Source organism: Marmota marmota, unplaced genomic scaffold, assembly GCF_001458135.2.
Source record: "Marmota marmota marmota unplaced genomic scaffold, marMar, whole genome shotgun sequence".
NCBI lineage: Eukaryota > Metazoa > Chordata > Mammalia > Rodentia > Sciuridae > Marmota > Marmota marmota.
This window is the reverse complement of record NW_026000020.1, coordinates 9202272-9272966: the sequence shown is the minus strand read 5'-3', so window position 1 is coordinate 9272966 and position 70695 is coordinate 9202272. Positions and strand designations below refer to the sequence as shown.

At 48.1% G+C, this 70695-nt stretch overlaps 3 protein-coding genes across 3 annotated transcripts in view; 1 reads left to right on the top strand and 2 right to left on the bottom strand.

The window, feature by feature from the left end:
- LOC107154038 (interleukin-36 beta-like) overlaps positions 1 to 3889 on the top strand; it is a 5247-nt gene extending 1358 nt beyond the window's left edge. The window contains exons 3-5 of the mRNA XM_015499641.2: positions 358 to 465; positions 2227 to 2366; positions 3269 to 3889. Coding sequence (XP_015355127.2) covers positions 358 to 465; positions 2227 to 2366; positions 3269 to 3478 — 458 coding nt within the window. The 3' untranslated portion in view covers positions 3479 to 3889. The remainder of the gene's footprint in view (positions 1 to 357; positions 466 to 2226; positions 2367 to 3268) is intronic.
- A 12533-nt stretch (positions 3890 to 16422) lies between these two features.
- LOC107154037 (interleukin-36 alpha-like) lies at positions 16423 to 18304 on the bottom strand. The gene is made up of 4 exons (XM_015499640.1): positions 18295 to 18304; positions 18093 to 18206; positions 17529 to 17668; positions 16423 to 16635 (listed from the first exon to the last, which is right to left on the bottom strand). The coding sequence occupies exons 1-4, from the start codon at positions 18302 to 18304 to the stop codon at positions 16423 to 16425; spliced, it is 477 nt and encodes a 158-aa protein (XP_015355126.1).
- Positions 18305 to 27467: 9163 nt separating this feature from the next.
- LOC107154036 (interleukin-36 gamma-like) lies at positions 27468 to 33349 on the bottom strand. The gene is made up of 5 exons (XM_015499639.2): positions 32844 to 33349; positions 32266 to 32322; positions 31734 to 31841; positions 30670 to 30809; positions 27468 to 28533 (listed from the first exon to the last, which is right to left on the bottom strand). The coding sequence occupies exons 2-5, from the start codon at positions 32297 to 32299 to the stop codon at positions 28324 to 28326; spliced, it is 492 nt and encodes a 163-aa protein (XP_015355125.1). The 5' UTR covers positions 32300 to 32322; positions 32844 to 33349; the 3' UTR covers positions 27468 to 28323.
- Between the last annotated feature and the right edge of the window lie 37346 nt (positions 33350 to 70695).

The window sequence follows — 70695 nt, the reverse complement described above, 5'->3', positions numbered from 1 at the left end:
AATTGCTTGTTTATTTTAACTAAGAGGGTAAAAGGGGAAAGAAACCAATGTAATGATGACCAATTAAGTAGTTTTTGTTTCTATAACTACCCAGAGACTTTACCCATCAGGAAAAAATAACCCCAGGAAAAAAAGGGGAAGCAAATCTTTAAAATCTCTTGGCCCCGTGAATGTGCTGAGATCCTTTCTGATGCTTTGATCCACAAACTGGTCCCACCTCATTTCCCTTTTCTTTCTCCCTCTTCTCAGAACAGTCAGCCTGTCTCGAGAACCCAGAAGCCAGTATTATCAGGGTGCAGTTGGGGTCCAACGTTAGCAATAACAGTGCCTGTGTTCTGTGATTCTGTCTTCCGGCAGTTCAGGATAGGCCCATATTCTACACCATTCGTGACTCCCAACAGATGGTGTGGGTCCTGAGTGGAGATGTTTTAATAGCAGCTCCTTCAAGCAACAATGTGCAGCCTGGTAAGTGATATCAGAAAATCCACAGTTGCTCTGGCCGGGGCCAGGAGCACGAGTTCCATGAAGTGGGCTCTGGTCCTCACCAACTTCTGGGCATCAGCCCAACGTCCAGAGGAAGGGCAGGAAAGAGCAAGATGGTCACCTTCCGTAAAAGGAAACCCATACCTAGAAGCAGGGGTGTAGGGATTGGCAGATTTCTTACCTGAAGAATCCACCTTCAGGTTACTGGGGGACTGTCCTTTCAGGTATGGCTGACCTTGGAGTTTCTCTCCTCTAAATTCCAGCCATCACTCCCTCTGTCAAACTTCCCCATCTTTCCATTACACACTTCTCTAACTTGGCATCATCTCTTCTAATAATGGGGGCATGTTCCCTCCTTCCACCCAAAGCCAGCCCCTCTTGGCTTCTTTCCCTTTCTGCAGGACTTCTGCGTTGGATGGAGTCCCTCTCTCAGGGGGTACCCCACCTGTGTCCCCTGTGTCATCTCTACTGCTGCTGACAGACACACTCCAGTCTTAACACCTGCTCTTGATCCTTGCTGTCTCTTCCTGTTGCTGTCCCGTTGCCCTGTGCCCTTCAGAGGCTGATTTCCCTGGAGAGTTGCCCACACAGCTTGCCTGCACCTCACTTCCTTTTCACATTTGCAGCAAAACAATCTGACTTCTACACTGCTCTCTTCTCCCCCCTAAGGTCCCTCTTTCCAAGTGCATCTTCAAATGTCAAATCCCAAGGGCACCCTTCTCAGCTGTCCTGCTGTAGAGCAGTGCCGGTTACTCTCCACCCTCCACCTTCTTCTTCCGCAAGAACGCTCCTGGTACTGAGGTCCACTGGCTCCTCTTCTGAGTTCATCTTTATGACTCAACTTTCTCCCAGAAACCTCCAAATCATGGGGTTCTTCAGGGCCCCATTGGCAACCCTGCAGGCCCTGTGAAGGGGTGGGGAGCAGGTCCTGTGGTTGGGTGCACGGCTTCTCCTCTCATCACCTGACATTTGTGCTCCTGGCACACATCTCTCTGAACCATCTTCTCTGGCATCTCTAACTTCACATGCCCTGGGGTGGAACTGCAGAGACCTGTCTTCTCAAAACGGATGATGGCCCCCACTAGGGGCACTGCCCCCTGCTCTACTGGCTTGGGCCAGGAACACAGGAGGCATCTGGATGCCTGACCCCGCCTCACACCTCCTCCATCCACCAGCGAGACCACTGAGTCTGTATTTCTAAGTCAGTATCATCTCCAGCTGGGACTGGCACCCCGCCCCCGCCCTCCTTCCCACTTCATTCATGGAACCTCCAATCCATTCTCCGCAGAGCCTCAGGAGGGACCTTCTTATGTGTAGAACTGAGCAGAAAGGACTTTCCTTTCCCTGTGAGCCCTTCTTCCAAGCCCCGATTTCTCTCTCTTCGCTTAGTGGCCTTCCCTGAACTTTAAGGAGCATTCTTAGAAATCCCACACAACATCTCCACTTCTGGCTCATGGTTCACAACCTAAGTGTGTGGCCACATTTATCTGCCAGAGGGGTAGGAAATCTTATTTTTTATTTGGGGAAGCTCTGTGCCCTGGTGAACAATTAGGGTTCTCATATTCAGGAATAAAAAGGAAATGAGTTTCAGAAAGGCGACAAAGGGACCTGCCATGGCTAATGGGAGGAGCCATCTGGGGAAGTCCCTGACAGTCCCCCGTTAGCCTCCTGAGTGTGAGGCCAGAGGCCCAGACTCCCCTCTGTTCGAGGCCTGACCCTTCTCCATTCTTCCTGTGTTTCCAGTCACTGTCACCTTGATAGCCTGCAGGGACACAGAATTACACGATGAAGAGAAAGGCAACCTGGTTTTCCTGGGAATCAAGGGCAAAGACCTCAGCTTCTGCTGTGCGGAAGTTGAGGGTCAGCCCACGCTGCAGCTGAAGGTGAGTCGTGCAGTCAATGAGGGAAGCATAGCAAGTGGGCTTTTATCTTAACGGGTGACAGTGAAATAATATTCCTGCAATCCTGGGTTGTCCCACGCAAGGAAGGAAATCTGACCTGGCTGGTCCCCACGTCCGTCAGTGGTGCCATTGGAGGGGGGGTACCACACTCGGGTCCATGCACAGCATGGCTCCTCGGAAAGCCAGAGGATGCACACAGGGATGTTCCTGAAAAGACAGGGGACGTGGCTTCTCTATTCTCTGTCCTGATTTGCTAGCCCCTAGGAGCCCCCAAGGGAATGGGAGGCTCCCACTTCAACAGACTATCACATTGACAAGTGGAGGGAGAGGGTTCATCTGGATTTCTGACAGTGTTTGTTTATATCCATGTACCCAAAGGAAGATCAGTAGGTACAAAGCCTCTGCTCATGATGGGAAGTGTAATGTCTGAATCGACGGGGAGGTTGGGACTCCAAAGAGTGCCCGGGTCTGCAGATGAAGGCACCCCGGGAGCTTCAGGGAAGGGAGCATGCCAATCCCTGTTACAGAGAAGACAGCACCTGTGTTGCAGAGCCAGGCTCCTGGAACCTGCTAGGTCCATGCCCTGACAGCCTGGTCCTACCCGACACCCCAGTGCTGGGAACTGACCCTGGGGGAGCTCTATCACTGAGCCACATCCCCAGGCCTTTTTAAAATTTTTTATTTTGAGACAGGGCCTCACTAAGTTGCTGAGGCTGGGCTCAAACCTGCATTCCTCCTTCCTCGGCCTCCCAAGTTACTAGGATGATAGGCCACCATGCCCTGTATCCCTAGCCTCCGACCCTCCCTCCTGTGCACAGAGGGCTGAGTTAGCTTAGCTCCCCACTGCAATCCTCCTCACTAATGAGCCTCTTTCTCACCCCCAGGAGGTCAGTATCATGGAACTGTACAGGGAGAACAAAGCTCGGACACCATTTCTCTTCTTCCACAGCCTGGAGGGCTCCACCTCTGCCTTTCAGTCGGCCTCCCACCCCGGCTGGTTCATAGCCACGTCCTCCACAGCCAAGCAGCCCGTGACGCTCACCCAGGAGAGGGGCCTCGCTAACACAAACTTTTATTTAGGTCGTGAGAATTAAATCCAGCCTGGTCGGAGGGTGACAGATTTCAGGATAGACTATCAAGCTGTCAGAGAATCCTTCTGCTTGAAAATACAGTGCCATCTGACCAGGTCACCATCCCCTACGAGGTCATCCGCAGTTCAGCCCATCCGTGGCCCACCTCATTCTGTCCCCCCTCAAACCTCTGCCCCTCTGGGCATCCACTTCTTCCCCATATCCCTCGCCTGAGCACTGTCCCCACAGGAAACCTCAGAATCGCTTTTTATTCTTTCTTGGTCTCGACCCACTGTCCACTCAGCTGCCACATCCAGCTAAGTCAACCCCACATGCTTCTCACGTGACACCCTCCACCCTCTTCCTTCTGCCAATCATGGCCCGTCAATAAATGCCATAAGTAAATCCCATCAATAAAAGAACGCCATGTATTGATTTGGGGCATGTTTATTTAATACATCATATAATATAAACATTCTGTTTATGCTATAAGTGTTGTCATAATATTAACATTACATCATATAAACATTTAATATAAACATACTATTCATATAACATGTTTACATTATAAACATTATGTTATAATATAAACATCATAATGTTTATAATCTCAAAAGATACATTGAAAAGATAAGATGAAAACATATCTTGATAAGCATGATGGATTCATAATCTAATTGGTTAATAATTCAATACACAGTGTATAGTTTGGCAATGATTAATTATTAACCATGATGAAATTAAATTAATCCACATTTCAGAGAATTATTCATATCAGTTACAATTTCTTCCAGGCAACTTCTCAGAGCTAACTGTACTGTCTTTTTTTTTTTTCTTTCTAAAGCAGTTAGAAATAGAAGAACATATTAATATTTCCTTATTATCTCCTGGAATTGCAGTGGTCTTTTTCAATTCACAGCTTCTCTTGAGGGATAGTTTCAAGCCCGTTGTTCATTTTGTGAGACTCGTGTAGGTACAGCCTGCACATTCTCTACCAGAGCACATTTAGGGTGCCGTGTTCTGGAACACGCAGCACACAGACATCCTTCAGCGTGACAAACCCTCCTCCCTCAGAAGGCCAGGCCCTCTCTGCCCAGGAAGCGCAGAGGTATCGGGTCTTGCGACGTATGCCCACTGCTGAGTTCAGTGTCCCAGCCAGGCAAGCTGGGTCCCCTACCCTGTCTTCCGGCATCACCTCCTGTTGCTTCCCTGCCAGGGGCTGTTCCAGAGACTTCTGAGCCCCCCTCTCGTCCTGTTAGCCTCCCTTTTGCTGTGAAAAGATTGGCTCTTCCAGCATTTCATGGCAGCCCCAGTGAGCAGCTCTCCCTGAGCCAGGGCTCCTGGGACACCCCGGGAGGACACTGGCAGGAATCTGCCTGGCGCTCACACAGGCATAAACCTAGAAGTGGGAGGGACCACAGGGACCTCTTGACCCATGGGGGTGGGAGCAGCTGCCCTCCCTCACCAGGACAGTTCTGAGTGGCATGGCAGGGCTGGACTCGAGACCCACCCCTGCAGAGGCTCCCCCCATTTCCTGCTCAACCCCCAGGCCCCTCTCTGGGCCCTGGACTCACCTTTGGTCACTCTGCGTACAAACCCTTGTCTCAGGCTCTGCTTTCTGGTGAGACCGATTCTATCAAAGCCAGACCTCTCTGCTCACCACCCGCATGTTGCACGCCTCACCTCTGTGCCCCTGTGTGTGCCTGGAACACATCTGCAGCCCATCTGCCACTGTGTACCCCACCTCCCCCAGCTTCTCAATAGCCCAAATCTGCTTGCAAGGCTTAGAGGCCTCTCACCTTCCCCACGTCACTTCCTTTTGTGTTAAATCACATTTTTGCCTTTTCATGGGACAATTTCTTTCGTTGGACTTTGTGCTATTCTTGCCTCGGAATAACAGTTTCTACTACTATTGAAATAAATGGATCCTCCTTGCATGCCGTGAGGTCTGTGATAGCATCTGCCCACTGATAGGGAAGCATGTCAGGCAGGATCCTGAATTGCAAAAGCAGAAGCAGCCATCGGCTTCGAGGAACATCTGAGGGACTGAGATTCCCTCAAAGAACATGCAGTGGGGAAGCACAGAGAGGTTCTTGGGGCTTGCCTCTTCTGTTCCTCCTCCTTTCCCCCACGCCAGTGAGACCCAGGGACTGTGAGGTGGCTGGGACATCCACTTGGGTGTGCTGCAGAAACGAAGCACAGCCCAGAGCGTCCCCCAAGGTTGCCAGCCAGTGTCCACAGCCTGCCTCTCAGAGGGCTCAGCACATGAGAGTGTGCACTTTTCCCCAGCCCCAGCCCACGCGTGCCGGGCACCACTGCATGGGCACACGGGAGAAGAAGCCCACGGGATTCACGGCTGCAACTTTTTTCTCTGACTCAGTCAGGTCTCAGCACAGGAGGACCCTAAAGATGGCTTGAAAGACTCCTGACAGTGAAGTTGGGCACATAGTAGGCACAACTGCAGAGCATGTGAGCCTGTAAATAGTGAAATCTATAGGAAGAATGGCGGGTGGTGTTGGAAAACAGTGTCACAGGGATGTGCTTGTAAATGTTTGCTTCCCAGCAACTCCAGGGGCCCTGGACATGGGCAAGAGACAGGCACCCACACTGCCCCATGGCCTCCAAGAGAGGGGCAAAGACACAGTGGTGGCAGGAGGGAGAAGAGGAAGAGGACGTGGAACCACAGAGGAGTCGGCATATCCCCTCCCTGGGTTAAGGTGTGTGATGCTCTTTGCTTGAACCTAAGCTAAGAATCAAAGGAGGAAGCCCAGGAAGAGGGATTTCTGTTCTGTCGGTATCAGAAAGCACTTCCCAAACATTGTGATTCCACAGCTTAAGAATTTGGGCATCCTGCAGAAATGCCTCCTTTGCAGGGAGCTAGGTGAATCCCTTGTCCATCCGCAGCATGAAGAGAATCATGCCAACATCAACACACAGGAGAAGCAAAGACAGACAGCCAGCGGAGTAGGAACACTCTAGAATCATATCTCCTGTTCAGTCTCTGAAGCATGGGCTCCTGTCTGTCTTTCCTCCAGTCTATGATTGGATACAGAGAGTCCGCCTGAATCTCCCCCAGTCAGCAACCTGGATGCAGGTCCGAGTCCACTTCAAGTGCTCCTACCGTCCTTCGTTTCTCCTGCTCTTTCCTTCCCTCAAATCCAGTTCCCTTTATTCTTTGGAAGAGAAACTTTTCAAGAATCTACAAACTTAAAATTGAAAATCTTTGCCTCCTACTTAGTCAAGAAGTTTGTTTTTATTTTGTCTGTGACCTAATGTGAACGGGGAACAAGAAAACACCTACACTGCCAATGAGAACGAAATACAAACATGCCAAAGACAGACGGACGGATGGACCGACCGGGTGCTGAGTCCCTTACAAGCAGAAGGTTCCTGATTATGACAATAACACTGAGCAGTCGGCCTAGGCCATATGGTTGGGTGTGACTCTTGAAATAAGTGGACATTAAAAAATGCATAAATTTACCCAAGCATCACACTATGGCCCATAAAGACGTTCAACTACTATCCATTAATAAAAAAATTATGGCAGCGGAAAGTTGGCGGACCCAGCATGGAAGCCCAGTCAGTTACTTCTTCCAAGGCAGGATCTCCCAGGCCGAGCAGAAAGGGGTGGCTCTGGTTAGGCCTCTTATCAGCAGCCACCAAGTGGCCACCCTGGGCACCCATTCTCTCACCCCTCTGCTGGTTATCTTGCCAGAGGAAGTCCAAGTCCAAGGACATGGCCAGGACCCCAGCCTTTGAGGCCCTCGGAGCCCCTGCTCACACTCCTGTCTTGACCTGCCATGTATTCCTCCCTCTTTAGGAAATGTTAATCATCAGCTGTCACTAATGAATTGGTGCATTTACTTTGTAAAAAAAAAATAATAATAGAAACTTAAAACATATCAGATAAATCCAAATTCCTTTCCTCCAATCCTGGTTCCCCTCTCCCCACCCTAATGGTAATCATTGTTATGTGCTGGGATCCCTCTGATCTATTTCTCCACACATGGAATGTGGAAATACACAGGGTGGTTCTGTTGGTGCCTCTGTGCATGTATGTGTGTGTGTGCTCGCTCGAGTACATCTCCCTGATTGGTGTAACACCACCCTGTTTTTCTCTGTGCAATTTTGGGTTCAGCACCACAGCTGCCTAGAGGGCTCTCTCAGGATAGACCTCCTGTTTCTGCAGCAGCTGCCAGTCATTCCTTCCTAGATAGTTAGTTTCCATTTTCTGGGAGTTTCCCTTATAAATAATGTGGCAACAGAGGTCCCAGCGCCTGCCTCCCACGCACACCCACGACTTTCCTTACAAGAGAGAGCAAGTTGCCTGACTGTGGAGCATGCACATTCTTTATTTTCAAGCCCTCCCTGTGTCCAGGACAACTCATTGTCGTTCCGACTTGCTCATCCCTGATTACTAATAAACCACCCACCCCTCAGCACACTGCCGTGGGACTCTGACTTCTGACTTCTCCACCCAAGCCTGTTCCCCGGAGCATCACAGTGACACCTCTGTAGCCTAATCCAGGACACAGTGTTTTAGGCCCAGCCTGCCCTGTCCTCAATCTCCACGCTCACCTGCCGGCCGTTCTGCAGCAAGCTGCTCCTGGGTTTTCCCCATCTCCCTGGATTTCCCTTCTGGCTCACATTTCCTGGTTCCTCCCCAGGTGACCTCTGAAGGCTGAAGTTACTCAGGACTCATCCTTGGGTCTTTCTACCATCTCCCTGGCTGACACTAGGGATGCTCATGAATTTAAATTCTAGCTGTAATCCAGCAAATCAATCTCTGGCCCAGAATTCTCTCTTCACCCCAGATTTGACTGAGGGGGCGACCAATCTGGACTGTCTCAGAACTTCCAGGATGAATGTGTCACACCTGGAACCCTTAATTCTGCCTCTACCACCCCAAGGCTTCTCCATCTCAGCTCCTAGAGACAGACATCCGGAGGTTACCTTCTGTTTCTCTGTACCCTGAAACCCCTCAGTCACTCCATCACACCGCCATAGCTGCCACCAAAGTGCACCTGGCCTGCAGATCTGCCTCTCGTCGCCTGTCAGCAGTGCCCACTGAATCGGTCCTCCACGTGGAGCAGGGGTCACTCCACAAGGGAAATCTCAACCCTGGCATCCCATGTGTGGCCATTTGCATTTGGAAAGCAAAGCAGATTCTTCACCACGGATCACAGCCTGGAGGACCTGGCCCCTGCACCAACCCTACTCCAGGTGACTTTCTCTCTGTGACCATCTCAGCTATGCCAGTCTTCCCTGGAGGTGCCAAGTTCTCAGGGCCCCAGGACTGTCACCTACACTGGTTCCATACACGGTCCTCGACTTTGATTGGTTTATTCCCATCTATGGCTGCCTCCTTCAGGTCACCCCCTGATATGTCCCCATAGTTTCAGGTGCTGTGGTCTGGAGGTGACGTGTAAGGAGGTGACTTGTGAGACAACAGAGTATGAGAATGAACTTCCTCTGTATTTCCTATCTCCTGCCTGCACAGTTCATTATCAGTGTACTCATTTCCCTTGGTCCTTCCCCACTTGACCCATTGCATTATTCCATTGTTATTTTCTCTCTTTTATTTTGGGGGCTGCTGGGGAAGGAACCTGGAACCTCCCTGGGGATGTGCCCTTGCTTGAAGCCCATAGGCCCTTTTTTCTTCTTGTCTCCAGCCAAGGGCTGAGCAGTTTTGCTCTACCATGCCCTTCCGCCATGACGTGCCACTTGGTCACAGGCCCAAAATCATTGGCCCCAACTGACCTTGGATGGAAACCTGCAAAATTGCGAGCCAAAACCACACTTTCCTCCTTATAAGTTGATTATCCTTCCCTTCCCTTCCCTCCTACACTAGCTCTGTTTTCCCAGGTGGGGTGGCCCTCTATTCCCATGTCCTCCCTGGTGGGGTGGCCCTCTATTCCCATGTCCTCCTGGGTGGGGTGGCCCTCCACGCCTGTGTCTTTCCAGATGGCCCTCCATGCTGTGGACAGTCCCCCTCTGGAAGTGTCAATGAACCTGACTTTGTTGGGTCACAGAGTAGCCCCTTGTGGTTTCAGTTTAATGGGGCTAAAGCAGCATGACGGTCAGGCATGACCCTTCACAGCTGGACCCCAATGGCAGACCCAAGTGTGCGTCATGACATCTTAAATCAATGGGCACACAGGCGGCTGCCCAGCGATGTGCCAGGTGCCCTCCACAGTGCTCCCCTGCCCCCAGGTTCAGCTGTTGGTCCAGCTTAACCCCAACAGTAGGCCTGTCTGGCATGGGGAGCGTCCATCCATACCAGTGGTGTTGGCAGTGAACCAAGGATCGGGGTCTGCCGTGTTGATCATTAGGTTTTGAGGGGTGGTGTGACAGGTAGTGTCCCTCTTCCCCTCTTGAGTATGCACCAACAGAGAATTAAGACAAGGCTAAGTTTTTCATTCATTGATTTATTACAGTTGGTGCTGGTATTGACAGTGTGGACTTCCTACAAACCAACAAACAGAGCCAGGCCTGGTGGCTCCACAGTGCCCTGGCCTCCTCATGCGAGGATGGCCCCTCAACAATGAAAATCACAAGGGAGCAGGGTAGAATGGACACTTTCTTCAGTTCAGGTGGCTCCCAGTGGCCAATCCCTATTTTTCATAAGTAGCATGAGCACATCGTTTACCATATTACGTGGCACTTTCAAGAGTGGAAGGTGGCCTCGGTAATTATGCTGGGACAGCAGGTGTGCACCAGGACGTATGGACATGCCTCCACTTGGGTAGAGTGAGGAGAAGAGAGTCAGATGTACCACAGACGAAAACACCCACAGCAGAGAAGAGCTGTTCTCCCCTTATGTGTTCTACATTTTAATGGGATCAAGGAAGAGTATTGGTTGAAGAGGAGTCTGTGTCAGGCCAGGAGCAGGAAGTGGGTCTGGGTCTGTGTCCCCAAAGGTGCACAGGTGAGATGGACATGGAAGGTCACATCCAGCAAACTTTTATCTGAACCTCTGCACCCAGGCTGGAAATTGAGGCTGCTTCTTGGTGACGGGGATTCATATCACTTTAGCAAAATTGAGATGCTTCATCCTTCCTGTTATAATCCTGACAGTCGAATTTCTGATTTTCTGTAGTTTTAAAGAACAAAACCTCTTAGTGAGAACATGGTAGTCCCTTCAAGAAGGAGGTGTTGTGACACCTTACAGCTGGCATGTCCCTGGGAGAAACACTGCTTCCTGCTACTTGGCAGCTGGTCCCCTCTGTGCAGGGTTAGTCTGGGCCCCTGAATGGCCTTCCCGTTTTCACTTTCTCTCTAAATGCAGTGTCCCCAGTCCTTCCCTGGCCCCAACACTGCTGTGAAGTTCAGGGAGCAGGTCCCACCAACTCGGCTCAAGGAGAGCAGCTGTCCCTTGGTTCCAGCCCAGATGCTCCGTCTGTGATCAGGCCAGGGGCACAGCAGTGGTCTTGGAATGGCAGCCAGCAACTCGCCAGCATGAGCAGGACTTGGGGGACACCAGTGTGGACCGGGCCTCCTTGTTCCTGTGGACACCAGGTTGCAGGATGTGACAATCCATATCCATCTCACCTGTATACTTTGGGGGACACCTGGCTTCTCTTCCAGCTCCCTGTGCTCTGACCAGCTTAGAAGGGGCGGGGTGGGAGGCTGTTCAGTCTTTGGCCACAGGAGCACATGGAGGTACCTCTCTCTAGAGAGCTGCTTCCTGGTGAGGCCGTGGGTGGGGCAAGGACAGGTGCAGCACTGGCCAGACAGCTCAGAGCTACTGAAATCTCCAACACTGCAGGAACAAAGCAAGTGACAGGAGCTCGTGGCGGGACTCTCCCAAGCCAGGTGCCTGGAAATTGTCCCATCTAGATCATGAGCTCCCTGGGGTCAGGGAACACCCCTCCTGGGGCTGAGAAAAGGAGTTCCAGTAAGCACAACCCCTCCCAACAAGTCCCAGGGCAGGTCACCGGGGCGGACACCCAGGTCTCTGAACACGCACTTGGCTCCCTCTTTCAGGAGTGCAGAAAGGGACGCCTCTCCTCCAGGGCCAAAGCTCCAGCTCCCAGCTCCTCTCAGCCCCCTGTCCTTCCCCAGTGCTGGAAACAGGAGGGCAACACGGAGGCAGTTTTAGCACCACCTTGATGTATGGACTGTGGGACTCCATTCGGCAGCTGCGCGTTCAGAATTCCATGTCACTACCTTCCAGCTGTATGTCGTCTGTCAAGCCTTTCACAGCCCTGAGCCTCAGCGTCCCCTTCTGTAAAATGGGGACAACTTTCAGGTGTGGTTAGGAGCACAGCATGTCAGCTCATTATCCACGCAGCAGAAAAAGCCCAAGGACCTGCTACCCCGGGCCCCCGCCTCTGTCACACTCCATCATGTCTCTTTCCCGCTCTCTCCTGGACACTGAGGCAGCAGCCACGAGGCCCTGGTTCACCTTTTCCCCCCCGACAGGTTCTTCCCTTATGGAAACCATGTTGGGTAGCAAATGGACAGCAAATGACAGAACAATCATGTCATTATATTAAATGAGAAAGTGATGACACTTTCCCAATCCATTCAAAATCCCAGTGAATTCCCAAATAGCACCAGGTGCCCTAAATCTCTATGCAATACCACAGTACTTCTGTATTAAAAGGCTACTTAGCTAGTTATTTAACAGTAATGAACTCGTTAGGAGGTGTGCTGTGTGCCAAATACAGTTCTGTAGAGTATGTCAGACTTGAGTATCAGCAAACATACAAAGTTGTCAGTGTTTGTTCCACGTGATGCCTCTTCAGTGCCAAAGAGGACACCGGGGACAGCACTTAGTGGTGGGCTGTCCATCTTGTTCCCACATAATGCTCCACAGTAAGCTGGGGGCTGCTGGCCTCCTGTCCACAGTTTTGACCATGCTGCTTTTGTGAACCTTCAAGAGGTGTCAATGGAAGATTCGTCAACAACAACCAGGATTGTGTTCCTTAAAAAAAAAAAAAAAAAAAAGGCTTTTTGGCCAGTCACGGTGGTGCACACCTATGATCCCAGCAGCTTGAGAGGCTGAGGCAGCCCCAGCAAAAGCGAGATGCTAAGCAACTCAGTGAGACCTTGTCTCTAAATAAAATACAAAATAGGGCTGGGGACGTGGCTCAGTGGTAGAGTGCCCTGAGTTCAATCCTCAGTACCAAAAAAGAAAATAAAAGAAGCTTTTTGATGATTTATTGAATGAAACATCAAAAGGGGAACATTTGTCCAAACATGTACTTGCACACGTGACAACCAAGGCATGACTGTCACCTGGCCCACTGTTTGCAAGATGCCATCTATTTTAGTGAAATGCTTTGCGATTACAGAGATGCTAAAATACAAAAAGGCAGATGTGACCTTTAAATGATGAAATGATGGTGTGCACAGCCAATAGCAGACTCAGGAAAACATCAGCAACAGCCTGAAGATCAGCCAGAGAAGATACGGCACGTGGGAAACACGGCGTACCCAGCAATTTAGAGCCCAAAGTAATTTAAGCAAACCGTGAAAAGTAGTAAGATAATCTGGCTAAAAACATAGTCATAAGCTAAGTGGAGTTGCCTATGTCTATAGTCGAAGATGTTCAGGACCCTGAGGCAGGTGGATGGCTGGAGCCCAGGAGTTCAAGGTCAGCCTGGCCAACATAGTAACATTCAGTTTCCAAAACACAAACAAAAAAATGTTGTCATAGTAGCATAATTTAAGACCCCTTTCTCAGCAATTGAAAGACTGAATAGACAAGATAACAGAAATTCAAATATAAAAAGAAAATAACAAAATTCATTTATAAATATATATTATATATATAATATTTAATAGTAGGCATGATATATCTGTTAATATTAAAGTACTTATATAATATACAAATATGTAATTCTGTATAACATAATTTTATACCATGTTTATATTACACATAAGTAAAAATCTATGTATGTGTGTAAATGTATATACTTCATACCTAAAAAGCATGGTACTCATTTTTTAGGCTTCCATAGAGCATCTATAAACTTATACATGAAGTCACAAAGGAAATAACAAGTAGCCCCAAATCAATATCATACAGGCCATTCTATCTGACCATAGGCAATAAGAGACTAATAGCATTAAAGCATGACCCTTACCCACTTGGACATTTAGAAATAATGCATGTGAACTTCACATAATGGCTGCAAACAGACCACAGTGGAGATGAACCACAGTAAAAGCACATGTCGTAATAGTAAGAGGAGCACAGACAGCCCTTCAGGTCCCTGTCTTGGTTAGGGAACATGCACGCCCAGAGGAGGGGCTTCCCACCACACAGTGCTGCCCCTCCTAACCTCTGAGAGCTCTAGGCCGTTTTCTGCAGCAACTGCACCCCGGCTTCCCTGCCCAACCTGCACAGGCTGCACCCCAACACATCCCACCAAGGCTCTGCGTTTCCCTGGTTATCAGTAAATGTTGGGAAGCTTTTCAAAGGCCGCTGGGCACTTCTGTGTCTTCCTGGGAGAAGTGTCTGTTCAAGGCCTTTGCCCATTTCTAAATCGAGTTAACACTGACCTTAGTTATTGAGTTGTGTGGCTTCCTGTGGGTTTGAGGTCTGAGCCTCTTACCAGACCCAGGGTTTTCAAGTATTTCTCCTGCTCCGTACATTTCCTTGGCTCTCTGACCCTCCTTTGCTCTACAGAAGCTTTTCCCTTCAACCTGAGTCTCACTTGGCCATATTTGCGTTGGTTTCCTGCCTTGGGGTCAAGTCCAAGAAACCTCGTCATGCAGATTTCCCCTATGTTTTCGCCTAGGAGTTTCCTGTTTTGGGTCTCCTGCCAACATCTAAAGATGTGCATTCTTCTCTCTCAAGTTCATTGTGGCCTGATGCACAAAGCCATATTATGAAACAACCTAAGTGCCCACTGGGGGTGGGTAAAGAAAATGTGGCATACACATGCCATGGGATTTTATGAAACCTTAACAAAGAGGAAATCCTAGCCTTGGAGACAGCCTGGATGAGCCTGGAGGACATTGTGCTAAGTGAAATGGGCCAGTCACAGATGGCCAAATAAGGACTGTGTGATCCCCTTCAAGACGAGGAGCCTAAGTCAGGAAAATTGGTGGAAACAGAGAGGAGACGGTGGTGCCCAGGGGAAGGAAAACAAGGAGCTGCTTTTCCACAGTATCAGGCTTTAGTGCAGCAGATGATGAGGTTCTGGAGACTGTCTGAACTACAGTGAGCTTCAGGTAACGATGCTGTGACACCTAATCATAGGCAGGTGACCATGTGTCAAGGGCTCTTGCCAATGTAAAAATTACAGCATGTATCCCAGGGGGCACTAGGAGGAAAGGTCATAAGTCCTAAGAAAACAAAAAAGAAGGAAAGTAAGTAACAGAAATTCCTAAAGCAGTCGAGTTCCTTTTAGAAAAATTCCAGGTGACGTCCAAGGTGGCCCGGCTCCTGCACAGCTCCGTCTTTAGGAGACCATCTGCCTCAGGTGGTCCACGAGCATCTCAGTATGTGCCCATCAACCCAGCTAATTATTAATTATTAACCCAGCTAATCAATACCCCTAAGTGTCCTGGTCACCCCACAGCTCCAGGGAAATCAACACAGGGAGAACTAGTCCCTCTTCTTGAAGGAATCCCAAGAAAATAAAAACTCAAAGAGCTCTGTGCCAAGAAAACTATAATCTCCAACAGCAACACGGCTGTTCAAATGCCAAAAAGAGATGATGTTAGGGTGGGGAGAAGAGGTCAGGATGATGCCTGCCAGGCCCGGGGGTCATCAATATCCCCACATCCATGTCCAATGCTTGGGGAAAAGTGAAAACATGAAAGAAAGTAAAAAAAATTAAAAAAATTACAATGGGACTATTCAGATGATTTGAAGAATTGTCCTATTACAAAGGATAAAATTTCAAGTGATATTCTATAAGAAGAAACCCTGTGTTTAAAAAGACACAGGAAAGGTCAGGCCTTCATCCTAATAAGCACCTCACAAGGAGGGACAGCCCTATTTGTTTGTGGCTTGTAAGTTCACAGGAAAAGCCCACGGAAGGCTCCCAGACACCCTTGCCAGGGCAGAGAGGGCAGTTTCCGGTGGCTGTGTACCCCACCATGCACAGAGATATAGAGTATGATTCTATGGGTGGAGCCTGGCTGTCCCAGCCACCCAGTGTGGGGCCTGGGAGAAGCTGGCTTTTAAACTTATCACCCTTTCCAACCGTCTCGCTGGTCCCTGACTGCCACGAGAGACTTCGTGTGATCCTACCATAGAGGCTAAAGCGCCTCAAGAGGCAAGGAATCAATGTCACAACCAGCTACTCCATTAACGTCACCCACTCGCAACACAGCACCCGAGTGAAAACACTTTATTACACAAGTTTAACTCCTGGTGAGATGGAGCGATGAGACTTCAGGTGAGGACTTTACAGACACCAAACCAGAATACAGACTTCACTGAGGGGAAGCCAAGCCCACGAGGGCTCAGCTTCCTTCTGCTCTCTCTCCTCTTTGTGGAAACTTCCATAGTTGCTTCTTCCTGTCAGGATCCAAAAGGTCTTGAAACAATGCCACAGAGCGATGTATCAGACAATCCAGAGACCTGGAATTTAAGGCAAAAGAGTTCCATCCTCATTTCGTGGTTGGAGCATCACTAGCAAGTACGTTAAGAAGAACTTCATTCATTCTCTTGGTAACGGTGACATGTGTCAGCTGTATGGCTGTGGCAAAGGCCTCGATTTCCCCTGGTTATTTTCCAAGCAACCTAGGTCATTGCATGGATGTATTGGGGGGCACAGCCAGAAGTCCTTGGATGGAAAACCCAACCTTTGATTCTCTCTTCCTACCCCAGGCTGAGGTTGTACTGTCTCTCTTCCCTTCAACCTGATTTCCATCCTTGAAAACTGGGCCCAATAGTGGCAACTCTACCTCTCCTTCTTGAAGGGGTTGGTGTGACAATGTTCGTGTCAGAAGCACTTTAGAGCTAGACTGGGGAAATCAACCCAAGCCCCAGGCTGACCTCAATTCTGTCTAATCAACTCAAAGTCGGTGATGTAGGTTTTTCCCAGTTCCTGGGTCATAAAGAGTGGACAGTCTCCTTTGGAGCAGACGGCAATGAACCAGCCAGGGAAGGCCACAGACTCGAAGGTCGAGGTCCTGCCGGTCTCACTGTGATAGAAGAGAAAGGGCTTCACAGGCTCACTGAAGGCATGCAGATCTATTATGCTTCTTTCCTGAAGAATAAGAAGAGGGCCCCGGGGGAAATGTCACCTCTGGAACTGTCCCATGTTCCTTGAAGATAGGTATTTCTATAATTGCATTGCCCATCTACGTTTGCATCCCCAGTCTCTAACGCAGGCCTGGAGAGCTTGGTTTCATACCAGGGAATGAGGATCATGCAGACCCCAGGGGCTCTTCCCAGAAGCCAGGGGACAAAATCATCCCTAACTTTACAACCACTGTTTCAGATCTTATCATTGAATTGAGTGTCTGGTACTTTTTTTAAATAATGGGAAAATCACAATTATTGAAATATTTGTTTTAGAGACTTATCTTTTGTCTACTTAAAATGGCAAACAATTTCAAAAAAAAAAAATTTTAATCAAGTCATGCCCTTTGTGATAGGTTGGCTAAAAATGTCCTTGGTGGTTTTACCCAGTGAAAGAGAGAGAGAGAGAGAGAGAGAGAGAGAATGTGTGTGTGTGTGTGTGTGTGTTGGAGTCAGGAACCACTTTAAGAGCCTTTCTCCTTGTCAAAATCCTTTTCCAAAAATTCTTTTTAGTCACATACAACACCAGGATACACCCTGACATCATCACAAAAGCATGGAATGCAACCAGCTCCCGTCCAGGCTCAGCCCTCCCCCTGCTAAATCACTTTTGTAGAATAAAATGAGTGATTTTAGCGAATGGATTCAAAACACCACTACCATTTATTTCTTATCCTTTCACAATACACACAATACCTTTGGCAACCCCAAAAGAACCAAAAACAAACATGCATAAGAATAACAAACTGTCTTCTGAAAGATTCTAAAATCACAGGTTCCTTCAAATGAGCACCTTCAAAGACAGGTGGGCATCTTCTCCCAGTTGGGCAACGGTAGACCCTCGCTTGCTGGCCTTACCTCAAGCTGCAACACTGGTTGCTCCCCATCCTTTTTACAAAACAGGCAGCAATTGGGCTCCAACAGTCCTAGGTACATGGGTTTCCCTCTGTCCTTCTCAAGGGTCTCCAGGTGTCTGCATGGCATCAAGGTGACAGTGACTGGGAACAATGCAAAAAGTGTGAATCCGTCGCCCCTTCCACAGATGCCTCTCTGCAGAGATTGAAGGCAGCAGAGGTTGCAATCGCCTGACCAGCTCTTACAGAGTGGCCACCCTGTCCCTCGCCACCCCCTTGTCCCTGAGGAATTCCTTCTCTTATAAATTCAAAATCGAACCTTCTGGTAGATCCTACTCTTTGGTCTAACTCTTTGCAGTTTCACAGAGAAGGTCTTCCACCCTCTCCCTTCAGCCTGCCTGGACTCGTTCCTGTAGTCCCAGACAACCCCAGGACCACCCTCTGTCCATCATTGCCCACAGGGGGCCTTCTCTCTGGACACCCAGAAACCATACCAACTGTGAAATGCAAGGCTGTCCACAGCAGCACTGGCCAAAGGGGCTGCCTGCACCAGGCCTTGGCTACTCACTTGGAACCATCCGTTCCTTCCTTGGGACTATCATGAGGGTCTGGTCTTGAAGAACCCACGCGCGGTGGTTGAGATCCTGAACATACCTCCTGGACGGTACTTCCGAGGCTAAAGCTGTAGAGAAAGTCAAAATGCAAGTGTGTGCAGGAGAGTGCAGGGTGTCCCCCTTTCCAAGGCCTTGCCCTTCGGTGAAGATCTTTACCTTTGGCCATTATGGTGGTGTTGCTTCAGAACTGCTGAGCTCCAGAACTGTTTCTGTGCTGACTGAGTCAGTCCCAAGCTACAGTGTGACCCAGGGTTGGAGGGCTGCCCAACAGAGACCCCAGTCAAAATCTGTGCTCTCAGAAAGCACCAGTCTTCCTTAGCTTCTTGGATTTAGCAGAAGCAGTCACACCTACGACTCCTGCTCCACCTGGGCCTAGACTCCTAACAGGACAGAAGCAAGAGGAAAGCAGAGGTCAGCAGACTTCCCAGGGGCTGCTATCACTGTACCCTGCTTATGCAGGACCCTGTGTCCCTGCCTTTGTGAGTTGTGGCTTCTATTGCACTCGGGTGCTTCACCAGGGTCAGGCCTTTTATCCACCCAGGGAAGGAAGAAGGTTCTGCCTCATTAGAGCCGGAACTACATGGCAGGTTAGGTAATCACTAGTTCCTGGTGTCCTGGGATTTGCTTAGTATTTATATTAATAAATATCAATTGTAGCATAGTCATGACTTATCCAAGCCTTCTACAAAAGGAGGAGACTTTAAGACCAACAACAAGGAAATAGTGTCATAGAAACTGGCTTTGAGGAAAAGAACATGATGGGACTGTCCCAGGGCAGATCACTATCCTCTTGTGATGTCAAATGACATGCAGCCACATTATTCCTGACAGCAGGATCCACCAGCAGGTGCAAGGTTGCAAGGTTGCATAGGTCTCCCAAGACCTCTACAGCTGCTAGCCAGCCGTAGACCACGGTCACTTCAACTTCTGGCGATCTCAGACCAGGCAAATGCTGACCTCAGTGGGCCCTCTTCCAGCTTCTCAAAGCTACCATGCATGCCGCTTCTCCACCAAAGGAGCCTCACCCACAGCAAGGCCAGCTCCTGGGGCTTGTCCCCCTCAGTGGACTCCTGGTCACTATGTTGTTACAGGGGAAGGGAGCCAGGCTGCCAGGCGCCCCAGTGCTCTGAGCCTGCAGTGCCTGACATCAGGTCTTCCCCAACGAGAAGCTGAGACGATGCTGTTGATGTCTCCCAACCTTTCTGGTGGGTCCCAGCACCAGTCTACTTCCCGCCTCAAGGGCTTCCATTACATGGACAACTTCTGACAATAGGTGAAGGGACTGGTGGATAAATATCCCAGCCTCTCCGTCCTCTGGTGGGACAATATGAGAGCTCCTCAGACAGCCCATGGGGATCCCAGGACCAGTTACCCATGATGGTAACTATTAGCATTCCCTTTATTGACATTCCTGAGATCATCTCCCAAATGAGATCCCCACACCCAGGGTCTGCCTTGGGAGCAACCCAAACTAACATAGTATTCAGGGTGCAAAAGTAAGAGGCTTGTATTAGAAAGACATGTTCAGAATTAGGATTTGCAGCCTTCACAATTGTGCACATCCTCGAGACTCAAAGTGTGATCTGTGGGTGAGGCATTGGCATCATCTGGAAGCATGTCAGAAATGCAAAAATCTCAGGCCCCAACCCAGACCTAAGAAATCAGGATCTGAAACAAAGGAGCATCAAAACTGCTGTATGTTCTGCACACACTCATGCTCAGTAATGTAGTCACACCAGCACAAGAAAGAGGTCAAGGCTCAGGGTGTGCCTGAACTGGGACAGTGACAGCTCGCAAGATCTAGACCCACCTTTGCCTTTCTCCAGGGTTCTGGGAACTGTGGAGTGGGCTGTCCCAGCACAGAACAAAGGGGAAAGATTCAAAGAAGCTATCACTGGAAAGCTGTGGCCATAGACACACCCTCACAGGGATTTTCACCTCAGGACTCACAAGTTCATTGAGTCAGGAGCTCAAATTTTATTTGGTTTAATGTAATCCAAACTTATTTCATCAAAAGCCAAAAGAAAGCCTCTTTAGAGGAAGGCAGAAACACTCAGATTTTAAAGGGCACAAGTCACAAGTAGTTGAAGATTACCAGGCATACAAGCAAACAAGATCATAAGAAAGAGAACCAAAGAGGGAGAAAGGAAAAGAAACAAACAAAAGGAAACAACAGATGCATACCCACACAATCTTCAGAGTTTGTAATGATTATGCACTGAGCTTAAAACTACTACCCTAACCACGTTTAAGAAACAAATGGCAAACATACAGGTTTTTTTCTGAATAGAAAACCTTGCAAAGTGACAGACTGAAAAAGCCAAGGAGCACTTCTATAAATACAAAAAGTCAATAAAGTAAATAACTGTATTCAGCAGCACACAGAAGAGAGTTAGTAAATTGGAAAGTAAATGAGAAGAAACACATATTGCATCCCAGACAGAGGAATGCAGGAAAATGTAAAAGAATGTGGAGAGAATTTGGAGAACTAAGTGAGAAGGTTTGGAACATTGATTCGAGTCACAGGAGAAAAGACAAATGGGACAGAATCACTATTTGAAAAGAGAATGGCTGACACATCCTAAAACCCAAGCTACAAGATGCCAAGCTACAAGTTCAAGAAAAACTAAAAAAAAAAAAAAAAATCCAAGTACAATAATAAAAAGAAATGGGCATATAAACCCATCAGAATAAAATTTCTATAGGACCAAAGACAAAACTTAAATAGTAGAAGTGGCAAAAAATAAAAAGATCTTTCCTTCAAGGAAGCAGAAGACTGGCAGCTGACTTCTCTACTATAATAGTGGAAACCAGGAGATGACAGATAATACCTTATAATGCTGCATTCCATACTCTACTCTGCAAAATTTCTTTCCAGATTAAAGGTAAGTCAAGTTGCTCTCAGAAACTCAAAATTCATCATGAGCAGAGGATGACTTAAGGAAATAACTATGAATATGTTTCCAGCAAAGAATTCTCTATAGCAGAAAAGTGTACATTTTTTCAGAAATAGTTCTTGATTGATTTCTGGGCCCTGGTGGTGACAGAACACTTGCATAATGAGGCACCAAGAAACTATTGGAGTCATCCATTATGATGAGTCCTTTCAAACCATCAAATCACAAAGTAAGAATGAAGCCTCCAGAACTGGGCCTTGCAGGGAGGGCATGTATGTGAAGCATGAGCAGTTAGTCCAGATGCCCACCTCACCCACCATGTTGCACCAGTGTCCTTCCCTCAGCTTCAACCTATGGTCACACAGTGCCACATTTCCAGCTGAAAGAGGTGAAAAAGTCAAGGTGGTCTATATGCAGGTCACTTCAGTGTGGGGATATCAGCCAGAAGTTAATAGCATCTGCATCACAGCCACACAGGCCAGTTGGGGTGGCCTTGAAAGATCATAAAACGGAAATGTCTTTAATGGGCAAATCTACAAGTAGTGCCACTGGTCGTTGACTTCCTATGGAAATAAAGTGGCCCAAGGGGGAAATGCATACAGGTTCCCAGACAGTGCCAGCTTGTCAAGAACCTGAAAGACAAGATGGCATGGAGCAGAGCACGTGGATGGACATAAGGGAGTGGACACACAGTGTGAATCCATATCATACGCTAACTCTCACAGGAAAGCTCAAGCTGACAAGATGACTGCTGGTTGATATCGGCCAAACATCAGGGCCACCTGGTGGAGCACTGGAAGGCCACTGAAGGCACAGCTGAAGTGGTCTTCAGCTGCCCCGGAACTGGTAGCATGAGCACCGGTGGTGGGGGTGGGGCTGCTCGTGGGTCTAATAGAATACCCTCCCACTGGCCAAGGATGACCGTGCAACCTGCTGGCAGCAGAGACCAACAGTGGCCTCCAATATGGCAGCAGTCCTCCAGGAGGCCCGCTTACCCTGTGGAAGCAGCTGGCTCTATCAAGCCACTTCCTTCTAAGACGGAGAGCAACTTATCCTCACAGAAATGGACTCATATTCTGGGTGCCGGCTGACCTTTCCTGCCTCCTGAGACTCGCCACTATCTCAATTCATGGACCATGAATTCCATATAACTTCCAACCAGGGGGCTCCCAAACAATACAGTATGTGTCCAAGGAACTCCCCCTCCAGGGAAGGAAGAGCCGTGTGGCTGCTGACTCCAGTCCGTGGAGTGCCACTCAACGTGTAATAACCGGCTTTCCAGAAAACAAACCAAAACCAAAGCCCCGATGTGTGGTGTTTGGCAATTTCCACAGTGTGAATACTTCCAGCATGGGCGATTTCAAGCTACCAACAGACTCGACCAAAATCCTAAAAATGTAGCCACTGGCTGCCTCAGGCCTGCGTGAGCCAGCTCTACTACTTGCCTGGGCCCACTGGTCAGTCCAGAAGCATCCAACTTGACAGCCCATTGGATGGGCTCCTGAGGTACGCCCAAGGTCCAGGTAGGTGCCAGTGCCCTGGGAGGCTGGAATGCCATCCTGCAGGATGCCAAATGAGGGGGCAGCAGAGCTGCTTTCACACTGAGGGCACGTGGATGTGGTGCCACCATTGTGAAAACCATGTCACCTCTTGGTGTCCCACTCCCTTTACGTAACCTGAATGGACACGTGTAGCAACTCTCAGCAGATGGATATGATACCAAATAGCTACGATCCTCAAGAATTAAGGTTTTGACTGCATTACCAGGAAAGTCACTAAAGCCTGCCACCTGACAGCTGAGGATGGGGGGCGGGGATTTAGAAGGGGGAGGATAGGAGCAAGCCCTGGGCTCAGCTGGAGAAATGGGTGCAGCCACTTGGGAGGCAGGAGGATCACAAGTTCGAGACCAGCGTCAGGAACTTAGTAAGACCCTGTTTCAAAACCAAACGTTTATCAAAGGCTGGGGATGTAGCTCACAGCAGAGCACCCTGGGTTCAATCCCTGGTTCTGGAGAGGAGGTGGGGGGCTTCCCAGTACTGGAGGGGGGGGCTGCTACTAGGAAAAGAGCAGGAAGACAGCCTCCACTGCACAGTCTTGGCCGCCACAGGCTCCCACCGAGGCTCCTCTCCCGCTTGCTGCTCCCAGCCAGGGGCTGAGGGAGGGCAGCTGGGGGTCCAGGGCCAGGAATTCCTGCCGACGGGAATGCCTCTGCAGCCAGATGTGGCTGGGGGCTCCGTTGCCCACTGGGGACGTCCTGGGGGCTGTCACAGCTGCCGCAGTCCAGGGCTCTTCCTCCCACCCTCCTTCCTTCTTGCTCCTCTGTCACTGGTGCCAGTGCGCCCTCCCTTCCTGCCCTGTCCCCTGGTCATTCCTGGGCACTCCTCTTGGCATCTTCTCTGAAAAGCTCCCAAACTGACAGGACACGTCACCTGAATGAATCCCAGGAGCGTGAAGAAGAGGTGAATGAATGCATATATACTGTGATTTCATTTAAGTGTTCACACGTGCAGACTGAACAAGACCCGTTTTCAGGACACATACTCATGTGATAAGACTATCACAGAAGGTAAGACCACAACTAACTGCAAGGGAATGGCTCAGCCAACTCAGTTTGGCAGTTCCTCGGCGGGGAGTTAGAAGAATGTGTAGAAGGGGAGACAGGCAGACAGGGCTCCCCAAGGTCCTGGGTCTGCTTCTTCGTCTGGGGGATGATTCGTGTTAGCTCCTTTTACCCAGACCCCAGATATACTGTTATAAATATTTCTTCATACCTCCTCAATGTTTTAAACCACAGAAACAACACAGGTCCTAAAGAAACTTAAACTTACTGAATTTTCTTAATAATAATAAAAATTACACAATCACTATTGCATATAGAGTGTTTGCTATAACCTCATTCCTTCATTCAAGTCTTGCAACTTTTTGAAAAGCTGAATGCAATTGTGAATTGTGCTGCTATAAACATTGATGTGGCTGTGTCTCTGTAGTATGCTGTTTTTAAGTCTTTTGGGTATAGACCAAGGAGAGGGATAGCTGGGTCAAATGGTGGTTCCAGTCCCAATTTTCCAAGAAATCTCCATACTGCTTAATAGATTGGCTGCACCAATTTGCAGTCCCACCAGCGATGTATGAGTGTACCTTTTCCCCCACATCCTCGCCAACACTTATTATTGTTTGTCTTTATAATAGTTGACATTCTGGCTGGAGTGAGATGATATCTTAGAGTAGTTTTGATTTGCATTTCTCTAATTGCTAGTGATGATGAACATTTTTTCATATATTTGTTGATTGATTGTATATCATCTTCTGAGAAGTGTCTGTTCAGGTCCTTGGCCCATTTATTGATTTTGTTATTTGTATTTTTGGTGTTTAGCTTTTTGAGTTCTTTATATATCCTAGTGATTAGTGCTCTATCTGATGTGTGAGGGGTAAAGATTTGCTCCCAAGATGTAGGCTCTCTATTCACCTCACAGATTGTTTCTTTTGCTGAGAAGAAACTTTTTAGTCTGAGTCCATTCCATTTATTGATTCTTGATTTTAATTCTTATGCCACAAGAGTCTTATTAAGGAAGTTGGGGCCTAATCCCACATGATGAAGATTAGGGCCTACTTTTTCTTCTGTTAAATGCAGAGTCTCTTATTTAATTCCTAGGTCCTTGATCCATTTTGAGTTGAGTTTTGTGCATGGTGAGAGATAGGGGTTTGATTTCATTTTGTTGCATATGGATTTCCAGTTTTCCCAGCACCATTTGTTGAAGATCTATCTTTTCTCCAATGCATGTTTTTGGCACCTTTGTCTAGTATGAGATAATTGTAATTTTGTGGGTTAGTCTCTGTATCCTCTATGCTGTACCATTGGCCTACCAACCTGTTTTGGTGCTAATATCATGCTGTTCTTGTTACTATTGCTGTGTAGTATAGTTTGAGGTCTGGTATAGTGATGCTACCTGCTACACTCTTCCTGCTAAAGATTGCTTTAGCTATTCTGGGTCTCTTATTTTTCCAGGTGAATTTCATGACTGCTTTTTCTATTTCTATGAGGAATGTCATTGGGATTTTGATTGAAATTGCATTAAATCTAATAGTGCTTTTGTTAGTACGGTCATTTTGATAATATTAATTCTGCCTATCCAAGAGCAAGGTAGAACTTTCCACCTTCTAAGGTCTTCTCTGATTTCTTTCTTTAGGGTTCTGTAATTTTCATTATACAGATCTTTCACCACTTTCGTTAAGTTGATTCCCAAGTTTTTTTTTTTTGTTGTTGTTGTTGTTGTTTTGAGGCTATTGTAGATAGGGTAATTTTCCTCATTTCCCTTTCTGAGGATTTGTCACTGATATGCAGAATTGTGTTTGATTTATGGACGTCGATTTTTTTTAATATGTTTAGTTGTTGATGCACCTTTATTTTATTTATTTGTATGTGGTGCTGAGAATCAAACCTAGTGCCTCGCACATGCTAGGCAAGTGCGCTACCACTGAACTACAACCCCAGCCTCCAGGTGTTGATTTTATATCCTGCTACTTTGCTGAATTCATTTAATAGTTCTAGAAGTTTTCTGGTGGAACTTTTAGGGTCTTCTAGGTATAGAATGCCCTTACAGAGTTTATATTATTATTGCAATGACTGGGCCACATGGTAGGCTGGGACTCTACTTCCTCTTCTGCATGATCTAATGTTTCTTTGGAATGAAGAACCATCTAGTCTTTGTTGTTCTTAATTTTCACTTGCTTTTCTACAGAATTTGTCATCCCCCATATCCCCCACCCCTGTCAATTCCTCCTAACACGCGGGCCTGCCACCAGCCTAACCACTTGCCCTGGACCCTCCAACAGCACCACACTGCCTAGCTGCCTGGGGGTGTCCAGGTGCCCCCAGGGTGCAGGCCCCCAGTGTCTCCGTGGAGGGGAACCCCGGCTGCAGGAGTCCATATTTTTTTCTCTTTTGCTTTTCTTAGATTAAACTTCAGTTTGGGCAGAGCTCATTCTCCAGCAGCTTCTCAAGTAAAGTGTATGAAAACAAATCGTGAAAACAGGTTTACTCCACTCATACTTAATCGACAGAATTATTTGCTAGAAATTATTTATTTCCCTTCACCAACTGGGAAGCATTGCTCCTATGACTTGGGGCTTTCTGTGCTGCTATAGAGGAAAGCTGAGCCACGTGGCTTCTAGTTGGCTTGGATGTGACCAGGGTCATCTCAGAGGCAGCTTTTAGAATCTTCTGACTCCTCCCTTCACAATGCAACCACATCCGATTTCCATCATCAAAGATGAATGCTGCCCATTCTTGAACTTTTTAGAAGTAAATATGCAGTAGATATCCTTTGCGTCTGGCATCTTCAATATTTTTTACATTCATCTGGTTGAATCTCTATGAATAATCAATTTCCTTTTGTTGTTAAGCAACATTGAATACACACTACTGATTTATCCATTCACTGTTCATGGAAGCTTGGGTTCTTTCTAGCTTTGGAATGTTATGAAATTTTACTTGATGGCTTTTTTATTTGAGTCATTTTGTTCAATTCACTTTTCAATCACTCAAGAGGGGAAAAAATCCTTAGAGAAGTAAATACCAACAAAATGAGCAAGACGTATATGTAAGTATCTCTTTATTTCTGTTGAAGCACACAGATTATCCCAAGCATGATTAATCGAAGAGTTTTTGCCCATGAAATTCCACTGGGATAATCCAGGAAAGTATTTCCCAAGTTTGGTCCATCAGTCAGTATTCCCTAGTGTCCTGGGGAAAATGTTGATTCTGAGGCCCACCTTGAAGTTGATAAATGGCAGTTTCTAGAAGAGGGTTTTTATGAGGTGTGGGGGTCCCTGGGGTTTTAGTGCACCACCCAGGGGAGTCAGATGCTATGTTGAGTTTAGAAATACAGTGTGCAATTAGTACATTCCACTGATTACATCATTCCATCAGGGTGTCTGGGAGGCCAGAGATTCCATTTGATGGATCATCTGCTGAAAATTTGCAAATTAAGGGCAACCCCAATGGAGGGAGTGAGGAGGCTCAGACTTGGCTCTGCTGCCCTGCTGGGGTCACTGTTGCTGATTTCTCACGATTCACACCCCCCCCACCCCAATTCCAGCACACAGCACTCTAAAGACCCAGCCTCGAGCATGCCATTCCTCCAGTTCTATGAAATGCAGTGCCCCTCAGCAAACCCATGCACTCTGTGTACCTCCCTTCCCTCGCCCAAGAAATGAAAAGGCTGAAGGAGAGGGAGAAATTCATAAACATTATCCAAATCCTGAAAAAGAAGGCCTGACCTCCCAGGCCCCTCCTAGGGCGTCTCAACACCTGTGAGTGCGACCTCACTGGTCTTGCCGCTTGGGATTTATTTCTTTGTAGAAAACAGATAAAGAGCTTGCAATTTTTGTAGAGATGCAAATGCCATCCATCGGGTAGGAAAGAGAGTGTCAAAAACTGCTAATTCTTGAAATGGAAGAAAAAAACGGCAGAAAAAGAGGCAAAAGCGAAGCTACCAGGTGCATGCAGGACGGGGCAGAGGACGGGGTGGAGGACGGAGCCTTTAAGCACAGACATGCATTGTTTGGTAAGAATCTTAAAACCTTTAAAAGAGTCTAAGCAGCAAACGTTCAAGTTTATTGACATGAATTAGGGATTGTAACACTGTGTTCAGTGGGGGACAGCGTCTTCTGCCCCATGCCCTGTCTTTTCTGAGGCACCAGGCAGCATCTTCAGGTCCAGCTTCATGAAATGACCATTAAAAAACAAAAAATAAAAAGCCACCCTCGTACTTCAGCACGATGTGACAGTTCTAATCACCTGAGCACTGTTCATTCCTCTCGGGGTCCAAAAGCCCCTCTCCTGGTGTGTCCAGCCCTCTGTAGCTCCCCATTGCTAAAGGTCCAAAGAATCCCATTTTTCAGTGAAAGTTAGCCTGGCTCTCCCGCTGCTCAATGCAAGAACGTCTGCTGTAGCAATTGGGCTGAAAATGAGGGTGTCACTCCTCGCAGGGCCTCCCATGGTCTCACACACCGTGACACCATGCACCACTTCTCAGGTGACACGCCGCGGGCTGGTTGGCTTCTGCTAGAGAGGAGCCTTCAGCCCGAGCTGCCTGCTCTGAGTCACAGCCTGCTCTTCAGTGGCCACGAGGTCAGCGCTTCTTCCTCCATAAAATGAGCTGATGACAGCAGCTTGCTCACCTCTGGTGCTGGCACGGAGCAGCCCTGAGGTGACACAAAGTCCTGCTGGGAGCTCAAAAAATGGAAGACAAAGGCCTCTGAGCAAGCGGCCACCTCCACGCTGAGTTCAAGCCTTTAAATTCAAATAGAAGTTAGTGTTGTTGGTTGTCCCCAGGTCGGAAGTGAGGAAGATGGGCTGGCCAACCTGGGAGGAGGCGATGAGCCAGCCTGGGAAGGCCACGGACTCGAAGGTGGAGGTATTCCCATCCCGGGAGTGGTAAAAAAGGAAGGGTCTCACGGGCCCCACCTGGTTGTACAGATCCAAGATATTCTGCTCCTGAAAGGTGGGGCAGAACAGCCAAGAGGAGAAAAGGAAGTTGCTTGAAATGTTCCAAGTAACCAATAAACATTTCAAAGTTCAAGAGAGCCTTCCCCACCTATGAGCAGGACTGGAAAGGTAAGTTTCCAAGAGCAGCAGAGTCCCCAGGTGGAATCTCACCTTCCCAACCCCACCCTCAAGTCCAGAGCAAGGAAACAAGGGTCAGGTCCGCGAACTGGTGGCCGCCCTTGGATGATGAGTTGGAGCTCTTCTTGCACAAGAGACTGAGGGACAAAGATGCAAATTTGCAAAGTTGGCTAATGACCTCATTTACCAAAGCCCAATGGTGAGGGCAGCACCTAAAAAAGCAACTGTCCCAGCAAAGGACAGCCAGGCTGCGGGAGTGTGTCTCATGTCAATAGCTGAGCACAGAAGAAAGGTCACACACGAAAGATATGGGGTCGAATAAATCAGAGAACTTGCACCCGAAGGAGACACAGCCATCAGAAAACGCCTTCTCTATTGTATTTAGAAATCACGTCGTATGTGTGTACGTTTCTATGTGCATTTATTGAATATTTAGGTAAAATAAGTTTTTTAATTAAATTATGTATGTGTAAGATCTCAAGAGAGACCCAGGAATGGATCAGAATTAGAGCATCTTCCACCCTGAGTAGGGAGTTCTCAATGGGATTCCTTTACTCTGGTAATGGCTTACCGTCATTCAGCCAACTCTCTGGGTGGCCGAATACCTAGGGGTCAACCTTGATATCTCCTTTGACCTCCCTCCCAACATCTACACCACAGCCTGTGGACTCTACTTCCAAACACCCCTAGAACTGAGCTGCTTCTGGTGCCCCCCACCCCTGCCCACACTGCCAACCAGGACATCGTCACCTCTGGCCGGGATGATTACAGTGACCTCCTAACTGTTCTCTTGGAATCAACTCCATTCCCTCTCAGCCATTCTCCACAAAGCAGCTGAGCAAGCTTTAAACTGAAATCAGGACAGTAAATAAACTCATGATGTCTTCTGGCTAAACTTCTTGCATGATGTTTTGTTGTACTTACCATGAAATCCACAGGAAGCCTGTCTAAACTACCCACCCTCGCCTGCCTCACTACCCTACCTCTGACCTCTCTGCCAATGCAGATCTGCTCCAGCTACACCTGCCTTCTGCCTTTCGCTCAGGGACGCCGAGGTGTGCCTGCCCAGGGTCCTGATGTACCCTGCCTGGACCCTCTGCCCCCACACCTGCCTGGCGGGCTCCTCCCAGGGACTCAGGTGTCAGCTCCGAGGCCTGCTTTTAGGGAGAGCTCACTGAACATCCTCGCCAGAGTAACTCGAATCCCACCCCTCTCCCACCATCAGCTCGTTCCTGGGTCTCTTTCCTCATTAACACATCACCAGCTAAACTTAGCCAATGGACCCCTCGAGAATCGCCAGGCCTGTGCATCACTGGTCCTCAATATGTGGCAACGCCGGGCATTCTGCTCAGCAGGGATCTGCTACTTCACAAATGGAAGACGCCTTCTCATTTTAGACCATACCTCTTCCTCCCCCCATCAGCTCCCTGCTCACTGAGATGACAGGAGTCATCACCCCACAGCCCAGGCTCAGGGCGTCCACCTCCCCGCCTGCTTAGGACCGGGCATCGGCCCCTCTAGGGTGCCAGCTCAGGTGCCCCTCCAGCAGCTGCCTGCTCCCTGTGCCCCACCAGCCTCACTCAGTCTGTGCCCCAGTTCTCATCAGCACCCCTACTTTCATTACTATCATCTTTAAAATTACAGCACGTGTCACGAGTTGACAGGGACATCAGAGGAAAGCATTCTTGGGTGACTTCCTCACTGTGTCAACACTGTGGAATGTGCTTCCCAAGGACGGGTGGGCAGGAGGTCCAAGAGGAGAAGGACAGACAGAGGACACTTGGAAAATATGGAGAACATCTGGAGATTGAAGGGGGATCCTCAAGGAGAGGGGGTGGAGACACTACAGGAAGTGCTGTTGCTCGCGTAAAACTCAGGAGCTAGGAATCAATACGCTCAGGAGAACGGGAACTTCTGTTATGATTCTAAAATTAGAACCTTTTGCCCAATAAAATTTTCATGAAGAAACATTGGCTGTTTAAACTGTCATTTCTGTCCGGCCCTCACCTTCAGCCACAGCCTGGGCCATCCGTCCATCTCCTCACAAAACAGACACATGTCTGGATCCTGGGTGCCCAAGTAGATGGGAACCCCTCGGCCCTGCTCGAGGGACTCAGGGTACTTGCATGGGAGGATGGTGACAGTGGCTGTAAAGACAAGCAGAGGACAGGCATCGGTTTCCTTTTGAAGTTTGGAAAAATGAACGGTTCTTACAGTTCTTCCTGACTGAGCAGCATTGGGTGCTTCCTGTGGGGCTGGAAGACCCACCAGGAGCTAGGAATCAATACACTTAGGTAATGGTGGTCGGCCACACCAGACCTACCATTGGTCCAACCACTGCGTCCGTCCTTTGCCCGTCATTCACCACCCACTCATCCCATGTGGCAGTCCCTAACCTAGAAGCTGGAGCAAACAGAGACTCAGATGGCCAACCCTGCCCTTGAGATCGGGACACCTGCACTTGAACATCTGCAGATGGCCATCTCCTACCCCAGGCCACTCCTCTGATTCTCAGAGAGCTTTGTCCACTAGCAAGCTCTGTCTCAGGCGGTGCTGAAATTTGCCTTCCTATGGATGTCCCCACTTGGTCCCTTTAGGACACTTGAGGCCACACAGTACAAGGTACTCCTCTTGCACAGGACAGATCAGCTACCTCAGATCCCTGAAGGTGGCTCTCCCAAGCCCTAGGGGCTCCGCACCCTGCTTTCTTTAGTCTAAAACAAACCTCTCTGGCTTTTCTTGCCAGACCGGTATGAAGTCCTGCCTCTTCCAGATGGGCCCACTGAAAGCCACACTTTTGGACACATACTAATTGTACATATTTATGGGGTGCCATATGACAACTCCATACATGTGCACAGTATGCAGTAGTGACGTGATCGGGTGATGAGTACATCCTTCCTCGGACATTTATCATTTCTTTGTGGTGACAGCAGTCGAGCCCTCTCCTCTGGCTCTTTCAGAACACGTCATTAAATACAGTCACCCTCCTGGGCTATGGGCCGTCTGTCCCCACACTTTGACAAAAGGCCATGGGGGTGAGGGGCAGGTCAGCACAGTGGACCACTCACCCGGAGTCACATTGCTGCTCCGTGGAACCATCACCAGGGTCTCTCCCTGAAGGATCCACACCTGCTGATCCCGATCAGACACCTCCCAAGTCTGAGGCCTAAGTGCTGCTGTTGGGAAGGGGGGAAATCAATGAAGGAACGTGAAAACGAAGTCTGCTTTCTTGACTCTAAGAGAAAGACCACCCAGTCCAGGCTTCCGTAAGGAGGACCAGGGGTTACACCCCAAAACAGGCCACACTCACGTGACTCACCTCCCAGCCTTGCCAGCAGAGCTGTGGGCTCTGGTGAGGAGAGCAGCCCCAGTACCTGGTGTCAAGACCTGGTCACTCTTGGAGACTGTTGCTTGGTTGGCTGGGGCCAACCCAGCACTGATGAGCAGTGGTCCCCTGCCACCAGAATCCCCTGGCCCCAGTGGCAGGAAGGGCCATGTGGTAAGGGCCACACACAGGGAGGGACAGAAATGTTGGGGTGTCTGGAAGATACAGAGGTGATTGCTAGTGGTCTGGGCCTCGAGCACCCCATCCCAACTCACCTGTCCCATAAACTTGTCTCTCGGGGTCCATCATGGTGGTGTTGTATCAGCCCGGCCCTGCGAGGACAGTGACAGTGACCTCAGGAGACAACCGCAGGACCTCCCCAGGACACTGGTACCTCAGGTGCTCATTCTCCACTGGGAGCCGACTGCCTGACCTGAGATGGCGCTCTGGTCAGATTGGCCACCTTCTGGGACAAGAGTTCACAGCTGCCTCAGGGAGGGGAGCTGGCAGCATCTCCCTCCACCCAGCGCCCCGGCTAACAACCTTCCCTCCCTCCCGACGTTCCAAGGCAGACATGACCCTTGACCTTGAACTCCCACAGGCCCTGATGCTGGTGTCTTCTCCTGGAGATCCTTCCTGCTCACTGGCTTCCATTTCTAGGGACAAGGGGAGCCCCATTCCAGGGCAATTCTGCAGAGGTCCCAAACTCCCCAAGGAGAGGCAGTGAGCCCTGCCCAGGACGAGGCCCAGAGCCACCCTGACACATCCCATCCCTTCACTAACCCCCAACACAGAGGCTCTGGAGTTAGAGACCTTCCAGCTATGGGTGGCACCTGCGTGGAAGAGCCCTTACCAAAAGTCCAGGGCACCGGGTCATGGCTCGCGGAGCTTCCCACAGCAGTGACAGCCTCCTGCCAAGCCGGGGTCATCTGTTTGGATGAGCAGAGAGGGAGGCTCCGGTTCCTTTGGTGGGTGTGACAAATGTAAAGCATGAAAGAAATCCAGTTCCTCCTGCCAGAAGGTCAGAGAGGTCCAGTGAAGTCACACTCAGGACAGCAAGAGTGTGACTCGCCTGGGCTCCCCGAGAAACAGACGCTGACCCCACGTGGCTGCCACAGGGAAGCAGAGACGATGACAGACCCCAGGTTTCCCAAAAAAGGGGAGCCTAAGGGACTTCCCTGGAGCTTAGCCCTCCTGCTGTGTTGATGTCAAGGGAGAAATGAGGCTGGACAGATAGAAAAATGGTCCCCAGGTGACCTCCTGAGCAGCACCGCACAGCCACTGCAGGCCTCTGCTGAGAAACTTGCAAGTTATTTTTAAATAGAGACACCCGTGACCTACAGTCCATAGGAAATCGGGACACACGTGACCCAGAGTCCCTGGCCTCTCCAAAGAAGGAAAAGTGCCTGATCAATACCTTGACTGGACAGGAGGCTGCCTGAAGGCCTCGTGGACACAGAGTGCCTTATCCAGGATGGGGCAGGGGGCTGGCTTCCCCAAACCTATGGATCCACATAAGCTCTAGACAATAGCCATCCACTGGCAACCCTCCTGGGTCCCCTCCCAGCTAAGGCAGCTATACTTGGGTTTGTTTTAATACATTGTTAGACTTGGCTTTCACCTTCTGCTGTCTGTGAATCTCAGTCTTTGAATACACAAGACAAAGGGTCCACCCAACTCTGTGCTCCAAGTTACCTGGTCACCCTGTGGGCAGGACTGGCATTACCAGGTCTCCATGTCCTGGCCCTGGGAGCCCGGCCCTCCACAACCAGGCTAGCCCCTTAGGTCCCAGAAGAGTCTCCTTGCCCAGCCTGTCCCACTAGTCATCCCACCTGTCCTCCCTGCCCATGGAGGAACACCACCTTTTCCTGATGAGGCCCGATCCTACCAGTTTGGTTGATCAATTACCATAGGAGAGCGTGATGATGAATTCAGACACACGCCTGTGTAAAGTCAGGCTTCAGCAATGTTACTCTCTTGAGTCCCCTCCACCCAGCTGAACATTCCCTCCATTAAGCCTCAGTCAACATATCCCCTTTCTTGGGGCACTCGCCACAGGACAGCAGCTTAAAGATCCCATCATCTGGCTTCCAAATCCCCCTGGGTCTCTGTTTCGTTGGGATCCAATCTGGAAGACAGAACCTGCACTTGGAATTGCAGACGAATGTAACTGAGTTCAAGGAATCGCATCGGCATACGTTGGAGGGCTAAAGGTAAAAAGGGCATGCTGTGGGATCCCAGATGTAAGGTCATGGGCCGGAGCAAAAGGACCCAGGAGCGTAAGTGAGTGCTCTTGTAGGATCAATACCTGGATCTCAGGGAGGAGGATCCTCTACCTCTGGTTCTCAGACCCCATGCAATCTGGTGGATGGCAGAGGGTGGGGGTCAACCAGGAGATGCTTGCAGGACCCAAAGGACACATTTTCATTGATTCAAAAGCCCGTGGGCATAATTTGAACTTTCCGTGCCCAGGTGAAGATTGCAAAAGCCCATATAGTCTGGTGATATATATATATATATATATATATATATATATATATATATATATATATATATATCTCCTCCTGAGCCTCAGCCTCTTATTTCACATGACCCTCTCCTTTCAATAGCTTCCTAGCATTCAGGGAATATAGCTCTTCCCAGATTTCCCAGCCCTAGGCATCTGTTCTGAGGTTCCTAGTTTAAACTTTAGTGTGAATGAGTATAAGAGAAATTAAAGGGAATAGGAGTGAATGTTTCTGTTTTCTATTGGCATAACAAAAATGTTTGAGGGTGAGTACTTTATAAAGAAAAAAAAATTAATTTAGCTCACATTTTTGGAAGCTGAAAGTCCAAGATGGCCCCATTGACTCAGCCTTTGGTGAAGGCCTCAGGTGAATGGTGTCAACAGTGGGAGAAGCTGTGAAAGCAATCGTGTACAAGACAGAAAGCCAAAATTGAGGGGGCCAGACTTGCTTTTTTCTAACAACACTCACTGAAACAAACAGAGGGCCCCAGAACTATCAAATCCCTTGACCTAATTGGCCCACTGACCTAATTGGCTCCCTTTCGGCCCTCCCCCAGAGATCCCGACACCTCCCAAGATCACACACTGGGAACCAAACCCCCAGCACATCAATCTCTGAGGGGGGGAGGCGCACATGCAAACCTTACCCAAAGCACAGCACTGAGTGATGGTGATAAGAGGAGATATGAAACACGGAGGTTCATCATCCAAGAGCAGAGGGTCCATCTGTGGATGAGAAAGACCAGAACTTTTATCTCAGAATGGAGGGTGGACATCATGATTACCTGGTAGCCTGGCTTAACTTGAGAAGACTAGCAATATTGACAACAGCCATAAAAAGCAATCCAGTCACCAGACTCTGTTAATGTTGTGTTTCCGTGGAGAACAGTGACAATGATGTACATCATTAACCTTGGCTTAAACTGAGTTCCAGAATGTATTCAGTAGGCCAAATTTCTTAGACACGGAAAAGATTTTAAAAAAACATTTAGTCCAGATTCCAGTTCTCAAGCCCTGTGATGCAATCAACCATGAGTGTTGGGTGATTAGCTCTGCTAACTTGCTCACTCCCCATGCTCATGAGCTTACTAAGTTGGGAAGACATCAAAGGAGGCAGGTAGGGTTAAGAGTTTCATCATTCACCACCGTGGGAATCTCTAGAATTTGCTAACAGATAGCCAGTCCACAGTGCCTTATTCATGTAACCAGGCTTACGATCAGAACTAATAAAACAGAGGGAATTGTGGAGCAGTGAAAGTTATGGGCCTTCAAGAAGGTCAACTGCACAGAATCAAGTTAGTCTAGAACGCGACTCAGGATCTGTGACTCCCAGATCCAGACCTTGCTGCTGGGAGGCTCCAGTTCCCTGGGGGCTCCAAAGAGGCCCAGACCCTACAAGAGCTTCATAGGAGCAGGGCTGGCAATGTGGTCTGGCGAAGACACCAGAAAGGAGCCAGAACTCGCCCCTGTTGAACTCGTGGGTTAACATGGCATGTGCCATGAGCCACGGAGACCAACGCAGGTCCATTTGTACTCTTATGGACTTGAGGCAAAACCAAGGAAGTTCCTGGGGCAGCCTCTGCAGTGTAGCCCTTGCCCAGTGTTGATGCCTCGTGGTGACACCTTCAAAGGCTCTGCTCCTCCAGCAGCCCAAGCCGTGGCCTGAGACCTGCTTCCTGGTTGCTGGTCCCTCACGTCTTCCTGAAGCTGGTCTCTGTGCAAGCCCAGACTCTCTGAGCCAACGTGCTATTTAAGATCTTCTGTCTCCCTCATGTGAAAATAAAGGACAATGTAACAACCCCACAGCTACTCAACAAAACGGCAGCAGTCAACAGAATCATTGGAAGAATTAAGACAAAGAGCCACACCATCGAAAACCACCAGAGAGATCTATTGCTGTAAAAATCAAAACAGCTATTGACCAAATTGTCTACTTACCTACTGCAACAACAACAAAGATAAAGCAATAAAAAGCCTTAATTGGACAACACCTAAGAAAGAAATGCTAAATTAAATGTCTACGGTTTGAAATTTCCAGACAAAGAGAACTTTTAGCCTTTGCCTAGTGGTTCATATCGCTCAAAATGCCAAAGTCATGGAAGAAAAGATGGGAAATTGGGTGGCATAAAAATTTCAGAATTTTGGACAAAACACACCATGAAAGAAAATTTTAAAAACGAGTGACCCAGGGGGAAGTATTTGCACCACACCTAACAAGCAAATAATATCTAAAGCTTTGGGATGGTTCCTACCAATGGATAGGAAAATGCAAAATAGTTCTATAGAAAAACAAGCAAAAGATATAAAAAGCACTTACTGGATAGAAAATATACATGCCTGGAAAATCTAAGTAATTCTAATTAATCACACTAGTAATTGGCAATATGCAAATCAAAGCAATAAATGAGATTGGGTTTGCACCCATCAGGAAGACACAGATTCAGGGACAGCAGGCCATGGTGTGAGGAAACAGATTCCCGCACCAGAGCAATGGGCATCGGAAACTCTAGTGTCTGTTTTAGCACACATTTCAAAGCAGGTCTTGCTCTCCAAATGCCTACCGGCAATTCCCAATCAAGGCTTCTTAGCAATGATCTCTTCAAATTTTTGGCAGCCACCATCAATGCGAAACTGTTCACATGAGTGACTGGTTGGAAATAGTATTTATCATTTTTTTCCTGATGAACAGAGGCTTTCTTACAACGGATCTGGATGGCTTCATGTGTTTAAATTGAACTTCAAGGGTGCTGTTATTCTTTACCTATATGCCTTTTTCTAATTTTTTTTTTTTTTGAAGATTTTCACATCACACTTGGCTGCCATCGCAGCCACCACCAGCAAACAGGTCCCCACAGAACTTCAATATCCCCTTAGTCTCGAAGCATTGACTCACTGCTGTGGATGTTCCATGCCCAGAGTTTTATTTAGTACCTCTTTGCAGAATAATGTGCTTTGGGACATTTCTTCTCAGTAATTCTAAGCAGCGTTACCAAAGCGGCAACTCCTTCCTAAGATGCTTCTTTCTGTCTCTCTCTTAATAGCTGCAACCTGCTTGTTTCTGCTTGTGTCATCAGCAGCTGGGGCAGGAACCAGAGCTGCCTGGAGAAGGGGGTGATATCGAGGCTACTCGCCTGGGAAGTCTGCACTGTATGAAGGATGCTGGGAGCAAGGGAAGTGCTCAGCTTTTGGAGAGGACCCCACTGAGCCCACACGGGGCTCTCCTGCATCCTTAGCACTCTGAGCTGAGTACAGCGCTAGCCTCTGTTGATTCCTAAATTCACAGTGAACAATTTTTTCCCTCGCTGGTCTTTGGGATCCCACAGTTTCGGTAACAGCTCTGGTGGAGGCTTTGTGTGCATCGATGACGCTATCCCAAAGGGTCCTGAGGCCACATCCCTGCACTTCACAGTCCCAGGGATGCTGCCAACTTCCACAGGGCTCAGTCACAAGCGGTTCTACTGCATACCTGTGAGCATCAATGGTGGCCTTTTGCTGCCGGCATCTGGGATCAGTCACGTAAAACATACGTGTTTCTCATTTTGCAGTTGCAGGCATTTAAAAACAATCATAACCCTAATTTAAAAATTAAAATTAATTTTGTTTAAAAATTAAAATGGAGTATTATACAGTTTAAAGTGTCTTTCTTGTGACATTTATAAATTACAAAGAGAAATATAATACTTTTTTTTAACAATTTAGTAATTGTAACTCAGCAGATACCACCTAGACCAAATGATCAGTTACCATCATCAGAACTAGGACTCCCTGATTCCATGCCCTCAGAAGATTATGCTGCTTCTGTGGTGTTCTTGCCAAAAATACTTGTCCTCCATGTAATTAGGGGAAACATCAAAGTCATTCGAGACATTGTGTAAACCAGCCAAGACTCTTCAAAATGTCAAGGTCATACAAGATAAAGACAAACTGAACAACTGATACAGATTGGCGGAGTCTGAGAAGCTACAACATGACTCTGGAGGAGGATACAAAGTTTGAGGCCGGGCTGTGCAACCTTGGGAGACCCTGTTCTAAAATAAAACAGAAAGGGCTGGCCTGTAGCTCAGTGGTAAAGTGTCCCTGGGTTCAATCCCCAGGACCAAAAAAAGTGCCAAAAAAAAAAAAATACAAGTAAACAGAAGAATTCTTAGGATTCTTGAAGAGAAAAAAAGGACATTCGGAGGAAAAATTGGTGACATTTAAGTAAAATCTGTAGTTTAATAATTAGTATTTTACCAATGTTAATTTCTTGGATTTGGTCATATACTAGGGTTAAATTTTTAACACTCGAGGAGGGCATGAATGGTATATGTGGATGCTACTGTTTTCTCAAGTTTTAAAATAACTATTTCCAAAAAAAGTTTAAAAGCAAAGATGAGTGTATTGAGGTGAACGGCTGGAGCAGTTGCTGTGGCACTATTGACCCTTCTGATGTTTTTTTCATGTAAATAAGAAATGCTGGCTAAAGAAGAGAAGAATTTAGAGGGTATACAACTATCTACCAACGGGGACACTCTAATATATGTCACCTACTTCGAGATTTAATTTTTTATTTTCTTTTTGTTTTTCCTTCAAACAAAACAAACCATGATTATCTTGTAAGTCGATTCCCAACTTTAATCAAAAGTTATCTATTACGCTGGCCTGAAAATAAATATCTACAAAGTAGATATTATTCATACATAAAGCACATAAAGTCCTTTATAGCTTCAGAGACCTAATTCTTTTTTCCAGTGCTGGAGATCAAACCCAGGGCTTTATGCCTATCCCTAAGGATATTTCAAAACAAATCACATAAAAGATGTAGTGAACTAAAAATTTGGTGACAAATTTATTTTATCAACAATGGAATTTTCTCAAGTACATATTCACAAGATATAAATACAATATTTTGGAAACCCAAATGATATTCTGAAGTCCTAAGACTAATGTTCCCCACTTAATGAATTGGTTTAGTTAGATTGTGTCTGTGTACTTACTCTTCTTTTTCAAAGTTAACTGAGTATGGGTAGACCTTTAGAATATAGATAATCAGAGATAATTTTAACTTTAGAAAAAGCTTATTGGGTTGTTTAAAAAAAACAACGGCTCAGGAAGCTGAGGCAGGCGGGTTCAAAGCCAAGCCTCAAAGTTCAAAGCCAGCCTCAGAAACTTAGCAAGGCTCTAAGTAACTTAGCAAGTTACCCTGTCTCAAAATAAAATATAAAAAAGACTGGGGATGTTGCTCAGTGGTTAAGCATCCCTGGGTTAAATCCCCAATACAAAAATAAAAAATATAATAACCCAACTGGAATTTGGGGGTAATACATTGAATTTATAAATTAATTTGGGGAAATTTGACAATTGGATAATATTGTCATTTCATTAAAGACATTCCTCTGCTGGGAGCCATTAGCCAAGTAGGTATGACAATTTCCTTGCCAGAGTACCCCATGTTGCAGTGACATTGAATGTAGGTGACCTTGCTCAAGGACCAAGGCGGATTAGGGCGTTCCCGGTTTAGGTTCCAGGTTTAAGGTTTAAGATTATTCCTGCTGGGAATAGGGCGTATCCTGCTGCCTGAGTTCCCCTTGAGTTCTCACGGGATTCAGACAGTATATTTTGGAGATAGAAGCCCAGTGGAGGTGGATTTGGGCAGAGAACGTGGATTTCCCCAGAACATGATTGTAGACGGCTGGTGTGAGTTCGGGAATAAAGAGTTGCTGTTTGAATCTACAAGCTGTGTGGTGGCTCGTGATTGTGTGCCCAGCCAGACTGCGGCATTTATGCCCAGCCAGACTGTGGCATTCCTCCATTTATTCAGATTCTCTTCTAAATCCTTTCTTAGATTGTAAAATTTCTTCACATAGGTCCTGTGTATTTTTGGTTGTCCCCCACCCCAGACATTTGCACTATTTCTTGCTATCATGACTAGCATTTCTGATCATAGACAGGGGAGACTTGATTCTCAGTGGCTTACTCCCTGATAAACCCATTGTAAACTGAAAATATCACAAGTCACAAATGCGCCCAAGACATCCAACCCGCAGAACAAACACCCAAGCTTGGCAACACCCTGAACTGCAGAGAGCCAGGCTCTGCCCTGGGGACCCTGTGGCTGCCAGGGCACTACCACCGGCCGTGGCTGCCCAGCATGAGATAAGGACACCTGGGGGAAGGTGGAAACTCAAAAGGTTTGCTGCCAAACCCACATTGCTTTTGCCTTAGGTTGAACCACCCAAAGTCAGGGCCATTTGTGTTCCTGCTGGTTCTCACACACAGAGAAATGCTGTTGGCAGCTCGGTGTTCTCTTCAAGCAACAAATTTACCAAACTCTCATTGGTTCTAGTAGTTGTTATTGATGTACCCTGCTCATATAATTTGCAAATAATGACACTTTGATCCCTTTCTTTCCAGTGCTTACATCTCTCACTTCTTCTTATCCCAAAGCCGTGCCAGGGAACCTCACATCAAACAATAATGGGCTCTTCTATCTCGTTTCTGATCTTAAGAGGAAAGAATATAGAGTTCCTCAGGTTATGTTTGATATAGATTGTGCTTTCCAGCTCTTCACAGGCTAAAGAAATATTTTCCTCTTATTACTAATGTTTAAAGAATTTTTTAAAGTCAGAAATAAATGTTGAATGTTATCAGATGTTCATTCTGCATCTATTGAGGTAACCGTATCCCTTTTGACTGTTTGTTAACGAAGTAAATGTGATATATTTTCTAACGTTGAACCTCCCTAGTAGGTCTGGGATAAACCTACAAGGTCATGAAATGTGTTAATGCATCATTTGATTTGGAGATCTGATATTTTATTTAGAAATTTCCCTTGGCATCTGTAAGGGAGGCGGTACTGAAATGTCCACCACCATCGCCATCACCCTCTCTGCTTCTGAAGTCAAAATCATCTTCTCCTTATACAGATGAGTGGCTTTTCCTTTTTCCTTTTTTTCCTGGGCCGGGGGGGGGGTGGGGGGGGGACAATTGCATGTGATTGGAATCAACTCTTCCATGAAGGCTTGGTAGGATTTCCCCTAAAATTACTGCCTTCCAGGGTTCGGGGGGAGGAGATCCTAGAGTACGTTTGGGCTCTCACATTTTTTGAGGGTGCTTTTTCACTTTCTCCCGTTTTGAGATCTCTGTTGCGTCTGTGGTCTTGCCCGTGTCCTAATGTCAAGGTGAACACTTAGATAAGCAGTTCTTGCTAATGACACCTGACACTTGCCTTTTCCTCACTGAATGATTCGGGCATGGCTCCAGGGAGAGTTGGCCCAGAGATAACCGTGGGTGAGTAAATGGCGGAGTGTTTTCAAAATCATTTCTCTGCTTCGAAAATCCCACTATTGCTCCCTCCCTAGGCCCTGATGCTGCTTCCCCTCGACTGGGTGGAGTGTGGCTCATATCTTGAGGCCCTGGGTTCCGCCTGCAATGGTGGAATAAAAAGGGGGGAATTATCTTTGGTCGGCTGCTCTCCTGAAAGTACACCTGCAATGAGCTTGTCCTGTTTATTTTGGTCCTAGATACCTGGGAATGCCTGCCTCTCAGGGTAGATTCAAAATACAAGCCCCAACCGTGCTCACAATTTCTGAGTAAATAGGAGTGGAACACGATTCCGTTCCTGGACCACGAGCTCAGATAGTATACGCAGATGAAGTCTTCATTCCGATCTTCCGTCCCGCCCTGGTGCTAAATGTCACAAAGCCTTCTGGAAGCCACTTTCTCTTTTCTGTGACTTGGTTGATTTACCTGTAACCAAGGCACCTGGAGTCACTCATCTCTAATTACTGAGCTCCACTGAGGGTGACTCTGAACAGCAGGGTCCAGCTCTCGGTGACCCTCAAATCGGCACAGTGCCTTTCTGGAGACAGAGGGTGGCAATCAAGTGCCCAGCACACGTTGCAGGTGACCCTGCTGTGCCAACTGGCACTCTCTGCTTTTGCGGAGACAGGAGGGACATACTGGTGGGATTAATGGACCACAGACGAGATCAGGGGCCCTGGGAGGAGGTGAGGGAGGGAAGGTTCAGAACCAAACCCCCTGCATACCATTCTCCCCCTAGACACCAGCCCGAGTCCCCACTGCCCACAGAGCCCAGCACCTGGGGACTGAATCCAAATCTCAGGAATCCAGGTCAGGCTGAAAAATATCTCTTCTACTGAGAATACAGTCGTCAGTAGAGTATCATCCCTCCTCTTGCTAAGCCATGCTTAGCAATGTGCTCTCTAAATTCTGGGGCCCAGTTCAATCACTAGTTTTGAACTCTTACTCTGTGCCACCTAGGACACATACTGTCCTAGGTGCCACAGGTACATTCAAAAAGAATCACCCCTTTCAGTGATTACATGGGTATTGGTCCAAAGTAGGCAAAAAATTAAAATTAAAATGAGAAAGACACTGATGTATTTTATTTGACGATATCAAGTGCTTTGGATGGAAAAGTGGTAGATTCTGTGCTGCGTACAAATGGATTTCACATAAACTGCTCCTGGGAATCACTGTGACACCTGTGTATCTAATCCTAAGGGGTACCTCATGGGATGTTTTCAGAGCCCCCCTGGTGTTCTGAAAGGGGGAGACCAGGGCTCTGCCAGGTGTGAGGAACCATTACCAACAGCAGTGAGAACTTTCTGGGGCCCTTCAAAGGAACAGACCCTGGAATCCTGCGGCAGGCAACTGAATCACTCCTCTGTGTGGACGTGGACGGGGTGGGTGGGCAAACCACTCCCCAGGGAGTTTTGATGTGCGGCCTGGGCTGGGAGCCATCTGAGGAATCTTTTCTGGTGACCTGCCTGATACACGCACCGCTTGGGGCTGCATTTCACACCTGATTTTCTGATCTGCCCTTGGATGGTCACCTGCTCCCTTCTGCCCAGGAGCACAGTCAGAGGAGGCACTAAGCCAGGCCTCTGCTTGTCTGGTGGCAGCACATGGAAGACATGGCGATAGGCCTGAGGAGCTGCCTGCCACCTACCTGCAGACTGAAAAGTCCCTGAAAAATCCAGGTCAATGAGAGCCTAGGAAAGGAGGGGCAGGAAGCTAAGCACTGACCCAATGAAGGCATTTGGGGGCTCTCACCAGAATATTAAGCTTTTTGAAAAACACCAGAGCAACCATGTCAAAATGCTGAATCGCTAATAAGAGCTGAGGTATTGAGCACTTCCTGTGGGTGTGGCGCCCGAAAGGTTATGTAGTCAGTGCTGGAACATATGCTCCCCGGCATAGTTATATGGAACTGTAAAGATGGCCATGAGGTCCCATGTACCCTTCCCGAGTCCACCCAAAGGGTAATACCTTGCTTAATTACAGTGAATCTCAAAAACATAAAATTGACATTGCTGCCATCCACAAACCTTATTCAGGGCTCATCAATTTTACACACATTTTTGTGGGTGTCACACGTGTATGTAGTTCCATTCACTTAGCATAGGTGAAGTTACCCGTAACCACTACCTGTCAATATACAGCAATCTGTCAAAGCCAAGATCCCTCATGGTGGCCTCGGCAGTCACCCATCCCCAGCCTGGCCCTATCCCCTGTCCCTGGCCACCACACTGCCTTCTCCATCTCATTAATTTTGTGACTTTGAGACTATTGCACAAGCAGAATAAGTATACAAATGGAGGTTTTGAGATCTGCTTTCTTTGCTCAGCACAGTTCCCTGGAGATTCAGCCAGATCTATGGCAATAATTGATCTGGGATTTTTTTTAATTGCTGCATAGCCTTCTATTTCTCCATTGTCCATTGAAGACCTTTGAGTTGTTTAAAATTTGTGTCTATTTTGAAGAAAGTTGCTTAAACGTTCACCTACACATTTCTGCATAAAGGTGAATTTCTGTTTCTCTGTGACAAATGCCCAGAGGTACAATTGCTGTGTCAAATAGGAAGCCTACTCCAACTTGTTTTCCAGAACAGCTGACATTTTACATTCCCAGCAGCAACAGGAGAGAGCCATTTTCCTAGCATCCTGGACCATATGAAATTATAATCACTCTGTTCAGAGAGGTAGACACTTAAATTTCTTAGTGGTTTTAATTTGCATCTCCCTAATAACTCCCCCTGCCAGGGGGAAATGGGCTATTTATTGGAGGAGAAGAGAGTCCCATGTTGTAGAGTAGGCTTGGGCTCGCCACTTTGTAGGCTGTGGAAATAACCAAAGACCACTCAAGCGAGAATCAGCAAAGGCTGTTTACATGTAGAGCTTTCTATAGCAAGGAGTCAGCCAGCAACACTCGCTTTTGGTGGAGACTCAGAGGCAGGCAGAGAAGCAGGGCAACCTGATATCAGGAAAGCAAGGAAGGTGTTGGGACCCTGATTGGAGGCCACTGGCCTGGGGGAGCTGGGGGAGCTGACCAGAGGCAAGGCACCCCACGTGGCTGGCTGAGGGTGCATTTGGCGCTTTTTCTGATTGCTCTTAAATTGAAAGTAGGCTCCTGGGCTGGCTACTTTATGCAATGGATTGCTTTCCTGAGCTGACTGCAGCAGACTGTGCTACCCGAGTATGAGTTTATAGTTCAGTTTTTCTTTCTGACAAAGGTGAAGGAAAACCCTGGCAGTTATCGGCAAAGGTCTAACTCTGTGCTCCCCAGCACTGCAGTCATCAGCCACGGTGGACATTGAGCTCTGGAAATGGGGCTGGTCCAAATTGTGATGTGCTCTCAGTGTGAAACACACACGAGATTTCAAAGACCTAGTACACTGCCTGGCTTCAAGCTATATTACCAATTCACAGTAATCAAAACAGTATGGTACTGATATAAAAACAGACACGGGGACCAATGGAACAGAGGAGGAAAGCAGGACATCAACCCATACCTGTACAACCAACTAATCTTAATTAGGTGCCAGGAACACACAGAGGAGGAAGGACTGACTCTTCCAGGAGTGTTATTGGGAAAACCAGATATTCACATGCCAGAGAATGAACTTGGATCCGTGTCTCACAGTGGATGGTAAAATCAACTCCAGGTGGATTAAGGACTTACAGGTAAGATCTTAAGCCACAAAACTCCTACAAGAAAACAAAGGGGAGGACTCCTTCACATAGTATTAGCAATGACTTTTCGATCTGACACAAAAAGCACAGGCAACAAAACCAAGATAAACAAAAGTCAAAAGCGTGGAGCTTTCTATAGCAAGGAGTCAGCCAGCAGAGTGGAGATATAGCCTGCATAGGAGAAAATATTGGTAAAATATCCAGCAAACAAATAATATCCAGGTTCGTAAGGAACACACACAGTCCAATGGCAGAAAAACAAATAACCTGATTTTTTAAATAGGCAAAAGATCTGCATAAATATTTCTCCAAAAAAGTACCACAAATGACTCATGGGTATATTAAAAATGTATTTACCATCACTAATCATCAGAGAAATGCAAATGAAAACCACAATGAGATATCATCTTATACCCAAGACAAAAGAAGAGTTGGCAGCGTTGGAGAAAAAGGGATTCTAGAACGTGTTGATGTGAACATAAATTATTACCGACCCTGGAAAACAGTACGGGGGTTCCTGGGAAACGTAAGACTAGAATTGCCATCTGACCAGGCACGGTCCCTGATCATCCAGGGATGGTGTCAGAGGGTCAGAGAGAGCCACACAGGTTCGCTGCAGCGTTGCTCACCAGAGCCAAGGAAGGAAAGAAGAGTGCGCATCAGTGGGTGAGCAGACGGAGGATAAAGAAATGTAATGCGGGGCTGGGGATGTGGCTCAAGTGGTAGCGCGCTTGCCTGGCATGCGTGCGGCCCGGGTTCGATTCTCAGCACCACATACAAACAAAGATGTTGTGTCCGCTGATAACTAAAAAATAAATACTGAAGTTCTCTCTCTCTCTCTCTCTCTCTCTCTTTAAAAAAAAAAAAGAAAAAGAAATGTAATACGAATGCTCGTTAATTCATACCAGTCAGCCTTTGACGAAGACGGAAACATTGTCATCATTTGTGACAACATGGGTGAGCCTCGAGAACAGGCTAAATGACATAAGCTGACACAGGACAACAAACAGCACGGTCTCACCTGCACGTGGAATCTAGAAGAGACAGAAAGTGCGTGGGGAGTGGCCAGAGACGGGGAGCTGGGGAGTGGAGGGCTGCAGATCCGAGGGCACAAAGCTGCCCTGGCAAGAGGAACGCGCTCCAGAGGCCACTGGGCAGCACTGTTGGTGCTGGGCTTGTTCGATAGCTGGATCGCGATGGGCTTTACATGATGTGCAGGCGGATCCAATCATCGTGTTCTGTGTCCTGAAGAGAGACAATCTTTACTTTTCAATTAAATATGTTAAAGCTAAAAGATAACAAAAAAGGTCAAACATCTCATGATGACCCCTTGATTACATGTTGAAGTGACAATATTTTAGATATTAGAATAAATATATTTTTAAATTAGCTTCACCTATTTCTTTCTACTTGTGTGTTTTTTGTGTTTTTGTTTTTTCGGTCACTGGGACCAAAAGACCCAACATGAACACCCCAGAGGAGGAAAAGTTCATTTTGGCTCACGGTTTCAGAGACTCAGTCCATGTCAGCAGACTCCAAAGCTCTGGGCCTTGGGGAGGCAGAGCATCATGGCGGAAGGGCGTGGCGGAGGGAAGCTGCTCAGCTCAGGACAGCCAGGAGGGCAAAGGAAAGCTGCTGCGGTTCACCAGGGACAAACATAAACCCCAGTGACCTCATTCCTCCAGCCACACCCTGCCTGCCTGCTTACCACCCACTGGATCCCGACCAGTGAGTCAACTCACTGATTAGGCTCCACCTCTCATCATCTGAGTTTTCACCTCTGAACATTTTGCATTGTCTCACACATGAGCTTTCAAACGACTGCACATATCTAAGCTGTAACATTGAATAAATGTGGTTACAAGGAAACTTGGCATTACATATGTGGCTCACGCGTGTGTCTGGTATGATGTCTCCATTGGGGCGCCCACCTAAGGGACACAACAGTGGTCCCAGAAAGTCCCCAGTACAAGGCCCCATGAAAGGACTAGCTGGCTTAGCCCCCATTGTGGGGCAAGTGCTGCAGAGAACAAGGCAGGGAAAATGGAATACTTTGATGCTATTGTGCCGGAGGCCATCCACAACCCATGTGTGAATTGTGCGTGAACTCAAACCATGTTGAAGCCATTAGGTAGGAAAGCCTGGTATGGGGAACCCCCAGCAGCAGCTCTGCTGGTTTGAGAACGCTTGGACCATGTGGCGTCCTGCCCAGCTCCATCACCAGTTCAGCACAGCACCTGAGATGGGGTGACCTCCTGGAGCCATCTCTTGGAGATGAGTGTGGCTTGCCAACTGCCAATCAACCTGTTTACTGCAAGGCCCCGCCACACCAGAAGTGAGCAGGGAACCAAGACTTCTCCACTGAAACCTTATCCCTGCCTTTGTTGTGCTCCCCCTTAAATAACGAATGGGGCCATTTTTCAGTAGTTCAGTTCCAGTTCCTATCAGGACTGGAAGACCTATCAGGTGCTCTGCTTTTATCTAATTTCTGACACTGTCTCTATTTCTTACTAATTATTTCAGACGTTTAATTTTCCCAGGTGGCTCACACCTCCTGAGCAGGAACCTACCCTGGCAGGGTGCTGGCCACCCCACAATACTATTGACCTTTTTCTGCAAACTTGTTTGCAACCCTAAAAAAAAAACAACACAATCAATTTATATTTTTTTAAAGTGTTGAGTGCAACCAACCTGCTCATTGAGAGGCTTGGCTTCGGGCTCTGGCCCACTGCACATCACTTGCGTTCCACCATCTGATCATGGTTTGCTTGCCCCAAATACTTCCTGAGTCAGACTGTCCTGCCCAGTTCCACCAGATAGATCTTTCCAGAACACACATCTGCTTTGGACACTACCCTGTCTAAGACTGTCAGTAGCCCACACCCACCATCATTGTCTGCAGAATAAATTTCAAACCCTTTGGCACACGTGAGGTCCTGGCAAGGGACAGAGCATGCACTCAAAGGTGCATGGTAGAGGACATTGTAAGAAAAGGAGTGTTTGAAAACAGAAACCAGCGGAAGGAACAGGAGGCGGTGACGCACAGGGGACTGCTCTGAACCCACCAACACCCAGAGAAGGAGCAAGGGGTCTGAGTGGTGACTGGTGTGCTGAGCAACCTGGAGTTGCAAGGAGTGGGTCACCATAGGGGCTAAGGCTCTGTTCAGGGAATGCAGCCCAGCCAACTTGAAGAGCTGGTGTTCTCTAACCACCTCACCATCCCTCTGAGCTCCACTGCCTGACCCCACCCAGGAGACAGGACAAGGGATCATTAAAGCAGCCAATAGCATCAGACTCACAGGTACACAGAAGGTGGAGACATGTGACACATGCACCTGAGGCTGGGTGATACTGGTTATCACCAGTGTCCTGAACCTGACCTAGTGGTAACTGCCCACCCACCTCTCTCTACTCCCTTCTCCAGACTGCCTGCCTCATGTTGATCAGGAAATCCTCTGCAAATGCAGACCTCACCTAGTACTTCCTGAGCGCTTCACAGTGCTTCAGGGTCTCCACACCTCTGCAGAGCAAGCCCCAGATCTACAGCGAGACCCAGCTACTCATCCCCCAGCTCACCGTGCTTGGTGAATGTACACGTTGGGTTCATCACAAACTCTTAAGAGCCACATTTGGCCTCTACCCTGCTGGGTCCTGCTACAGAGAGGGCCAGCCTGCATGGAGATCAGGGTCCACTCTGGTTACCTATAGAACACCTTCAGGTCTTCTAGCTGTGCCCTATTGGAGCTGCTTTCAGAGCTGTGCTTCCCACAACCAGCAGAGGGAGCCATGACACCAAGTGACCACATACACGCAAGCAAGCGCGCGCGCACACACACACACACACACACATACACACACACATACACACATACACACACACACACACACACACACACACGGGCCACCACCTGGACATGCAGCTTCTGGAGCTCTGGTGCAAGCTGCACCTATTTTTCCCCGGAAACCCATCGTGGGAAATACATTTTACAAAGAGGCTCAGTTTGTTCCCACCTGAATATTACCAACTTTTAATATTAATTCGCTAGAGTCTGATGATTGATGGAATTTAATAATGAACTATGAGTTCTAAAAATAAAGACCAAATAAATTAAATCTAGTTAATTAAAGTGAACCTTTGGTCTTTGTACCTTCAGAAGATTAAGTTTTAAAAATAGTTTTGCTTTTATATAACTGAAACATTTTGTAAAACATTTATATTTTTAGTTGTTGAATGCATAAAATTTAGTATTTTAGTACAAGTTTTTCTTATTGCAATGCTTCATTTGAAGTTTTCAATGTGAGTTATTTTGAAATATTCTCTAAAATGCAGATAGCATAAGATTTTTTTAGAAAATTTGTTTTTTGAAAAGTCAAAAATGCCTACAGTGATCTTAAAATGAAACAGATTTAGTTTTCATGAGTTAATTATTTTTAAGAATGCATAAATAATTTTACTCATTTATTTCATAGACAGCAAATTGAGTAACATTTTATTAAAACTAAAGTCATCAGATTGTACAGTTGCCAAAACGAACGGAACTTTGTCATCCACTCTGCCACATAACACCCACCTCCTATTTGTATTCATGTTCCAGATAATCTTGTTCTTTCACTTAGATGTCTTGTTTGCATGATAAAAGTCATCACAATGAGCAAAGACAGAAGAACTGGAACTTCTGAAAGGGTCTGTAGATGCAAAATAAGAAGCAGAGTGTGCTATGAGCCCAGCTGATCCCAACAGCCCCAGAGAAGCTCAGACACAAAATGGTGCAAAGAGCAACTGAAAACCCCTCACATGGTGCAGAATCATTCGCTGCTGTTACCAATCTACGTGGAAACAGCTCTCAATGTGAGACCCGTGGACCAAGAAGGGCTGCATTTTCAAAGGGTAACGGCTGACAGAGAGTTGACGTTTTCATTGCAGAGTAATAAAAATATGCAACTGTGCAGAAGCCATAGCAATAGTTGGGAAGCCTGGAGGAAAGTGCGGGAAGAAGAGCTGGTGGGTGGGATTCACTGTGGTGAGTTCGTGTATGCACACGGCATGATTTTGTCTGAAAGCACTGAGATTCAGGTACTTTGGGTGATTATTAAGTCACAGATCTGCAGCATTAACTCAATTAGGGACAGGGAAGTATAGAAGGGTGCAAGGAAAAGCTCAATGAATGCGCATGCGCATGCGTGTAGGGCAACCCCACAGGGAGACCCAGGAACTGGAACAATGAGCGTGCGTTCTTAATCACAATAAAAGGAGAAATTTAAAAAAAACTTGCTCAGACCTCTGAACCCCACACTAAGTCATATTAAAACTTCAGGGTGTCTGCTAAGCCCCCTGCTCTGGACCAGCCCGCTATCAGCCACATGGGGTGCAGAGGGCCCCAGCTGAGCGGCAATGATTCTGCTCAGAGTCCGCAGGCAGCATTGACTCACCATGCGGAACGATTCTGCCCTTGTTACTCTATGTCCTGTTATTTCTTTGAGGGTTTTCATTGATTATTATCACTTCCCGTGGGTCTCCCCAAACACCTGGCACAGTCCTGGAATCCAATTCTGGAGAAGCACAGGAGAAAGCAGCTGGCTCCAGGACACAGAGGCCCTCTCCTCTCCCCCAGGGCCCCTGGAGACCAAGCCTGAGCACTAGGAGAAAAGAGTCCTGCTGACCGGTCCTGCCCCTGCCCCACCGGTTGAATGGGGAGGAACGTGCCTCTGCCCCTCAGGGCTGGTCTACTAGTCTGGACCTGAATTGAAGCTTAAACTCTGGAGAGAAATGTGCCACCCTGCTAAGTGGGTCACCACAGGCACTCAGCAAGGACATTCTGTGTCCTTTGTCCTCCTCCAGAGTCCGAGTCCAGGCCTGGGGCCACAGCGGCACACTGGGCACACCTAAGGCACGCCCGGTCCCATAGTCAGGACCAGACTCTGTGCCGGAGGTCTCTTCTAGGCCCTCTGACAGAGCCCACAAGTGCTCGGTGACACAGGCTGTGGCCAAGCTGGCAGAGTGCCTGGTGTGCACACTAGGATGGGAGTTAGAGTTGCCATCATCACAAAATGCCCACAGAGGGCATCACACAGGGGAACAGTGCCCTTGTGTGAGGACACCAACACCTCAACCAGGAGCAGACAGAGGACCTCCCCTAAGGTGTACTCATGATGGGGTGTGCCAGACCTGTCACCACCTGTGTCCCCACAGGGGAAGCATCAGCTGAACCATCCTGCCTTCTCCACTCAAGGCCACCTGCTCCATGAGGGGAATTGGGTTGAGTTCCCTGTAAAGCAGCCGCTGACCAGCCTCGGCACCCCTTCATGACACGTGCTCATGGAGTCCACTGGTTGGACCATGGCGATGGCAGGGAGACCGAGGGACAGAGACAAGCCTTGGAGTTGCTCCGAAGCAGTGTTCATTCCTGTGCAGGTGGAGGAAAGCCACCTGGCCACCATCTGTCACAGAGTCCAGAGGGCTTTAATCTCACGACGGCTCAGCAGACTGCAAATGCGAACTAATAAGACAACAAACCACCGGAACTTTTGATTTTCTGTTACCAAGTATTTTTTAAAGTTTCGGACATTGTGAAAGCCATTCCGGGGGCTTACTGTTTATTTGTTTAAGTTTTTGTTAGAGCATGTGGTCACACCTAGTAGTCGGGCTCATTTTGACAAAATCACGCATGTGTGGAATTTGACTTACTCCCTTTCAGGCTCTGGTTCCACCCCTTTTCCTCCCCTCCTCTTTTCCCCATCCTTATTCCTCTACTGATCTTGTTTTGCTCATTTATTTATTTATTTTTAATGGTGCTTTCTACATATGCATAATGGTGGGATTTGCTGAGGTGTATTTACACCTGCACATACCAAGATTATGTTAAACTGATTCCACTTTTCCTCCCCCTCCCTCTCAATCCCCTTCTTCCCTATATCTTTATGACATCTGATCCCTCCTCCTTCTTTCCCTGATTTTGATCTAGTTTTTACATATGAAAGAAAACATTTGACTCTTGGTTTTCTGAGTCTGACTTATTTCCCCTGGCATGATAGTCTCCAGTTCTACCCACTCACCAACAAATGTCAATTTCACTCTGCTTTGTGGCTGAGTCTCCACCGTGTGTATACTACATTTCCTACACGTATTCATTCTTCCCTTGATGGGCACCTGGGCCAGTTCCATGATTTGGCTATTTTGTGTTGTGCAGCTATAAACATGGAGGCTGGGTCTCCTCTTTAACCTAGAGATTCCTCTTCCAAGGCTGTCCTCTAAGGAATTTTCACTCCACGGCTTCTATAGCTACACCTCCGTGTCTAAGGCATGAAATCACTTTGATGACTTGTGTCATGTCCATAGGTAACCCCGTGGAAGCTGTCCTCATTCCCCAACTTTCACCTCTCATGCTCAGGGAGTCCACTTGGACCCAAATATGGGTTCACAAGGTGGAAAACACCAGACTTGTCAAAGGTGTAGAGAAGGGGGACAGCGTGACCACCGAACGCAGCTCAACCTCTGGTCTTTCTTTCCATGCCCGCTTCGAGTCAGGAAGCCACTGGAAGACTTCTCCCTTCCCCGCCCTGGTCTCTCCCCACCCCACCCCTCCCTGGCTCTCCGTCCCCTTCCTCTCCTCCCCCCTTCCCTTCCCAACTCCTTTCTTCTGACCACAGCAGCACTGGTCCTCATTGAAAACGGGGTTTGCCAACCCCCTGCCTGACTCCCCGTACAGTTTGAATCTTTTTCCATTTCAGAGTTTACCAAAGCAAAGACCTGGATAGTAAACGGGACAGACTCCCCTTGAGCACAGTTCCATGACCTTGTTTTGGCATTTCCGTATGGTTTGAGGAGTTTCATCCCCAAGAGAAGACTAACAAGGAATCAGCCAGCCGAGATGGAGGCCCCTTTCTAACACTCCCACACAGTCGCAGCGGAGAGGATGAGTTTTCCTCGTATCTTAACACGCTCAGTGGAACGTCATGCAACTGTGAAAAGCGATCCTGGAGAGGTCTCCCTTGTGACATTGACAGACATTCAAGGCACATTGCTAGACACAAAAACAGATCATAGATTAATTTTTCATGCATGGTTCTATATTTGTAAATAAAAGTAAACATATATATATGTGTGTGTGTGTATCAATATGAAAAGTAAAGTACTAGAAGGATGAACATCACATGTTCCCAGTGATTAAGAAGTATCATAATAGAAAAGTAAATTTACTTAGGCTGTTGTAAGACTTAAGTTCAAAAACCCAGGGAGTGCTTACACCTCACGCACTCAGTAACATGCATCCGAGTACTCATTGTTGTGGGATGTTCCCAACTAGTTTATGGATTTTTTCCCTGAATTGGCCATCTTATTTTGGCACTCACATAGTTATGGTTTTAAAAATTTTTAAATAAAAACATTAAATAATATTTACAAAGAAAAATAAAGTGAGTGAGATAAATCTCCCCAGAGCCAACAGGCTGTGAAGAGAAGCAGGTCCCTGTAAGTCGTGGTTAAAGAAAGTCTCCCTACGCTGCCTCACATTTCAGGAGGAAGACAGGGAGGTGGTGCAGAGAGGGCTGGTTGAGCCTCAATGAACTCCTGGCAGAAGAGATGGATGCACCACATCTGTCTGGCCCCCTGGATTGCCCAGGAAACCACCAAGAGGGCAGAAGTCCTCCTGAACTACGTCTTCCCACCAGACTCCCCAGCGGCTGGCCTTCCCTTTCTCGCAGGGCTACTTTCTGTGGTCACTTAGCTGTGGACGTGAACGTGGAAGTGCAGCCCCTTGGTCTATGTCCACCTCCCTCTTCATGCCTTAGACTATTTCATGCAGTTGAAGATGGTTACACTAAAAGACAACGGGAAGCCAAATAACCTCTCCTGGACTAACCATTCCCAGACACTAGTTTCAAATGACATTTACTTGGTTCAAGGACCTGCAATCTGGACAGAGGTCAGTGGAGACTGCTTGTCTCTGTTCTGGGCAGGGCTTGAGCAACCCTGGAGGGTTTGCATCCATAATGGCTCTGTTGGATGGCTGGCAAGTTGGTGATCCCCACTGGCTGGGAGCTCTGGGTCCTGTCCACAAGGCCTCTCTTGGGGCTGCTCAGACTTCTTTACAGAAGAGCAGGTGGATTCCAAGAGCAGGTATCCAACCCGCAGAAGAGTGGGAGCTGTCTGTCTTTTCAGACCTGGGCTCACAAACCGAGGGAAGCTGCATTTCTGTGTAGTCGCGATGAGTCACGGAATGCACACTGATCCGATGAGTCACGGAACGAACCTGAGAGGACATGCAGGTGGTATCCCGTGGTTGGAGAAGTGCCAAGGAATTCACATCTATTTTTGATATTTGTAGTCCACCTTTTGGTTACAGATTATTTATATTCTTATAAATAATAAAATATATTTCATTATGTGAAATCAACTCTCCCCCTTCCAAGAGCCTCCAAAGTCTCCTCCAGTGGCAAAATGTATGGCATGTATATACCACATATACAATAATCTATCAAGGCCTCTTGTTCTACCTCCTCTATTCCTGTCAGTCTAAGCTACTACAATGATTAAACCCATTTTGCATTATCAATTTATAATCAATTCCATTTGACAAAAAGCAGACTGATCCTTCTTTTCAAGTCAAGTGCCCTGTGAAGCTGATGTGGGACCCAGCCTTAAGGTTTCTTAAGGGACCCTCCAGACATGCTCTTCAATCTTTCTGAGGTCTTACAATTTCAGGTGACAGTTTTGCTATGCTTCCCACCACAACGTACCAAGCATTGTTTTTCTCTGGCTTTTGTATCACTTTCCTCATGTTCTTCATCTCTGACTAACAGCTTCCTAGAGGGCCCCCATCTTCCACCTGCCCCTCAGACCCAAAGCCAGCACCTGTATCTTAAGCTGTATTTACTAAAGCGCCTCACCCTGGTACCTACCTCAGTTCCAGTTACCTGGACCAAAAGCCAGCCCAAAAGTTAGTAGCTGAGTTTGCTCATAATTCTGTGGTCTGGGCATGGCTGGGCCTAGGTGGTTCGCTGGGGTCCACTTGCTCACCGAGGGCTGGAGGGTCAGTGCCAACTGAGTGCTCACTCACTCGGGCTGACCATTTGTGGGGACTGTCTGAGGCTGCAACTGGGACTGTCACTGGGCTCCATGAGAGACTGAGAATGGCATGCAGACTGTGTTCCAAGAACAATATTCCAAGGGAGAGGAAGCAGGAGCTGCCAATCCCCTAGGACCTGGATGAGGCTGGAGATCCGCACGTCATTCCCCTGCATCCTATTGGTCAAGAGTCCAGATGGGGAGACACAGACTCCATCTCTCCATGAAAGGCATGTCCAAAACCTTGTAGTCATCCCTATTGGGTGACTGCTATCACAATTCCACATCTATCCACTCCCATTTTATGATCTCCAGTGAGGCATTAGTCTCTGGGATCATTGTGGTGGAAGACACTCCGGAGAGCTTCAGAATTCACTATGCTCCAGACGCTGACCTGGTGAGTGGTGTGAACTCCCAGTGAACTGGAGCACCCTTCTGGGCTCTGGTCCCCGTGACTTTGGCCCTTCCTATATTCTGGTCCAAGCCTAATTCATATTCCTTAGCTATGGGTGTGCGTGGATGGGGAGATGGAATAGGACTTATTAACTTGGCCTGGCTGTTTTCTTACTGGGAGACTCTCTTCCTTATGGCTTTTCTAACTTTCTAAATATTATCCCTAGGACCTACTCTGAGCAACTTAGTCCAAAGTCCAAGAGCAGACTTTTTCCCCAGGAGGGCTTATATTAGAAATCAGTGGGATGTTAGTTACATAGGCAGAGGGAGAGGACAGAGCTTGAGAACAAATACCTCCATGCTCTGTGGCAAGGTACCAGGCATCACCCACTCTTCTATTCGAGGGTCTGGGATGACGGTTAAGGCAAATAGAGAATTAATCTTAGGAACTGCTTTTGGAACTGATTTGAGCTTTCTTTCCTTGGTGAATATTGGTCCCAGATGGCTGAAAGTAGCATTTCTTCAGATGGGTTCATGCCCGTCACCTAAGTGGATACATCTGAAGGTCGCTATGAATTTATCAGCCCTCTGTATGTTAGTCAGTTTTCTGTGACTACGATGAACTATCTGAGGCTGGATTACTTATAAGGAAAAGTTCATGTAGCTCACAGTTTTGGAGACTGAAAGTCCAAGCAGTATGGCCAGGACTCCTTTGACCACATGGCACCTTATGGCAGGAATAGTTAAGGGAGGGAGTCATCACATGGAAAGACAGAAAGGGACTAGTAACAACCTCTAAACTCTTAAAGGTCCCATTGTTTCCCACTTAGTCACACTGAGGAACAAACATTCAACATATGAATGCCTGGGAGACAAACCACACCCAAACCAGAAGTCAACCCCTCAAATGTCCCAAACCTCCAGGCTTTCCTGTTTGCAACATTTAAGTAAAATTGACTTAAATTTGTACTTAATATTTGGTGGAAAACCAAGTTTCCCTGACCCTGTTTCCTGACCCTTCAATGATATCCCTTGTGGGCACTGATTTCTTGTATCTGCAGATCTCTCTGTTGAGGCTCTTATATTTCAGTTATCCTCTATGTTGGAACCACACTGTCTCAGAACTTTGGTTTTCCAAATAAACCAGTGTCATGAAGCATTTATTTCAGCCCAATTGTCCTGGTTTTAGAAATGCCCAGAGGAGTTTTAAATATTCCAGTGCTGAATCTGCTCCATGAACCAATTAAATAAGACTGTGTGGGGAAGAACCAGGCTTCAGGATCTTTCAAAACTCCTTTGGATATTTCCGTGTCCGCCATATTGAAGAACATGTCATTCAGCACAGGGCTCCTCAGACACCAACGCATGGGAATCGGTAGAGGTCTTGTTGAAGTACAGGTTCTGATCTGGTCTAGGATGGGGCTCCAGATTCTGCGTCACTTGTGAGTTTGTAAGTCTTGCTGAGGTTACTGATCCCCAGAGCGCACTTTGACCAACAAAGAGCTGGTGGTCACAGGGATGGAACTGGTCTAGCCCACAACCCACCTGGACCCTCAGACGCCTCCTGGCAAGCATCCCACAGTGCTGCCTCCTTCAGACACTCCTCAGAGGTATCGGGTACTTTGATGGCCTTCAGCTTCTCCCTCTTCCCAGGCCCCCTGCCCTGTCCTTCCCAGGCTGCTGCTGCTTTACTGGGCTGATCCATCTAGTCGCCGAGCAAGTCCTAATGCCACTGTGAAGTTTCCTCCCTCTCCTAACGGCGCCATTGACTAATCCCAGGGCAGTACTCTGCCCAAAGAATGCTGCTTCCTAACCCTAAATCACAGGTTTCCAAACTTCTCCATTCTAATTACCATTTCAGGAATTTCTTCACTGCCTTCCAGCCAAAAGGAATGCCAAACAATTCTGTTTATTACATAGCTGGGCTGTAGCCACTTAATGGTAAGGGTTCAGAGGGGTCTGACAGACGTTTCTATGTTTGGCCTCTCACAAATGCAAGGAAGTACCCCAGGGTTCCACTCTTTAGGAGCCATGTTTCCAAATTAATAATTGGGTAGAGATGTGACCTTCAAAATCCCCCATCAAGGTAAAAAGACCCTAAGCTGACGATTGTGTCTGGTCCAACTAGAAACTAAATTTGATGGAAGAGATTTTGGGGTACCATGTTCTGCTACCAACCCCAACCAGGATCTAGCACAAGCAGGCCAACTCAACTCTGCTGTAGCCAAAAGATTCACCCTCTAGACTTATCTCCCAGTGGGATCTCCAAAGGGCTGTGGTTCCCACAGAGTATAAGGAAAAAAATAAGTGCAGGACAGTTTGTCCTTTACACACATGACTCATCTAATATCAGAAAATCTAGGAGCAGAGCTTAATAATTATCAGACAGCTGCGTCATCTGATGGTGCAACCGAGAGCCAGATCCTATACACAGTGATTCCCAGTTGTGGTCTTCGAGAGCTTTCAAAACTTGCCACTGCCTGGCCTCTACCCAGATCACCCAAGTCTGTCTCTAGAGACAGGAACCCAGGGACTTTTGAAGTTGCTCAGATGATTCCAAGATCCAGCCAAACCAAAGTGCAAAATGGTCTGTGGATCCATAGCATCTGTGTTCCCTGGAAGCTTGTGAGAACTGGGAGCTTGGTCCCCACCTCAGATACACTGAATCAGACTGCGTCTTAACAGGGCCCGGCTAACGTGTGCACCTGGTAGTCTGGGGAGCTTCTCCGGGCCACACGGAATCATGAAATGCCAGTGCTATCTGCTATCACCAAACCCCCTGTGTTATCTCTGGAGGCCCAGGGGTTTATAGAGCTTAGTGTTCACCCTGCACGCTGCTGGCCAGGCTGAGATGGGCATTCATATCTCATGACCTCCACCCTGGTGATCTCTGCAGTAGGGATTGGGTGGTGCATGTTGGGAAAACCTCAAGAGGTCCAGATTTGAACTCCAGGACTCTGCTACTTATTTCTCACTCTGTTACCTGGGAGATATTTCTCAACTTCAGTTTCTTCACCAGTAAAAAGGGAATAAGAATATTTGCCCCATGCTCTTTGCAGCCTTGAGATGAGGATTTGTAAAGGGGCCTTGACCCTGCAGTGTGGGGTGCAGGTATCCAAAGGAAAAGCAGAAGCATCATCGTGAGCTTGCTCTACTCCAGGGCTAGATGTTGAGTTCCGTGGAAGAACTATTCGGTGTGATCTGTGACCCAGCAGCACAAGCATCGCTGAGAACTCGCTAGACGTGTAGAATCTCAGGACCCAGCAGGCCTACTGAACCAGAGCCTGCAGTCCAGCAAGATCCCAGGTGATGTCTGGAGGGTCAATCCATATAGGAAATAAGACGTGGCATCTGATAGCAAACCTCGGGATTGCTTGTGTGGGTAAAATCAAAGTAGACTTCTGTTCTGAGTTGGGATGATGGAGCCCTGTGGCAAGGGGCAGTGTTCCTGAGCAAGGCAGAGCACTGTCCTGCGGGTGCTAGACATGCCAGGGAGGTTTTGTAAGGTTCAGAGATTCCACAGACAAAGTTCTCTTGTCAACAGAGGTCCTGCCTGCTCTCATGTCACCCACTGTTCTCATTCTCAGCTGGGGCAATGTTTGCTTTGGGTGGCATCTCAGAAGTGGATACTAACCGTGGGTCCTGCATGGACCAGGATGAATCCCAGCCAGTGTCAGAAGGTAAGACACCTCTACAAATCCCTTCTGGATATCAAAAAGTGGTTCCCCACCGTGGTACCCAGAGAAGCCACGTTTCTCTGTCCAACTTGCAAAATGTGTGAGCTCCTGGAATTCCCCCAGGCCCTTGAGTAGACAGGGACAGTTACAGAACATGGTGGAGATGGACCTTAGGTACAGTGTGAGCACACATAATTTTGATCCTCTGCTAAGATAAAAAATTTTAAAGCTCTGCTTCTCGAATTGACTTGTTTGCAGCTCTAAAACCTCCCTAAAAAAAAAAAAAAAAGCAGAAGTAAAATCTTTCCAGTTGGAAGGCTTACTGAAGTTCCGGTTCCCCAAAGCAAGAATGCGGATTCCCCCTGAAAATAGAAAGGTTCTGCCTAGGTCAACAGATAGCAAAATCTTTTGTGATTCTTCCCAAAATATTTGAGAAAAATGGCCCTGAAAAGTCTTGCTATAAAGAACCCAAGTCAAGGGTTGGGGCTGTGGCTGAGCGGTAGAGCGCCTTCCTAGCACGTGTGAGGCCCTGGGTTCGATCCTCAGCACCACGTAAAAATAAGTAAATAAAATGAAGGTGTTGTGTTCAACTACACCTAAAAAATTAAATTAAAAAAGAAAAAAAGAACCCAAGTCAACATAGTTGAATGTAGAACGTCAAAGCATTATTGCATGTGCAGCCTCCTCAAGAGCATCAATATGCTTCTATGTGAGTGTTTTGCAGATCATACTTCAGAAACCACAGAAGTTAGGAATTAAACTATTCCTTAGCTCAGGGAGCATAAACCCCGTGCACACAGAACTGCTTTTGCTAATCTGTTGTCTTTGGCTCATGCCATCAGCGAGAGGCCCTCTGCTGCTGGACCTCGGTCAGGATTTTGTGGCTTCCACCCACTCAGGTGATTGTCTAAGGGCCTTTGGGTGCCAGGTGGTGGGTGGCACAGTCTCGTAGGATGTAGGGAATGCTCTCCTGGGTATGTCTACAGCATGTGGAGGGAAGGTAGTGCCCAGCCCCGCATTTTCAGCCTTCAGAGTCTTAACCTTTGGGGAAAGAATAAGGCCAGGAAGTGGACCGAGATCTGGTGCCCTGGTGAAAGGAAGGAAATTCACCTCCAGTGAGCAAGCAAGGACCAGGCGCCAGGCTGAGCACTTCCCATGGGAGAAGTCATCTAGTCTCCACAACAACTGTGCTAGCAAAGTCCTATGTTCAGAGCACCAGAAGGGTCACTGAGTCCTGTGGCCAACAAGGAGGCAGAGGGGTCTGACTGACGCCAGGGCAGGGCTCTTCCTGTCACTCACTGGGGCTGGAGGACTTCAGTGAGTCCCAGAGTTGCCAGCCGCCCAGAGCTTCCCCCTCCCTCAGAGTGCTGTGACAATCTGCCGCAGAGACAAGAGTGAATGCTGGCCTGGGGCGGGTGGCCTCTCCCATCTGGCTGATGGCCAGGCTGATTCAGGGGGTGCTGGCAGCACGCTCAGGTCCTCTGCTCACCCGCGGTCTCACCCCCTGACAAGCTGTAGGCAGGGCTCCAGGAGAGCCACCAGGGAACATGCCAGCGACTCCCTCGAGACCCGCGAGACAGTGAATGCCAGCCTAGTGCTGTCCACTGTGAAGCCGCAGCAGGCCCTGCGAAAAGTACAGCATGAGTCCGAAGTCCATCCAGCATGGGACGCAGCAGTGGCCACACGAAGGCACAACGACCCTCATCAGGATGGGTCAAGGGTGGGCTGTTCAGGAAAGAAGAGGGTCCCAGCAAGGGATCGAGGGACTGCAGGGAGGAGGAAGCGTGTGAGCCAGGGTTCCAGGATGGGAGGACGGGGACAGCAGATGACAGGGAGGGGGGAAGGACCTGGGGTCCCTGCCCGAGGCATCACCTTCATGAAGCGAGGGCGAGAGTCTGCGTGTGTGTGGACGCACTTGGTCACGCAGGGTCACTGCCCACCTGCCACGTGGCCAGCCCATTAGCACACCTCACCCCTGTTATTCCACTGGACTTGTCCCCTGCCCTATGTTCAGCCTCTTGCCCACCCCTGGTAAAACTGCATGCAGTCACTGCAGGAGGGTCATCACTCTATCAAGGTGGCAGGAGGAACAAGTTCCCCACTTAGGAGTTCCCCAGCTGAATGCCCAGATTATCCCATATTCAGGCAAATCCCTGGCCATCGCTGCAGTTAGTCCTGCCCCTCAAAAAGGGGTGGGCACACCCCTCTGGTCCTCCCTGGCTCCGGGGTCTCCTGCCTGGCAGCTCCTGGCTGCCTCCTGCCTTGTCTGCCATCCCTGTCCCTCCCCTGTCCTCATCAGCTGCACAGCCAATGCCCGGGATGGCAGAGACCCATGCCAGCTGACCTTGCAGAGGGCAGGCCCACAGTGAGAAGATGCCACCACCAATAATAATAGTGATGGGCTTCAAGAACGTCACGCCCACTTCTAGTGTGTCGGTAGCCATGAGCTTCCATTGGCTCCTCCCCACCTCTGATATCAACCCCAGCGGGACAGGTTCCACGATCCCCCTCTTCCTGGTGGGCAAAATGAGATTTTACGTGTCCTTCGCATGCACAGCACCTCTTGGGAGTCAATGGAGGTTCCAAACCTCCTCTATCAACGAGTTGGGGTGAAAGTTAACCAGAGGAACACGTGTCCTCTGAGCCATGGCCCCTTGTGGGGACCCGGGGCTGAATCCAGCCTGGCTGATAACGTATTGTCCCTGGTGCTGTTTTCCAGGCTCAAGAATCAAATCTGTAACTTGCAGTAAATTTCTAATTCAAGACCCAAACCAGCAGGTTCTGGTCCTGGAAGGCAGCGTCCTCAAGGCAGTTCCAGATAAACACACCAGAACCGGAGGTGACTCTCAAGCTTGCTCATTCAGTGCCAGATGTCTGTGTCCTCGCCCCCTAGCCTGGGTGGACCCCCCTCCAAAGGGACCACTCGGCCCTTCCCTTCTCTGGAAAGGACAAAGCACAACTGCCCAGGAAGTAGCTTTAGGGCCACTGGTGATGAGAGACGAGGACAGTGGCCCCAGGAGTCCTCAGTGTCCAAGAGGTTCCCACAGGGGTCAGGACAAAGGCAGAGCCAGACACACAGGGAGAGGGGCATTCTGGGAATAAGGTGCTCTTGGCCCCTGGCCCATGGTGGGTGAGTTTGATCATGTGGCTAAAGGGAGGAGGGCTTCTGCACCTGAAACGTCAACATAAAAACAAACAACAACAAAACCATCATTTTCGATCTGACCCATTTTTTAACTTTTTCTAGAGATCTTTTACATAGCAACCTCAGAAGAGACATCAAGCATATCCAGCGGCAGCACCACAAAGGCAAATCATATTTTTTTGGCTGTCTGTAAAGGGAAGCTCTGTCTCTGCTGTGATAAAGTCAAAGAACCAAAGTGTCCCTTGTTAGAATTAAAGGTAAGAGATCTAGGGGAAATATACCCTGCCCTCCCATCCAAGGAAGTGGAAAACCTTACTGCTAAGGCTGAAAATTTAAACTTTAGCAGGGACCACCCAGATCTTTCCTCTGTTCCTTCAGAGAGTAGCCTAGCTATTGTATTAGTCAACTTTCAGTTACTGTAACAAATACCCAGGTCAATGAACTTACTAAGACAAGAGGTTTGTTTTGGTTCACAATTTTGGAGTTTTCGGTCCATAACCCTTTGGCCCTAAAGCTCTAGGCCTGTGGTGGCTTACCAGCAGAAGCAGGCGCTGGAGCAAAAGTGCTTACGTTATGGTCAGGAAACAAAAGAGAAAGAGGAAGGGGCCAGCATCCTACAGTGCACTTTGCAGGCATGCCGCCCAGTGACCTGAAGCCCTCCCACTAGGCTCCGCCCCTTATAGGTTCCACTGCCTCTCAGCCGCGCTACACTTAACCCTTTGGGGAACATACCGGATCCAAACTAGAGCAGCTATTGACAAACCCCTTTGTTTTCCAGAACAAGAACATCAGAGAACTAAACTCACTGGACAAGGAGCACAGCCTGCCCTTCACCTTCGTCCGGGAGATGGTCGGCTCCTACTTCACTTTGGAATCTGCCGCGAATCCTGGGTACTTCATCTACACCTCCAAAACACCCATGCAACCTGTGGGCACGACCAAAGAGCCAGGGAAAGAAAATAACACTCAATTTAAATTTCAAATTGCAAATGCAGATCTCAACTCAACTCATTCTGGTTAGAGGCTGAATATATGAGTGGAAATGTCCAGGCCACGTTTGACAAAGAAACGTGACCACAGCCTGGCAACAGCCGGCCCAGAACCACCAGTACTTGGTCAGCGATGCTGGTTACTCTACCTTTTGCCCCCATTTCCAACTTAGCCCCCCACCAGAGAAAGCCAACTCTGTTCCCCAATCACAGAGCTTCCTTGTGCTGACAACCCCGAACAGAACCCAGCTGGAGTCCACCCACCTCTCTCTCCATAGAGAAAGCTTTCCCAGTCCTCTGCCTTCCCTGGAGTCTCTGCCAAGCACCAGGGATGCTGGCCATTCTCTCGCTACATAGCGAACTCGGAATCAATAGCCGGAGCTTGTTTCCATTTGGGTGTTCTTCCTGATTTTAATAAGAACAGCAAATAAAATATCTCCTCCCCATAAATGTTGTCATAAGCAAGTTCATGGATTTTGCTTCTGGTGTCATTTGTCCCTTGTGGGCATGCAGTTTGGGTTAATTACAACATTCTAGGCTGGAGTAAATTACTGGGGAACAGTGGTCTCGATGTCTGTGGATGTGCTCTTCCCTAAGCCCACCTGAACTTCCCCTGGTCTGACCTCCCCATGCATCTCAAATGTAGGCAAGCCACTACTGGCTGTCACCTCCAACGGGCAGCAGGGGCAATGCTGAGCTGTGAAGCTAGCCATGTATGCATGGAGGTGACACGGGTTCTGGGCAAGTGATCCAATAGAGGAAGCAAACCCAATAGCCTCATTAGGGTCCCATGTCCATGGGGCATGGCCAGGCACCATGGGCGTGAGTCCTCACCAGGGAAGGTGGGCAGCAGGGCCCTTGTCACCCATCTGTGTTGGTGTCAAAGGCAGGAAAGGCCCCAGTCCTCAGCAGAGAAGATGCCATCAGCCGGAGGAGGAACTCGGGGCCCAGGCACAAAGTGGACAGGGGAGGCGTGTTTGGGCTCCAGGATCTTAGACACTAGGTCCAACATTGTGGTGGCCTCGCCTACCCAGAAAGGGCATCTGCGACTGGGAAGCCTGGTCGTGACTGAAGGTCTGGAGCTGAGCCTCCTTTTATTCGGCTGCTCATCTTTCCCGTCTGGATCCTTAAGAAACACCCTATCTGTGTCCCTTAAGACTGATCTGTTGACAGCTCCCTAATCTGATCATTTCACCTCTGAACACTCTTGCCTTGTCTCACATCGGGTTTGGGGGGACCCCTCCTATCTAAACCCCAACATGGACAAACTCCACTTCACCTGGTTTTCCAGTAGAGAGGTGACTTAGTTCTGGAATCTCCAAGGTGTTATCTCTTCCAGCTGCTTCATCAAGGTAAAATGGACGTCTTGCCACCAGGATCAAACCGTTGGACGTCCAGGTTGTGTTCTTCATAGTCCCTTTTAATTGCAGCAGACGCCCTCCTTAAAGGAAGACTTTGCTCTCAGGGCTCAAATTTTCTTTATTTTTGGAGAGTGGTTTGTTACAGAACCCTGTTCCACCAGGTCAATGAGGAGAAGCATAAAAAACCAAATCATTTAATGAAAAGAAGTAATGCATACCGTATGTACTGTACTAAAAGCACACTTACAAATTTCTTACAACACACAAGATAAAATTGTATGGCATTCATAAATATCTACATATGAATATAAGAGTATCCAAAAATGAGCAGAAAGGGTTCACATCCAATTCATGACAGGGTGACTTCTGGGGGCATTGGAAAAGAAAGCACAGTGTGAATGAGCCCAGAGAGAGGCTGCTATTGCAACTCCAACGGTTTATAGTTTGTTTGTTTGTTTGTTTTGAGAGACAGAGAGAAAGAGAGAGAATTTTTTAATATTTTTATTTTTCAGTTTTCGGTGGACACAACATCTTTATTTTATTTTATGTGGTGCTGAGGATCGAACCCAGTGCCCTGCGCATGCCAGGCGAGCGCGTTACCGCTTGAGCCACATCCCCAGCCCAACAATGGTTTATAGTTTTACTGAAAAAATTTTTTAAAAAGACTTGAAGCAAATATTACAAAATATTGACAATTTAAAATTCTAAGTGGTAAAAACATGAATGCTTTAATATTATTATTTATTTTATTCTTTGCTTAATGCTTTCTCAAATTTTAGAAAAATAAACAAATCAAAAGAGCAAAAGTCAACCTTATTTTGTCCAAAATCGGATGCCAGGGAAGATTAGCGGTGAGACGCACCCTCCTCTTCCTGGCCACCGTCTTCCGGGCACCTTTCCTCCACCACACCCTCCCGCCATGATGCTCCGCCTCACCAGGTCCCAGGGTAATGGAGTGGGCCAGCCATGGACTGAAAAGGAGCCCAAAGTAAACTCTTTCTCCTTTAAAAAGAAGAATGCAAAGAAGTCCACAGTGGCAGCCAGTCAGGGTCTGCCAGAGCAGTTCCTTGCAACCTCCTCTTTCCCTCTCTGTCCCCTCCAGTGACGGAAGAAAGGTGCTGCTCGTCCTTGCTCTGCTCTCCTCTGGCTGATCTGTGCTCTGGGACTTGGCTCCTGCTGTCCACCCTGAGGTCCCTGTGGCCTTGTGTGCCTGGCATGGATGGTGTCGCTCATTCACTGCTCCCTTGATCCTAGCTGCCCGGCTCAGCACGGGCCTTCCCCTCACAGCCCGTGGGGGCCGGCCAGCATCCAGGGCTGAGGTCTATTTGCCCTTCAGCAGCCCTCTTGGGCAGGAAGTGAAGATGCCCACCAGCCCCTCTCACCCAGGCCCTCCTCAGGGCCACTCAGCACACACACTCCTGTGTCCTTGGTCTTCACTGGCTCTGGCAGGTCAGATGCCTGTGTCCTCTCCCAGCCTTGGGTTTCCAGGGAGCAGTAGGATTGTCCATCAGGCACTACAGAACTCCTAGGCTGCCTGAGGCCCCTCTTGGTGGCCTTGTGGTGGGGGGTGGGCACCCCATTCTCCCTCATCACTGTTCGCATGGGAAGATGATGGTGTTGGTGGTTAGATCCCACAGCACATCTCTCTCTCTCTCTCTCTCTTTCTCTCTCTCTCTCTCTCTTTCTCTCTCAATCCTCCACTTGGGTCTTCCCTGAACTGCCACGCTGGACCTCTTTGGACCCTCCCCAAGCTGCTTCTCAGAGCTTCATTATAACAAATCCTTCACCAAGTGATGTGCCTTAGAACTCATTCTGATATCCATTGTTGTATTAGTCAGCTTTCCATAGCTGTGACAAAATACCAGACACAAACAGCCTAAAAGGAAGGAAGATTTGTTGTAGGCTCATGGTTTCAGTCTGTAGTCAGCTGGTTCCATTGCTTTGAGGCCTGTGGAGGCGGAGCATCGTGGCAGGGAGGGTGAGGTGATGTAAAAGTGTTCAGGAAGATGGCCAGGAAGCAGAGAAAGACAGATGAGAAGGGACTGGGTCTCACTATCTCCTTAAAAGTACATCCACTGCTTCCTCCAATCAGGCTCCATTCCCTAAAGTTTTCTCGGCCTCCCAGTAGCGCCACCAGCTAGGGACCAATTCTTAGCACATGATACTTTGGAGGCGGTTCCAGATCTAAAAACCCTCCCAATGGCCTCAGAGTCATTTCAACTATGTGTTACAGGAGCGATCGGCCTGGCCTCACCCTGGGGCTTAACAATCTCATGTCTCTGTTGTGACACCCGTTTTATATCTGAAGTGAAGCCTCAGGCAGGCTGCCTGCCAGGGTCTCATTGTCAGGACCTGACAAGGATGTGAAGTAAGCTCTTTCCACCACCTAGAGACACCCAGCCTCTTCCACCCCAGGATGAAGACACATCCCACCCCCAATTCCAACCGTGCCAGGGACTTGCTTATCAATCATGTAAATCAAATATGTGTTCCATAATATTTAACGCTGGTACAGATTTTAAATCCCTAGAAATGTCAGCAGGGTCTTGTGACAAGCCAAGTTAGCCTGGGTTAGAACATAGATACCACAAGGCTTTTAATGCCACTTTTGATATGATTTCTTTAAAAGTCCCCTAACTGTCAACCTAAACAAAGGGGCAAACAGAGAGATTCTCCAAAGAATGTGGATATTTATTTACACAGAGCAGAACACCTCAGTAGGAACATGTGGCCATGGCAACTGAGGCCAGGGGAGGTTTTTAAGCAAAAATGGGAAGGATTACTTTAGATATTCTGAAATCATCCTTGGGCCCATCCTTGGGCACAAGAGTGGTGTCAATCTGAGGCCAGACTGACTGTTGCTGGACAGGTGTCTCTGCCAAAGGACTTTTTGTAGAAGGCTGGTGGCCTCTCTAAGCTTCGGATCCTTGCAGGCCGCAGTGTAGACCCCACCAGGCGACCATGTGGAAGACCCTGCCTTCCTACCCTTCAGCTTCATCTGTTCATTTTTCAGGGTTGATATAAGGGAATTCATGTTGATTCTGACAACATTCCTATTTCTTCTACATAACTATCTCTCAGTCCTGCAGATCAACACACGGCCACCGGGTCACAGCCAGGGGTGACATTAGCCAGGTAAGGCCAGGAGACCTAGCTAGTTGGTAACTGGGGTGACTAAAGACAGCTGAACAGGGGTTTTCCTGGCCTCTTGAAGTACCAGCAACAGCTTGAGGCCCCTACACAGCACCCCTGCCTGATGGGTGAGGAGCAGAATTGTCCCATGCCGCAGGAGGGAAGGGGGTCAGCAGGACTGTGAGGGGCGGGGAGGGACATAGTTTCAGAGAGTGGAGCGAGCAGGATACTGAATGCTTTGGGGTTGTCTAAATAAGAATAAGACACATTCTCTTCCCAGATTTTCAAAGTAAATGTACAGGTTGTCCTGTGCCCTTTGAGTCCCCAGGGCCACATTTTCCCTCATTGCCTCTCCGGCAAACTTTGTTTTTTCTGCAAGGTCAGCAAATGGGTTTTAAGCTTTCCAGGGAACAGGGGAAGAGAGATGGGGACAGAAGTTCCCTGTGCCTCTAAAGCACCATCCCTTCCCTTGGTCCTCCCTCCAGGAATAGAGGTGCCAAGGCGAGTGGGTGGGATGGGTGCCACAGCCTGGGCTGCCCTTAGCCACGCTTGCCAGCCAGGGAGATGCACCGGGCTCCGTGCTGTCCACGTCCCTCCTTCTCTGTGTCTTCTCTCTGTATCCACCTCCTCAAAGATGGCAGAAGGCTCTCTCCCACCTTGATTCTAGTTAAGCCCACGCTGTTTCCCTAGCTCATTCAGGTGTCTCTTCCCCTCTGGTTTCCTGATAGGGCACGCCCCAGTCACACTGAGTGACATCTGTCTCCCTTGAGGACAGGGGCAACACTCGGGTCTGCTCAGTCTTTAATCCTCACCCCAACGTGAAGCCCACCAGCAGAGGACTCACTCAGCCAGCTCAGGCCATCGAGCTCTGTGTGGAAAAGCCTCTCTCAGTGCTATCTTCTACCGGTCACCTCCGTGCTGGGGACAGTGCACAGCCACCCAATGTGCTACACACTGGAATTACTCCGTGGTTTGGGCTCAGGTCATTTTATGGTTTGGATGTGAGGTGTCCCCCAAAAGCTCACGTGTGAGACAAGGCAAGAAGGTTCAGAAGAGAAATGACTGGGTTGTGAGAGTCTTCACCCCATCAGTGATTAAGCCCCTGAGAGGGATTAACTGAGTGTAACTGAGGAGGTGGGTGTGGCTGGAGGAGCTGGGCATTGGGCGTGGCTTTGAGTATACATTTGTATCTGTGGAGCGCAGTCTCTCTCTCCGCTTCCTGACCAACCTGTGAGCTGCTTTCCTCCACCATACTTGTCTGCCGTGATATTCAGCCTCAGCTCGAGCCCCTAGGAATGGAGCCAGATTTCTATGGACTGAGACCTCTGAAACCGTAAACTCTCAAATAAATCTTTCCCCCTCTACATTTGTTCTGATTGGGTCCTTTAGTCACAGCAACAAAATAGCTGACTCAAACAGGTCACCTTGCTTGGGACATCCCTTAGGGTGTGTTTAAGCCCAAGGCTGAATATTAGGACAGGTGTCTGCAAGCATCCAATCATCCAGAAATGCTCTCAGCCACAAAATCATGTTTCCATTGTCTAATGAAAAGTATAGTATTTCTCCAAGTGTGGATCCAAAGAATCAACTGCATCAGAGTTACTTGAGAGCGTTTTGTAAAAGCCAACTAGATCTTGAGCTGTGTCCCAAATACCTATGTCAGAACCTCAGGGTGTGTGACCCTGAGAATTTGTGTTTTACACAGCAAATTGCAATCAATACTACCAGGTGGGAAGAGGAGCAGGACAGATAGAAGACCATGCCCGTCTCGGGCATGGTCGGCCTCCTCACAGCCATGGTCAGCCTGCCCCGTCCCTTTTCTGTGGGTCTGTCAGGGAGCCAGGGTGCTCGCAGTCATGGGCAGCCCTGCATCCGAGTTCAGGAGGATCTGTGATGTTATGAAGAAGGCAGTCCCTCCTCTCCAAGATGTCACTGTCACCTACATATATTCTAAAATGCTAAAAACACCAAATACTTTTTAAAAAAAACCATTGGGCTAGTATCCATCACCATCGGCAGCAGCATCAACAGAAGAGGCTGACCCTTCCAAGCTCTGCCTGTGTGTGGTCTCATCTGGCCCTCAGCGACTGGACACTGCCTCACTGCCTGTTTACACTGGAGTCTGGCCTCCTGCCTGAACCCTCAGCCTTTCTGCTAGGATTAGCTCATCAGATCTACTTTAAGTATCTCATGAGACTGGGTGGACACCGTCCTGCGGGAGCATTGATCTATGCACCATCTTTAATTGCCTCATCAGTGGGCATGTAACAAAACCAGCACAGCCACATGCTGTCTTGGGAAATAAATTTTTTGCTAAGTTAAAAACAAAACAAAACAAAAAAAACAATGTGATTGGCTCTTATCCATCTGAGAGGTACAGCCAGAGCTTTGTGCCATTTCTGGCCTGCTAGAAATTTCTGACGCTGGTTCTTCGGCACATCCTTCAATACTAAAAGCTACCTT

Excerpts from the sequence above, each read along its gene's own strand:
- LOC107154037 (XM_015499640.1), bottom strand. Across the intron at positions 17,669-18,092 it reads GAAGGAACGGATGGTTCCAA|TCACTGTCACCTTGATGCCA; the intron begins GTGAGTAGCCAA and ends CATTGTTCCCAG. Across the intron at positions 16,636-17,528 it reads AACCAGTGTTGCAGCTTGAG|GAAAGAAGCATAATAGATCT; the intron begins GTAAGGCCAGCA and ends CTTATTCTTCAG.
- LOC107154036 (XM_015499639.2), bottom strand. The coding sequence starts at position 32,299 with ATGATGGACCCCGAGAGACAAGTTTATGGGACAG. Across the intron at positions 31,842-32,265 it reads GAGACAAGTTTATGGGACAG|CAGCACTTAGGCCTCAGACT; the intron begins GTGAGTTGGGAT and ends CCTTCCCAACAG. Across the intron at positions 28,534-30,669 it reads GGCCCAGGCTGTGGCTGAAG|GAGCAGAATATCTTGGATCT; the intron begins GTGAGGGCCGGA and ends CCCACCTTTCAG.